The 72,089-nt window shown below is 41.5% G+C and overlaps 1 non-coding gene across 1 annotated transcript; it reads right to left on the bottom strand.

Moving 5' to 3' along the window:
* Positions 1 to 33,695: 33,695 nt before the first annotated feature.
* LOC113597821 (U6 spliceosomal RNA) lies at positions 33,696 to 33,801 on the bottom strand. The gene has a single exon (XR_003418579.1). It is a non-coding gene; the product is annotated as a U6 spliceosomal RNA (small nuclear RNA).
* Between the last annotated feature and the right edge of the window lie 38,288 nt (positions 33,802 to 72,089).

Below are 72,089 nucleotides of genomic sequence, written 5' to 3' on the forward strand. Positions count from 1 at the left end.
ATGAGACACAGCACTTCAGGATGAAGAGTATCACCAATGACAAAGAAAAGCACTTCACAAAATGAAAGGGTCAATTCATCACAAAGACAATTATCTTACAGCATTCACCTAACAACAAAGCTTCAAGACACAAACAGAGCACATTCTAAGCATGGCCCTGCTTGGGGTCACTTCAAAAAGACCTTCTTACAAGGACCAGTAACAATCTCAGTACTTAAAACAAGAGGTCCTTGTTTCCTAACACATACAGCCTCACTCCAGTCCTCAGTCAGTGCTTCAGGACTTCTCAGAGATGTAGTAACTTCCAGAATTTTCTGATAGTCTCAATTCAATTTATTCAGATTAATGAATGCATGCATTCACGATGGAGAATGTCGGTCAAAAGTCAACAGTTTCAGGGCACCTGGGGGGCTCAGTCAGTTAAGCGGCTGACTCTTGACCCAGCTCAGGTCATGATCTCACAGTTTATGAGTCTGAGCCCCGCGTTGGGCTCTGAGCTGACAGCGTGGAGCCTGCTTGGGATTCTCTCTCTCTCTCCCTCTCTCTCTCTGCCTCTCCCCCCTCAAAATAAACTTAAAAAAAATCATTTGTTTCTGTGAGCCTTCTTTTTTTTTCTTTTTTTAAATTTTTTTTTAACGTTTATTTATTTTTGAGAGACAGAGAAAGAGCATAAGCAGGGGAGGGCAGAGAGAGAGGGAGACACCGAATCCGAAGCAGGCTCCAGGCTCTGAGCTATCAGCATAGAACCCGATGTGGGTCTTGAACCCACGAATCACAAGCTCACGACCTGAGCCGAAGTCAGACGCTTAACCAACTGAGCCACCCAGGTGCTCCGCTCCTTCTGAGCCTTCCTTTTGATAAGGACTCCATCAAAAGTTGAATCATTTGAAAATAAAGAGTAAATTCTTCGAGTCAGAATTGGCGTAAATGCAAAGCAAATGTTTTTTGCATGTTTCAAAAAACAAGGATTGGGGAACCACTCTGACGATAAAAAGTAGTTAGCTTTTTTAAAGTTTTTTTTTAAGTTTATGTATTTTGAGCACGTGAGCGTGTGTTGTGGCTGGAATTGTGTCCCCCAAAAAGATACGTTGAAGTCCTAGCCCTGGTTGCTAGGGGGGTGGCCTTGTTTGGAATTATTCTTTGCAGACATAATCAAGTTAAGATGACGTCACTAGGGTAGGCCCTAGTCCTCTATGACTGCTGTTCTTATCAGAGGCAAAAAGACTCAGACGCCGAGACACACAGAGAGTGCCGCATTCTGACGGAGGCAGAGGCTGGAGTGACGCGGCCATGAGCCATGGAACATCTGAGGCTACCAGAAGCTGGACCAGAAGCTGGAAGAAAGAAGGAAGGATCCACCCACAGATGCTTCAATTAGCATGACCCTAATCCCACCTTGATTTTAGATGACCTAGCTTCAAGAACTGTGACAGCGGGCACCTGGGTGGCTCAGTTGATGAAGCATCGACTCTGGTTTTTGGCTCAGGTCATGATCTCACAGTTCATGAGTTCGAGCCCCACAATGGGGCTCTGTGCTGACAGTACGGAGCCCGCTTAGGATTCTCTCTCTCCCTCTCTCTCTGTTTCAAAACTAAACATTAAAAAAAAAAAAACCAACTGTGGTAGAATAAGTCTCTATTATTTTAAGCCACTCGATTTGTAGGAGTTTGTTACACAATCTAAGGAAACTAATACATATAGCAAAGCCTACTGATACCTTAATGGGAGTTCAATTTCAGAACTCTGGTTACTGTATTAAGGGACTCTCCCATACCGCGCACAAAACTGCTTCTATTGAGGCTCCACTTCAGGGCTGCCTGTGGGATATGACAATTCCTTGCCGGAACTTACGAACTTACTGACCAGCGGGAACAAGGATAGTGACTACAGGAAGAGGAAGCAGACGGCGGTAGACACCCTAATATTCAGAGAGTGAATAAGCCGTGTAGCGGGATCTCCTGGGATTTCAGCCTGTCGGGAACATTACTAAGTCCTAGCTGCCTGCGTCTAACCCATTCATTGTCTAGTGAGAGCGCCAAGAACTGGGATGGCTCTACACCTTTCATCGTTTGTAACTTCTAATTATTACATTTTGCATCCCATTGGTTGAAATCTTATATATAACGTGGCGGCCAAAATTAAATTGGATTCAAAGATGACTACATTACTTCCTCATCTGGAATACAGTATCTTTTTGTTTGTTTCCTGGAGTTAATTAGTACTGTCGTGATGTGTTAAGGGCTATAGTTCCCAACTGCACTATTCACCTTTCCCCACAATTGCTTCAAGGTGGATTCCCACTGTTCAATTTGCTATCTTTCTTCTTTTTCTTGGCCAGAACCCAAACTTCCCTTGACCTCATTTCTTTCTTTTTATTCCCTTTCTGTGCCTGTCTATGTTCTTAAGTTATTTTTGTATCTTTCCTTCCGCACATCAAGACAGAGAACACCCCAAGTGACTCAAGCTCTAACGGTGACCCTCTCCACCTCCTCTACCCTACAGGTGCCTCTGCGTTCACCACACTAATCAGTTCTATTGTGTTGCTTTTCGTCTTCCGGGAGAACTGACAATACCCACAGTAATTTCTGAAGAAGATCCAGGAATTTTATGAAACAGACAAAATTGGAAATTCACACTACTAACATCCAGTTACAGGACAACACGATAATCAGGCTATTTTGACATTCTTATAATAATGATGACCAGATGGCTGTTGTATTTCTTTATGTGTGATCGCTTGACTGCGCTTGACAGTCTTTTCATTCTTTAGAGATACAAATATTTTTCATGTGACCCTTGTCGCTATTAGAAACGAAAAAATTATCAATAAAAGGAAATCAGAGAATTTGACACGACGTTATACAGTTTGTAGTTTTTGTATAAATAAGAAAGGAAAGAAATGTTGGCTTCTGTTTACAAAATTGCAGTCGGTAGGCAGGCAGTGCTATATTCTGCACAGTCTATTAGTAGCCTCCCTCAATTCCAGGTAATTTTTTTAATAATTACATGTTGCCCCAACATAGCCAAAACACTAATGTGATTTCAGTCGTTATTACTGAAAGTGAAAGTCAAGCATTTGTAACAGATTAACACATTTCCCTGAGGGGTCATTTAAATTTCATATTACCTTTGATTATATATAACTGTGTTTTTGTCCAGGCTTCTGTAACAAAATACCACTAACTGGGTGACTTATAAACAACATTCATTTTTCACAGTTCTGAGGCTGGAACTCTAAGATCCTGTGTTCTCCCGTGGTGGAAAGGCCTAGGGATCTCTCTGGAGCCTCTTTTATGAGAACACAAATCCCATTCATGACCACAGCACCTCCTTAAGGCCCCACCTCTTAATACCATCATCTTTGAGGATTAGGATTTCAAGGTAGGAATCTGAGGTGGGCACAAACATTGAGGCCACAGCCCTCTACCATACTTAATCCCAAAAGACCACGCCTTTTTAGAGCTGCTCGTCTTTACTCACGCTGAGCCTTCCTCGTAGAATACCTTTTCCCAACTAGAAAGACAATACTACTCCCTAACGACTTCTGCATACTGGCATTGTCGCCTTCAGTGAAGAAGGAAAGAAACACACATGTATGCACAGCAATATTAACTGAGATCTTATCATGATACTAGACACGTTTACGATGAATAATTTTGTGGATTCCCACACAAAATCTGTGAGCTATAATTTGCACACTTTACCTAAAAAGAGACTGAGTCTCACGTATTTTAAATACCTCACCCAAAGTTGTACACCTAATTCATGTGGGAATTAGCAGCCTCCAAGCCCAATTCTAACTCCAAAGCTTATGTTCGTTCCATTCTTCATGGTGTTGTCTCTAAAGCACCTTAGTCATACTACAGAAACTACACTAATTGTGATGAGTCCCAGGTAATGCAGACAACCGTCAAATCACCATGTTGTACACCTGAAACTCACAGAACATTGTATGTCGACTCTACTTCAACTTTGAAAACGAGTGTCTGTTTCCCCCCCTCTGTAATTAATCCCCTTCTGTGGATCCAAGCAGCTAGCTCTTGAGTGTCCACTCCTTGTGCTAAGCAACCTCCTATCACCAACCTCCACAAGACAGATAAAGCAAGTCATTTATCTACTTGACCCGGACTCCATAGCTAGGTTGACCAAGTGTCCCAGTTTGAGTCAGACTGGACAACCCTCCACAAGTCCACCTGAAGAGTAGAAACTCCTTGGAATATTTTTAATATTCATAATCTGATCAATTAAATATGGAAGTGGGACTCAAACATCAATATATTTTTTTAAGGTTGCCGGAGGTAGGAAAGAAACATTGCTCGAAATCAGTGGTTCTTTCTGAACCAACAGCATAAACACCACCTGAATCCTTGTTAAAAATGCAAATACTCCGACCTCGCCCCATACCTACTAAATCAGGGCTTCTGGGGGTGGGGCCCTCAACTCTGTTTTAACAAGTCTTCTAGATGATTCTGATGTGCCCTCGACTTTGAGGCTCACCGCTGTTATAGAAGAGACACAAATACACCTGTCCCCTACCATTGCCTCAGGAGCAATCTCCTTTGAGCTCTGCGGTGGGCAGCCTGTGGTCACACTGCTGCTTCCCCTGCGTCCTCTCCTATCTGCCATCTTGAGTCTCCTTTCGCCTTTATTCCCGTCACTTTCCCATGCTCCCTGAATGAGTACTACTAACATTGCAAAGTGCTTCCAGATTAGGAGAATGTTGACAGATTTCGCTGCATTTCAGAATTCTGCCCCACCGAAATACCCACAAAGCAGAGGTGAGTGAAAGCACATCCCTCCAGGGCTCCGGAAGCAGCCCACTGCAAGAACAGAATGTGATTGCAGCTGCACATTTTCCCCTAAAAATTCATGTGGGTTTTTCTTTCTACTTCTTAATATATTCATGTTTGTTGTATTATAAAAATTATTTCCTCCAATTTCTAAGTGAACTTGACTCTGTCCCCAGTTTGTGACCCACCTGTGGGGTACACATATTTCCGTCTGCAAAGCGCAAGAAATACTACCCCACTTAATTCTCACAATGGCCCTGGGAAGTATTAAACCTTACCACTGCCGAAGAGAATACCAAGGCTCTGAAAGGCTAAGTAGTGTTACCAAGGTCATCTAGTGGAGAAATGCCTAAATCAGGCCTGCATAACTAAAGGCTTTGCTGTTTCTACCAGGGCGTATAATTATCTGACATTTTGGACATAAACTCTTAGAGGACAAGTGTACTATTATATTCTATACCCAATATAGTACTTCATACATTGCCCATGTGCGTATTCTGTCCCCCCATCTGTATATGTAATAATATAAATACTAAAATAATATAAAATGAGTGAAAAAAAAAGCGTATTAGTAATTTAAGAAGTTGAATGTGGGGGCACCTGGGTGGCTCAGTCAGTTAACCATCCGACTTCGGCTCAGGTCATGATCTCACAGTTTGTGAGTTTGAGTCCCACGCCGGGTTCTGTGCTGACAGCTCAGAGCCTGGAGCCTGCTTCAGATTCTGGGTCTCCCTCTGTCTCTCTCTGACCCTCCCCCAGCTCATGCTCTCTCTCTCTCTCTCAAAAATAAAATCAACATTAAATTTTTTTTAAATAAATATTTGTTCTATACTTAGGCAGATAATCTAGCACAAAATAGCATTTCTTTTTTTAAGCTTATTTATTTTTAAAGTTTTATTATTATTTTAATTATTATTTAATATTATTACTACTTTAAGTTTTTTTACATTTAAGTTTATATATTTTTTTAGTTTATTTATTTTGAGAGAGAGAGAGAGAGAGAGAAAGCACAGCAGGGAGCAGGGGACAAGCAGAGAGAGAGAGAAAGAGAGAGAGAGAGAGAGAGAGAAAGAGAGAGAGAGAGAGAGAGAGAGAGAGAGAGAGAATGAATCCCAAGCAGGCTCTGTGCTGTCAGCCCACATGGGGCTCAAACTCACCACCTGTGAGGACCGTGACCTGAGCCAAAATCAAGAGTCAGACACTTCACTGACTGAGTCACCGAGGCGACCCCAAAATAGCATTTCTTAAAATGTTTTCTTCAGAATAAAGGGTTCCATTATCAGTGAAGTTTGGGAAACTCCTGGCTATATGGTTTCTTTACTGGAAATGCTATTCAGGATGCTTAAAATACATTTGCATGAGGAATCTAAAAAAAAAAAAAGGAGGGGGGTCATAATATACAACACTTTCAAAACTCGTTTGGTCAACAAATCTTTTCCCTATTGAAACACCCGTTCTACTGAATACACTGTAGAGATGTCAATACAACGGAAAGATCAAAGGATTTGGCATTGAAGAGACTCCGTCTCACTTAATGCTATCGCACTTACTAGCTGTATAAACGTGATCTAATCACATAATACATCGGACTTACTGTTTTCTCATGTGATGAAAGGATCTACGAACCTCAACCATGCAAATTCATGAGGGTCATGAGTTGATGGATGTGAATTGTCTAGAGGATCGTGCTGGATTAAATAGAAGTTGCTCAGCAAGCAGTATTTCCCCCTCTCTCCATCACGTTCATACGCACTTGCTTTACCAATTGTGGGTAAATACCAAGCCATTGATGAATGGAGTCTGTGAAGTAAAAATAATCAGTCAAATCTGTAACAAGATAATGGGGAGGGCAAACTCTTTGGATGATAGAATAATCAGTTGTGTATAATGCTGTGGTGTTGCATACAACGCCTTCTCAAGTTATTACTGGTTTGGGAGAGCTTTCAAATGCTGAAATGCAAAAAAGTGGCACGTAACGCAATGAAGTACTTGGCCTTTATTTTTAAGCACTGCTAATTCTTGAGGAGATATTGGTTAAGAGTCTCCACTGATTTATGCAGAAGTTTTGATCTGCTGGATTACATCCTGGAGCCAGACACCAACAATTTACTGTTTGTAAGAAAGGGTTACTCCAAAGCAAGTCAGAGCTTGACCAATTTAGGATTTGCATTAAGTAAGTGGTGTAGATTAAATGTTAGAAGCTCAGAAATCATATCCAACGTAGGGTGGAACTCTCCAATTTGGACTACATTGAGGTCTGTAAGGAGTTTTCTCTCTAGCCAGCTTTCTTGTCCCCAAGACTCAGCAGTGCTTTTTTTTATCGAACAACTGAAGGCCAATATTTTAGTAAAACACAATCTCGAGGCCTTTTGCTCCTCTATCCTGAAGCAGTGAAAGAGCCAGCAGTTTTAAAAGCTGCGGCTCAGGGGTAGTTATACTTCGAGAATACTTCTGGATTGCAGGGCCAGGGGGTGAGAGAGCTAAGCAGATGGTTCTCAAAGTGGGGTCCCTGGACCTGTTGCATCAGCAGCACCCTGAATGTGTTAGAAATGCACATTTGGGGGACTTACTCCAGACCTACATCAGAAACTCTGGAGTTGGGAATGAGAAGCAGAAATCTGTTTTAACAGGCCTCCTGATTCTTATTCATGCTAAAATTAGACAGCCATTGATTTTAAATCTTGTGACCCGTGTGTGTGCATGTGTGTGTTCACGAGCTGATCTTCAAGAGTAAGGTTCTTGGGGCACCTGGTGGCTAATTAAGTGTCCGACTTTGGCTCAGGTCATGATCTCATGGTTCGTGGGTTCAAGTTCCAAGTCAGGCTCTCCTGCTGACAGCTCAGAGCCCGGAGGAGCCTGCTTCAGATTCTGTGTCTCCCTCACTCTCTGCCCCTCCCCCACTCCTGCTCTGTCTCTCTCAAAAATAAATGAACATTAAAAAAAAGGAAGAAGGAAGCCGTACAGAGAAAGACAGATACCATATGTTTTCACTCTTATGTGGATCCTGAGAAACTTAACAGAAACCCATGGGGGAGGGGAAGGGGAAAAAAAAAAGAGAGGTTAGAGTGGGAGAGAGCCAAAGCATAAGAGACTCTTAAAAACTGAGAACAAACTGAGGGTTGATGGGGGGGTGGGAGGGAGGGGAGGGTGGGTGATGGGTGTTGAGGAGGGCACCTTTTGGGATGAGCACTGGGTGTTGTATGGAAACCAATTTGACAATACATTTCATATATTGGAAAAAAAAAACCATTGGACAATTGTTAGAATCAAATAATATCAATATAACACTACTATTCAAATCCAGACCCCCCCCCCCAAAAAAAGAAGGTTCTTGGAGTGATATCAGCAAGATGGTGGAATAGGAGGTCCTCCGCTCATGACGCCCCTCAACCGAAACAATTTGGCAGCCATTCACAGACAAATGTGTCTCTGTGGGCCCTTCAGGAATCAGGTAGGAGGTTACAAAACACCAGTGGAGCCTGAGACTGAGAAGGGCCATTTTGAAAAGGCAGGCGCACACCCAGGTAGCAGGTTCATCAACTGTGGTCCCCAGCTACACACCCCGTAACAGACCTATTGCCTTTGGATTTGGCCACAGATACATCTGACCTCGGTCCTGCTATTAACACCATCCACTAGGGAACCTGGACGGAGGGTAACAGGCCTGCCGACTCGTTTTACTGTGGATATTGAAGCAGCGCAGCCTGTCAGTTCTAGCCTTGTCCCAGCCATAGTTTGCGAGTAGTCTCGTCAGCCCAGGGCCCCGCCAGGAGAAAACCCACCTATGCCCCTGAGGCAGGTGTGCTGTACTGGTCCAACTGCAACCAGCTGAAGTGTCCCCTAACTCAGTTCCAGCCCCTGTCAGCTGTGGCACAGGAAAAGGCTTTCCCACGTAGGGACTCGGCAGAAGACATACCCATCCTTGTCCCTGGAGACTGGCCCACTGACTTCGGATCCTGAAGTGGCCCCGTAAGTCAGCTCCGGTCCGTCTCAGCTACAGTCCTGTCCACCCAGGGACCCGCCCAGTGACCTGGAAGCAGGCCTCCCAGAGACCCGGCAGGAGTCCCACACAAGCACATCCACGCCCCTGGTAACGGGCCTTGCCATCTGCAGACCCTGATGTGGACCTCTGGCCCCTTGCCAGCCCTACTGACTGAGGTCCTGGAGGCAGTCCTGTTCCCTCGGGTACCACACGGGATCCATGCCCCCCCAAGCCCCTGGGAATAGGCCTGACAAACATGGACCCCACTGTAGACCCAGCAGCAACCACATTACCCAGCCCAACCCCACTCAAGCATGGTGCAGAGGCAATAGCGTCAGTCCAGGAACCCGACAGGAGACAGTCTCTGTCTGCTGAAAGCAGTCTGTACAGACTGGAAGACGTGTTTACTGATGAAATGCTCAGATCTCCATGCAAGGCAACAGTGACCACAGGAGCAGGCCAACGTGACCTCACCAAGGGAAACTAATAAAGCCTCGGCAACCGACAGCTAAAAGCGGACATCTCTGAATTGCCTGACAAATAATTCACGATCATCACCTCAGAGAAGCTCCAGCGGATGCAAAAGAACACAGTTAGGACTCGGCCACGGAAAAGAAGGAAATCCTGCCTCTACGAGAACACAGATGAACAGCAAAATGAGCCACATGCAGAAAACATCACGTGGGCTCACTTATTTGTGGAATCTGCAACAGTCCCACACAGAAGCAGAGTAGAATGGTGATCGCTAGGGGGGAGGGTAAAGGAGGAGATGTTGGTCCAAGAATACACGTTTCCAGTTCTAACATTAATGGGTTCTGGGGAGCTAATATACACCATAGTGACGGAAGTTAATACTGTTTTATATTACCGAGGTTTGCTAAAATAGATCTTCTCTATTCCTTAGGATTTCTTTTTTCATTGAGATCTAACTGACACGTATTGATTTTTTTTTCATTGAGGTCTGACATATGCTAGTTTCAGGTGTGCCACCTAATGATTTGATACTTGTATAGGCGGCAAAGTGATCACCATCCATCACCATACAAAGTTACAAAATGAATTCTTTTGTGTGACAAGAACTTTTAAGATTCACTCGCTCGGCAACTTTCAAACAGGCACTACGATATTATTGACTATATAGTCACATGCTGTACATTGCCTCGTCACAACTTACGTGTTTTCTAACGGAAGTCTGTACCTCTTGACCCCCTTTGTGCATTTCACCCCGTCAGTCCCCCTCCCCTCTGACAACCACCATTCTGTTCTCGTATCTGTGAGTTTTGTTTTGTTTCTTCGTTTTTTTAGATTCCACACATAAGTGATGTCGTACAGAATTGGTCTCCGACTTAATTTCACTTGGCAGAACGCCCTCAAGGTCCATCCATGTTGTCGCAAATGGCAAGATGTTATTTTTTTTTATGGCTGACTAGCATTACATTGTCTGTGTGTATGCACACACACATGCACACACCCCACATCTTTCTCCACTCATACGCTGATGGCCAAGGGTGTATAAGCTCCTTTCTGGGGAGGACTGGAGGGCTGCAGCAAGGCAGCGGGATCATGCAAGGATTGCAGCCACCCCCCAGCATGGGCAAAATGGAGGGCGAGTGCAAACAGTAAGATCAGCAAATTCACTCTTTCATACAGTCTCGGCACCTTCCAGCCTGCTGCTTTTGCACTGGGCTCCGGGGCGAGGGAGTGTGTCCACAAGCCCTTTAAGAGCAGTAACTCAGTTCCCTACAGTGCTTTCGGTCTCCTGGACTTAAGCCCTCCTGGTTTTCAGAGACGGATGTTTTGGGGGCCTCTCTGGTGGGGGTCCCAAGGGCTGGGGTGCCTGACGTGGCGCACAAACTCCCCACTCCTCAGGGAGAAGCTTTTGATTTGTGATTGCGGGTCACGATGCCAGGGCTGGGTTTTTTGGCGAGGCTAGGTCTCTACACCTCCTACCTGTCTCGATGCGGCCGTTCTATTGTTTGTTGAGAAGAAGTTGTTCATCTGGTTTTCAGGTCGTTTTCAGAGGGAACTGTTCCACATGGAGCTGTAGACTCGGTATGTTCACACAAGGAGGTGAACTCAGGATCCTCCTACGCTGCCATCTTGGACTGCCCTGAAAATAGGAGATCTTAAGTATTGTCCCCACAGGGTAAAAAAACAAATAACCCTGCGAAGTGGCAGATGTATTAACTAGACTGTAATGAGCATTTTACAATGTCTATTAAATCATCACTTTGTATACCTTAAGTACATACAGTATTTGTCAATGATACCTCAATAAAGCCGAAAAAAATAAGGATCTTGCTCAAGGAGCTCTCTATTCATAGTAGGGTGAGAGACAGCTGCACCCCCAGTTATAGTACAGAGCAGAATTGAACAAATTCTAAAATGTCACTGTAGTCATATTCTCAGTTCTGACCAGGAAGGTCAGGTCTAACTAATACTACCTCTTTTTAGGAAGTGGTCTACACGGATCCTTGATCCTCCTTTTACGAAGGCAGTATCAGAGCTAAGTCCTGAAAACTAGCTATAAATTTGACAGTAAAAAATACATGAAAGAAAAAGTAATGTGGGAGCCTCTAAACATTGTACATTGGGAACCGAAGTGTAGACTGGCACAGTGTTGTAGATTTGTCCAACAGGACTTCCTGAGCTGATAGAAAAAGTTCTCCCTCTGTTCTGTCCAATATGGCAGACACCATGCTGACGTGGCTTCTGAGAACCGGAAGCAGGGCTGGTGAGAGGGAGGAAATTTGTTATTTCATTTAAATGGCCATATGTTTCTGGCTACCTTTCTGGAGAGCACAGCCTTAGGAAGGATCATATTCACGGGCTGCCCCCTACACTCTCCCTCACAATACAAAGACAACTTCAAGACTTTCCTAAATCCCTAATCATACAGTTGTATTTGTGAAGGATATTCCTGAGCTCCTTGCTCTTACTTTTCAGTCTTGGAAAAAATTATTTATGGGGATGCAACTCCCTTGAATTTTCTCAAGTTCCAAATGCCTTGACACAACGCTGTCTCGGAAACAATACATTTTGGACACAGCCTGGGCTGGAAGTTCAGGGTGGCAGCATGATATAAACACCCGTGTGTTTTAGCCCCTCAGGTCAGAATGCTGTTATCGCTTAGATTTTTGCCTTAATGAGCAGGACTGTCCTTTAACAGATACTCCTTTTTTCCAGCATCTCATCTTTTCAGCTGTGTATCCAATTCGGAAGGCTAAGGAAAAAAGATGATTAAATTGGGCCAGACCTTGTCCTTTTGACTGGTGCACTGAACTCTAGTGGATTGATTCCCTTTCAGGGTTTGTGAGTTTAGGGGGAACTGATCGGGGATGGCGTCAGAGACCTGCCTTGTTGCCTGTCTCTACGACGACACAGGAAGGATTGTACACGTAGATTCCGAGTGGGAAATCTGTGCAGTGAGCACTGTCCCGTCTTGGGCCTGCCATCTCTGGGAGTGGAGGGAGTGGCTTCAAAGCTTATTATGAACAGATGGTGCTTGTTCTCGCTGAAATCTCCAGGAGACTCAAGTCTCAGGTGATGCTACCCCACCCTTTCACAAATCTCTGTGAACTATGTTCATAAGGAGACTGCGCATCGAAACTATGTGTTCTCAGTGTTGACGTCTAAAGTGGTTTGAGTCAAGTTTCTCACAAACTTGGCAAAACGGGACAGTCCAGGTTCAGAGTGCTGAAATGACATTGTGGATCCCGAGCGTAGACTTAGCTGTGTCTCAGTCCAATACCTGTAAAATGCAGTGGTGTATATATGGATCCCTGAGGACAGAAGCCCATCGGGTTTAGTCGCTAAATGTTCACAAAGGCAACATGTGTGGTTGTGCTCTACCATAATTTGTCTGCTGAGCAAAAACAGACTTACAAGTCCCTTTCTCTGTATCTACATATCTCATCTTCCCCTCATAAACTCCTAGAGCCGCACTGGACCAGGATAAACGAGACGCTCTCATTCTCCGTCCCCCAAGCCGCGAACACATTTTTGACTAGGTAGCCATGCTTAACGTGGACAGGAAAGGCAGTCTGGAGCGAGTCAAGCATTGCCAATAAACAGGGCCAAGCAGGCTAATCCTTGTCAGTGGAAATGCGCCACAGTTGGCCTTAGTTTAGTGGTGACATCGGATTTAACCAAGATTCCTTTATACAAATTTCTCAGTTCTAACACATTACAAGTTCGTTCATCTTCAGTTTATGTCACAAACCTACTCATCCTCTGGCAGCCCATTAGCAGTTATTTACAAAACAATTACTAAACAAGAGTAGGTGCTAGGGCATTTCCTAAATCTGGCCAATGAATGTGATTTGAGTACAAAGGAGGTTAAAAAAAAAAATCGTACACAGCGTATATGTTTTACCTTTGATGCAGGACAGAGCATTTTTGGCTACAGGAAGACTGAACCAGGACCCATTCTCACTTCGTCTGTTTTAAGGGTTGGTAAGGAAGACCGGGAACCGAGAGCTACAGTGTGTCAGAAACCGACAAGCACCTTAGAAACACTGTGTTGTAGGGGCCCAGGGCGGGCAGCCTCGCGAGGGGCCACATTGGCGTAAAGATTATTTTGAGTTAAGTGATTAAAACAAAGCAGATGCGGGAAAAGCTCTCGGCCTCCCCCACGATGCCGAAATTTACATTGGAAAGGGCAGCCCGTAACAGGAAGAGAGCTTTTAGGAGGGCCTCCCCTTTACCTAAGGAACTCATCCGCATAGTAGGGCAACCTTGTTTTTCCAAACTCCTCCTTAGACCTTCTTGCCAATGCGCTTTCTCTCCTTTGGATCCTCAGGCCTCTTCTTGGTTCTTCTAAGGCTCCCCGTTGCCTGTCTTTAGAATCTCCGTGGATTCCCGCCCCAACGCCCATTCAATTACATTTCCTGCTGTTAAACGGTCTCACGTCAATTTGATTCTGAATCCCGTTGGAAGGATCTTGAGGAGCAGACGAAAGGCTTTCCCCCGAACAATGTCCTGTAAGCTCCACTGCGGCCTTAAGAGGTAAATGCCATGATGGTCTTTCTACCGATTGCAACTCTTAGGGCGCCCGAACCGAGCCCCAGCGTGATTGGGCAAGTTCCCCACACACAGTACCAAGCCATTCCCAGACACCGTCCGCCCGGAGAGAGCTCCGACGGTCAGGGTGAAGGGCTCCGTTTACAGGACTGCCCCACCCCCACCCCCACCCCGACTCGAGACCCAGCTGCGAGCCCGGGTGCTTGGGACTTAGCCGCGGCAAAGGTGCCCACAGCGCCCTCCTTGGGTCCGAGTAAGATGCCGGAGCGGCTCACAGAACTTAGAGAACCGGCTTCCTTACCAGATCCCGGGGTGAGTCAGAAAGGCTGGGACTCGGGAACACGGCCAGGCGGGCGCGTTACCGAGGAGGAGGGGTGCAGGGCGGGCGGGCAGCTTCCCCCCAGCTTCCCTGCCCTCGCCAGGCCGCCACGCTCCCCGCCGCTCCACGTGGTCACCAACCGGAAGGTCTCCGAAACCCTCTTTTTTTGGGTTTTTATGGGAGGCTTCATAACGGAAGCAACATTAAGTTATTGGTCATTGGCTGCTTCACCCCCTGCCCCTCCCCTCCCCTGAGTCAGGGGGTGGGGCTAAAAGTCCCTACCCTCTCATCACTTGGTTGGTTCCCCTGGCAACCAGCTCCCATCTTTAGGCTACCCTGGGGTTTTCCAAAAGTGACCTCATTAACATAACAAGACACCTTTTAAGCTCTCTTCACTTAGGAAATTCCAAGGGTTTTAGGGGCTGTGAGCCGGAAACTGTGAATGAAGACGAAATACATACGGTACATTTGGTTATTCAAATGACCACATACATATTTCTCATAAACCGCAATATCTAAGCCTTCACTCATTTTACAGGTGACAAAACAGGTTCAGAAAAACTGCCCCTTGTCCAGGATCGCAGAGCATAAAACTGATTCCTATGCTTGTGCTTTCAATCACTGTGCTCTACTGTCTCCTTCCGGGGCGCCTTCCATCTCTTCTCCTTCTCAAAGCCCTCGGCCTCTGAACATTAGAGGATTTGGGCTTAGAATCCAGAAATTTACACCAGGGATTTGTTTTCCAGATTTGACCAATGATAAAACGTGTTCTTCGTAGCAAACAGAGGGCCTATTAAGGCCGGTTGGAACACAGGTTCAGACATGAGGTTTCGGGAGATGACAGAGCATTCTTGATATAAGAATGATAATAAATGGGGCGCCTGGGTAGCTCAATCGGTTAAGCATCGGACTCTTGAGTTAGGCTCAGGTCATGATCTCACAGTTGAGGAGTTCAAGCCCAGCCTCGATAGCTACGCTGATAGCACTGAGCCTGCTTGAGATTCTCTCTCACTCTCTCTCTCTCCCTCTCTCTGCGCCTTCCCCTCTCTCTCTCTCTCTCTCTCAAAATAAATACATAAACTTTGAATGAAAACAATTTTTAAAGAATAATCATTATCATTTATTGAATACTTACTATGTTCCATAACATTTACATGTATTTTTTTAATCCTCATAATAAACCTATGAAATACAGATGAGCACAAAGAAACACAGAAAAAAGAACTGCTAAGGATTAAAAACTAAGCAATTTCACCGTGGCTGTGATTAACTATGTAGTCTTTTGGTATTCTGTATTAGAATAGGAACTTGGGCACAGACCATTCCTTATTCTTTTTAGTATCTGCAGCACTGAGCCCAGGGTTTAGCACAAAATAAGCAAGCAATAAATGATAATCCCTATTACTATTCACTGTAGTACTAACTCCTAGAATCTGAATATAAACTAGACATACCTAAGAATTTGATATGAAATCCTTTGCTAATATTTGCTTAAAGGAATTTATTATCTATACCCTATCCACCACTATTCTAGATAGTAAATGGAAAGCTGTTTTCCTTTGGAGAAGAGGATGAGAGAGAAATACATACAGCTATTGCTTAAGTTTTTGATAACTTCCTCCTAAATACTGCCAGCTACAATAACATTTAATAGGTCTTACTGATTGTAGATATCAGACTGCTATATTTTATCACTAACATATGGATGAAAACACATGGCATGATCTTTACCTTGGTGAGAGTCCAGAAAGAGAAGGGACCTGAGTGTAAGGTAAACAAACTTGAATACAAATATATTTTTGTAAATTATGGAAACAGTATTGGGTATCCCAAAGTGCAGAGTGCCTACTGTCCATGTTTGATTTGATTACTGAATTCACTTTAAGAAAAATCTGGGTTTTGTTAAGACACAGGTCTTAATCACATCAGAATAGATTCTAACAGCTGCCTTTTGGCGGATCTGGGAGGCATTTTTTTTCCTCTTTTATTTCTATTGTAACTTATACATTTCAAAATAGTTTAAGACTCACAAGAAGTTTTGGAAATGGCAGAGGGTTCCTATGTGCCCTTCACTCAACTTCCCCCACAAATAATATCTTTTTCTAAAAAACATTTACTTATTGTGAGAGAGAGAGACAGAGAGCATGAGCGAGCTAGAGCGGGAGAGGGGCAGAGAGAGAGAGAGAAGAGAGAGAATCCCAAGCAGGCTCCACACTGTCAGCGCAAAGTCTGATGTGAGGCTCGAACTCACAAATCATGAGATCGTGACGTGAGCACAAATCAGGAGTTGGATGCTTAACTGACTGAGCCACTCAGGTGCTCCTTCCCACATATGGTATCTTCAATAAACATAATGCATTGTCAAAACAGGAAATTGATGTTGGCACAATACTAACAACTCAGGTACTTTATTCAGATCTCACCAGTGTTCATCTGCACTTTGTGTGTGTGTGTGTGTGTGTAGTTTGATGAAATATTATCACAAGTGTAGATTCAAGTAATTGTCATCAAAATCAAGATTCAGAATTCTCCTGTCACCACAAAGCAGCTTCCTCACGTTACCTCCTAGTGATGGTTCATTTTCCATGTCAACTTGACTGGGTCATGGGATGCCTCGATGTCTGGTTAGGCACTATTTCTGAGTCTCTGAGCATATTTCCAGACATTAACGTGTGAATCTGTAGAATGAGAGTACTGCCCTCCCCACTGCGAGCAGGCATTAACCAATCCATTGAGAGCCTGAATACAACAAAAAGCTGAAGGACGTAGAGTTCCTTTCCTTCCCAGCTGCCTGCTTCAGCTGGGACACCAGTCTTCGGCCCTCGGACTGGGATTCACAAAATCAGCTTGCTTGGTTCTCAGGCCTTCAGACTTAGATTGAAATTAAACCACCAGCTTTCCTGGGTCACCAGTTTGCAGATGGAAGATTGGAAACTTTTCAGCCGCCAAAATCACAAGTCAATTCCTCATAATAAACATTATTATATTATGTATATATACATACATGTATACATACACACACACATGCACATGCTTTCGGTTCTGTTTCTCTGGAGAACCCTAACTAACACATCCTACCATTAGTTTCTTCTCCAGCTCTATAACTTTGTCATTTTAAAATACTATGGTACGTTAGATCATATAGTAATGTAACCTTGAGATTGGCTTTTTTCACTCAGCATAATGCCCTTGAGATCCATTCAAGGTGCTGCCTGCACCAATAACTTGTTCTTCTTCACTGCCAAATAGAATTTTATTGTATAGACGTGCTATTTGTTTATTCATTCACCAGATGAAGGACATTTGGGTTGTTTCCAATTTTTGACTCTAACAATAAGGGATGCTATGAACAATAGTATACAGGATTTGAGGCAGACATAAGTTTTTCATTTCTCTGGATAAATGCCCAGAAGTACAATTACTGGATCATATTTTACTCATAGGCTTAGTTGTGTCTTTTTTTTTGAAAAAAACTTTTTTTTTCCAGAGTGGCTCTGCCATTTTACATTCCCGCCAGCAATGTTTGAGGGATCCATTTTCTCAGCATCCTTGCCAACATTTTGTTTGTCACTGCTTTTTATTTTAGCTGTTTTAATAGGTATGTAGTAAAACCACATTGTGGTTTTAATTTCGATTTCCCTAAGAGCTAATGATATTGAACATGTTTTAATGCGCCTATTGTTCATCTATATATTCCCTTCAGTGAAATGTCTCTTCATGTCTTCGCTCATTTTCTAACTCTTAATTTTCTTTTTGTTGCATTTACAGATTTTAAAAATATATGTTGTAGACACAAGTCCTTTGTCCGATATGTGATTTGCAAATATTTTCTCCCAGTTTCTACCTTATCTTTTCATCCGTTTAATGGGGTTTTTCACCAAGTAAAAGACTTTTTTTTAAGTTTATTTATTTATTTTGAGAGAGAAACTGGTGGAGGGGCACAGAGAGAGGGAGAGGGAGAGAATCTCAAGCGGGCTCTGTGCTGTCAGCACAGAGCCCAACGCAGGGCTCCAACCCACAAACCTGAACCAGAATCAAGAGTTGGACACTTAACCAACTGAGCCACCGAGGTGCCCCTTGAGATCTGCTGTATTTTTTTTCTTTGATGGACCATGCTTTGGTCATGTCTATGAACTATTCTCCTAAGAATAGGTCATGAAGATTTTTCTCCTATGTGGTCTTCTAAAATTTTCACATTTGAACCTATAATCCATTTCGAGTTAACTTTTGTAAAAATTTGGGGTTTAGGAGAAGGTTCATTTAGTACCTATGGATTTCCTGAATCTGGGGCTTGAGTATGATTAATATATACATGGGTTTTGAATAAAGCAAAGATGACAGAAAAAAGCTGTAGGAGAATGGGCTGGGTAAGCAAAACCAAAAAGAAAAGGTTCTTTGTTTTTTTAATGTTTTTATTTATTTTTGAGACAGAGACAGAACACGAGTGAGGGAAGGGTAGAGAGAGAGGGAGACACAGAATCTGAAGCAGGCTCCAGGCTCTGAGCTGTCAGCACGGAGCCGGACGCGGGGCTCGAACCCAAGAACTGCACGATCATGACCTGAGCCGAAGTCGGAAGCTCAACTGACTGAGCCACCCAGGCTCCCCAAGTAAAGGCTCTTTAAAAAGTAATTTATCTAGAGGACTTTTGGTGTGTTAGCAATAGCTGATAATTTGTGGCTAAAGCCCACAGGATCCAGCAAACTGCTTACTGTGCCTATACTGACACTTTCTTTTGTGAACACAGGGCAGACTTCGAGGGTGTGCAACCAGCATAGTGACACAGCGCCCTATGCTCAGAGAGCACTGACATATGGGGTTTAATGTGAATATTCTGAAACCCTGAATTTTATCTTTGAATTCCTGTTTTGTCAATACAGTCTGATGGGACAGTGGAGGATCTTTCTCGTGTTGAAGTCTCAGCTCATGTCTGGTTCTGTCACCCCACCTACACAGGATAGGTTCTCCATGGTTGCCCCCCCCCCCTTGCTCCCCCCAACACACAGCAACTACTGCCCCCTTTGCCCTTGGCAGGAGCCTAGGCCTGAGACAGTTAGGTTTGGGTGCACATGCCCTTGAAACCTCCAGCTCTACCCCTCTGGTCAGTTTAGTAGTCTTTAAGTTTTAGCAAGCACCTTTAGCCATGATTGATTAACTAAACCTTTCTTTGTACATGTATAGATCACGCATTGTTTCCTAGAGAGACTGGGAACCAAACCCTCTTGCACAACTTCCCCCTGGGGCACCAATACACAACCTCTGAGCACTGTGGTAATGTCTGTAGCTGGCACCATTGAGTGTGCACACAATCAAGAATTATTACAGGAAAATAAAAAAGAACTATTACAGGGGCTGGGGACACAAGCTGGTGAGGCCACTCTGGAAAACAGGATGGAGGTTCCTGAAAAAGCTAAAAATGGAACTAGCCTACAACCCAGCCATTGCACAACTAGGCATTTATCCAAGGGATACAGGTGTGCTGTTTCGAAGGGACACATGCACCCCCATGTTTATAGCAGCACTATCGACAATAGCCAAAGTATGGAAAGAGCCGAAATGTCCACGGATGGATGAATGGATAAAGAAGGCGTGTTATATATATACAATGGGGTATTACTTGGCAATCAAAAAGAATGAAATCTTGCCATTTGCAACTACGTGGATGGAACTGGAGGGTATCGTGCTAAGCAAAATTAGCCAGAGAAAGACAAATATCATATGACTTCATTCATATGAGGACTTTAAGACACCAAACGGATGAACATAACGGAAGGGAAGCAAAAATAATATAAAAACAGGGAGGGGGACAAAACAGAAGAGACTCTTAAATATGGAGAACAAACTAAGGGTTACGGGAGGGGTCGTGGGAGGGGGGATGGGCTAAATGGGGAAGGGGCACTAAGGAATCTACTCCTGAAATCATTGCTGCACTAGATGCTAACTAATTTGGAAGCAAATTTAAAAAAATAAAATTGAAAAAAAAATGAAAACTGAAAAAAAAAGAATTATTACAGGGGCGACTGGGTGGCTCAGGTGGTTGAGCATTTGACTTCGGTGCGGGTCATGATCTTGTGGGTCATGAACTTGTGGTTCATGGGTTCAAGACCTACATCAGGCTCTCTGCTGACAGCTTGGAGCCTGGAGCCTGCTTCAGATTTTGTCTCCCTGTCTTTCTCTCTGCCTCTCCCTTGCTTGTGCTCTCTCTCATAAATAAATAAATAAACTTAAAAAAAAGAATTATCACAGACCACTGTAAGTGGTGCCCTAAAGTTCCTTTAAAAAAAAAAAGTTTATTTCTTTATTTTGAGAGAGAGAGAAAGCACGAGTCAGGGAGGGGCAGAGAAGAATGGGGAGTGAGAGAGAATCCCAAGTAGGCTCTGTGCTGTCATAACAGAGCCCAACTCGGGGCTCGAACCACTGAACCGTGAGATCATGACCTGAGCGAAATCAGATGCTTAACCAACTGAGCCACCCAGGGGGCCCCAGCACTAAAGTTCCTTTAAAAATCTTTGGGCCGGGCAGAAACCTCAGAAATGGGTTTTAGACAAGAGTCCACCCTCCCCTCCAGGTGGCCAGCCTCCTGAAAAAAGCTCATATTCCTTTCCAGTCAAAACTCATCTCTCGCGTATTGCCTTTTGGAGCGATGAGCAGCCAGACTTGTTTTCTTCTGTAACACCCCATGCATCAAGTCACAAAGCACCTCTGGGAGCCTGGCCCCTCCTCTTTACAGCATAATGCCCAAGGCACCACACTGTTAAAGGCCAATAAGAAGCACCAAGACAGGTTGAAGGAGCTTCTTCTTGGTGTTTGAGTAAGGGGCCCTACACTCTTGCTTTACATTAGGCCCCACAAAATATGTGGCCAGGCCAGTGTCAACGTAGCAACTTGTTTATTTAATTATGTTTTATAAAACTTCTTAGAACGTCCAAATTATAGTCGATAAAAGAATATAGGTCTATGACAGGCTCCATTATAACCCCCGACCGAGAGGCTTCCGGATTTAACACAGGAGATAAAATTTGAGTGTCCCCACTTATTTCAAAAATCACCCGAAAGCTGAGGTATAAAAGAGAAATAGCAATACAAAGTACATGCGCAGAAAACAAAATGAAGACATTTCTGAAACCTCCAAATACAAAATAGAAGGAATGACTGCCAACAGTAGCGAAGGTCGAACAGTATGCGGGAAGACGCAGACAGAGTGAGCCTGTGAATGCTGATCCGCAAAGAAAAACATGCACGGTGCACTCGTCCTTTGAATGTGGTATAAACTGCATCCAGACTCTTGTTTGCAGAACTGGAATGGAGTCAAAAGCTGGCAAAGGATAATTTCTCTAGACTGTATTTGGTTCTGGGAAGTCGAAATGGGGGTAAATGAGAAATCAAACTGGCAGTCATAGGAACAAAAAGCCATGAGTCAGTAAAACAATGGACCAAGGGGAGACTGTCTTGCCAGCTGCTCTCCAGTGCAAACTGGGAGAAGGAATAAAAGCTTGCAGAGCTCACAAACTGTGAGGAGAAACCTTCCTAATATGAAAAGGAACCCACCTCTTCTTCTTCTACACAAATTTCCTGCATCTAATCTGTCTAAATTGCACCTGGACAAAGACACAATGTAAAAAGAGGAAGCAAAGATTTGTTTTTTAAGTTTATTTATTTTGAGAGAGAGTGAGCTGGGGAGGGCAGAGGGAGAAGGAGAGAATCCCAAGCAGGCTCCATGCTGTCAGTGCGGAGCCTGATGTGGGGCTCGAACCCATGAACCCTGAGATCATGAGCTGACCTGACTCAAAGTGGGATGCTTAACCGACGGAGCCACCAACGTGCCCCAGAACCAAAGATTTTTTTAAAAAGCAAATATTAGGGAGAACACTCATCAACAGCAACACAAAATATCACCATGGAACTGATAAAAATGTGAAGGATACGCCCAAGGATTTCTTTTTCTTTTTCGCTTTTTTGCTCTCATTCTCTCTCTCTCTTTTTTTTACATATGTATTTACTTTTCAGAGATAAACATAGCGTGAGCAGGGGAGGGGCAGAGAGAGAGGAGACACAGCGTCTGAAGTAGTCTCCAGGCTCTGGGCAGTCAGCACAGAGCCCAACATGGGGCTTGAACTCATGAATGGTGAGATCATGACCTGAGCCAAAGTCGGACGCTTAACTGGTTGAGCCACCCAAGCGCCCTTAGCTCTCTCTCTCTTTTAAAGTAGCTCCATGTCCACAGTGGGGCTTGAATTCCCGATCCTGTGATCGAGAGTCACATGATCTACCTACTGAGCTGGCCAGGCGCTCCCCTCCCAAGAATTTTTTTTAAATACTAGTGCAATGATTGTTATTAAAAAAACAAACAAACAAACAAACAAAAAAAACTTCTCTCTCTCTCAAAAATAAAAAAACATTAAAAAAAATTTAGGGGCACCTGGGTGGCTCAGTGAGTTAAGCAAATGACTTTGGCTCAGGTCATGATCTCATGGTTCGTGGGTTTGAGCCCTGCATCGGGTTCTGTGCTGCCAGCTCGGAGCCTGGAGCCTGCTTCGGATTCTGTGTCTCCCTCTCTCTCGGTTCCTCCCCTGCTCATTCTCTGTCTCTCTCTGTCTCTCAAAAATGAATAAACGTTAAAAAAAAAACTTAAAGAAGAAATACAATAATCCAAAGAAATATGAAGTGCAGAATTCTGGAGAGAAATTAAAATGAAATAGTATGTACTGAAATTAACATTAAAACTCAACTGTGGATGCTTTTTCCATTTCATGGCAAAACGGGCAATGGTGGTCTCCTTGTTATACTGTACTGCATTTTTGAAAGTTCCTAAGAGTAGATCTTAAAAGTTCTTGTCACAAGAAAAAAAAATCGTAACTATATGCGGTGATAAATGTTAGCTAAACTTCTTGTGGTAATCATTTTGCAATATATACGTGTATCAAATCATTATGTTGTACACATAAAACTATTACAATGTCATATGTCAGTCATATCTCAAAAATGTGAAATTAAAAACAGCACAAAGGATAATGGACATTGCTGAAGATAAGGCAGCAGATGTATACAAAAAGTTAAGAAAAGCTTGTAAAATGGTGGGGTGCTCGGGTGGCTCAGTCGGTTGAGCATGTGAGTCTTGATTTCAGCTCAGGTCATGATCTCACAGTGGGTGAATTCGAGCCCTATGGTGGGGCTCCATACTGTCAGCTGGGGCTCCAAGTGGAGCCTGCTTGGGATTCTCTCTCTCTCTCTCTCTCTCTCTCTCTCTCTCTCCCTCCCTCCCTCTCACTGCCTCTCCCCTGCTGAAGCTCTCTCTTCTGCCTTTCTTTCTCTCTCAAAATAAATAAAATAAACTTAAAAAAAATTAAAAAGTTTGTAAAATGGAATGGATATATATGTGACCATATACATATACATACATATATATATATAACTAAAACACACACACATATATATATGTAACAAATTTTCTTAATTTATAGCAGCTATAACAACAATGAACATTTGTTTTCCTTAGCTTCTGTATGTTGAATTCAGGAGCATCTGAATTCTAAGGAATTGAGTTAAGAGGTCAGTTGAGATTCCAGTCCTATAAAGGCTTGAAATGGCCTAGAATACCCACGGCCCAAGTAACTCACTTGCCTGGATGGAAAATTAGTGTTAGTTGTTGTTGGAAGGTCTCAGTTACTCCGTCTGTGATCCTATCCATGAGTTGTTTGCCTTTACAATGTGTTGACTGCCTTTCCCAGAGTGAGTGACCCAAGAAATGAAGTCAGAAGGAACAAGGAACATCACTGTCACCACATTGTGGTCACTAAAAGTGAGGGACCAAGGCCAGCTCGAAATCAAAGGAACTAGAAATTAGGTAAGCTTTACCTTTGGAAGGGAGGAGTGTCAAAGATTCAAGGACTTATTTTAAAACCATCACAATATGCAAAACTTGTGGTATTTTTTATGTTTTATTTATTTTTTTTTTTTGAGAGAGTGTAAGCCGGGGAAGGGCATGGAGACAGGGACAGAGGATCTGAAGCAGACCCTACGCTGACAGCAGCGAGCCCGATGTGGGGCTTGAACTCCCAAACTGTGAGATCATGACCTGAGCTAAAGTCAGATGCTCAACCGACTGGGCCACTCAGGTGCCCCCAAATTCATATTACTTTATTTCATTGTATTTTAGATTTTATTTTTAAGTAATCTCCACACCCAACATGGGGCTCAAACTCACGACCCTGAGATCAAGAGTCACATGCCCTACTGACTGAGCCAGCCAGGGGCCCTTATTTTTTTTGTATTATTTTAAAATATAACTGTAAAAATAAAACATTTATCAGGAAAACTTTCCAGAAATAGAACAAAACTTGAACCTCTAAATCAAAGGGGCATACTATGTCTCTTAAAAAAAATGAAACAGAACAGTGAACATCTTATGGGAGCCTTAATAATTTAATGGATTCTAATCGTTCTTTGGGCAAGAGATAAAAATTCAACGTGCTCATAAGGGGAAAATAAATCACACTGCCCTCCAGTTTTGGTTTTTCTTTTTTTCACAAAGAGAGTCAAATTTAGTAGACGTAGAACAATCCCGCAGAAAGAAAACTAGGTACAAGTGTTTTATAAACAGGTAATTTATATTTTGAGATTAAAGCAATCGAAAATATACCTCTGAACGGAAAATAACTCAGAGAATATGAATCCCATGAATCCTCCTTGAAGCAGCAATCACTGCCTATAGTTGACGAGTGGCGATGGTGTCTAGAAAAGTGTCTATTTTATAAGCCCTTGAACTATCCAAAACATATGCTTACAAAAGTTTTAAAAAAGTAGAGGAAGACTGAAGGTCCGATAAGCATTCTGATTTGCTTACTTTTTATAGTCAAGATCAAAGAGATTACTTCTCTCAATAAAGCAGCAGAGGGGTGCCTGGCTGGCTCGGTCAGTAAAGCGTGCAACTCTTGATCTTGGGGTCGTGAGTTCAAGCCCCATGTTGGGCCCGGAGTCTACTTAAAAAATAAAGTAGCATCGATTTAAGCACATTAAAAGGTACAAAAAAGATCAGTATGACACCTAATGCACAGCAACAAAATAAAAAATCAACAAGTGGAACGATGTCAAACTATGAAGCTGCTGTGCAGCAAAAGAAACAAAAATGAAAAGGAGAAAATATTTGCCAATTAGATATCTCATCAGGGGTTAATATCCAAAATATAAGGAGCTCATACAACTTAACAGCAATTAACTGATTAATTAATAATGCAATTGAAAACATGGGCAAAAGGCCTAGTTTTCCCAAAGATATTCAGAGGACCGATAGAGCCGTGAAAAGGTGCTCATGACCACTAATCAAGAAAAAAATGAAAATCCAAGCCACAATGAGATATTAACCCATTCCTACCTGTGTATGCACCCTGTGTACTACTGGTGGGAATGCAAACTGGTACAGCTACTGTGGAAAACAGTATAGAGACCCCCCCTCAAATTAAAAATAGAACTACCATATGACCCAGAAACCCCACTTCTGGGTATATATCCAAAGGAAATGAAAGCACTATGTCAAACAGATATTTGCACTCCTATGTTTACGGCAGCCTGTTTTACAAAAGCCAAGCCATGGAAATGACCTCTGTGTCCATCGACAGATGAATGAATAAAAAAAAAAAGTTATTATGCTTTATATATATATATATATATATATATATATATATATATATATATATAATGGAATATTATTCAGCCATAAGAAAAGGAAATCCTGTTTGCAACAACATGAATGGATTTCGAGGGCATTATACTAAGTCAGACAGAGAAAGACCAATACTGTATGTATGATCTCACTTACGTGTGGAATCATCACACTCCGAGAAAAATAATAGAATGGTGGTTGCCAGGGGTTAGGGGTGGGGGAAAGGAGATGTTGGTCAAAGAATACAAACTTTCAGTTATAAGATGAGTAAATTCTGGAATCTAAAGTACAGCATGGCCACTATAGTTAATAATTCCGTGTTGTATACTTGGAAGTTGCTATGAGAATACGCCTTTAATATTCTCACCAAAACGACAATACGGTGATTATGTGAGCTAAAGAATGCATTAACTACTCTCACTGCAGTAAACACTTCACAATAAATACGTGGACCACATCCTCACACTGAATAAACTTACACAGCATTATATGACAAACATATCTCAATAAATCTAGAAAATACAGTGTAGTGAATGTCTCCCAGTTACTGCATTTTTTTTTTTTTTAATTTAAGGCTTGGGTCAAATTAGTAAACAACACTGAACTTGTATTTAGAGTGCAATTATGATAAAAATGCTACATCAAAGAACATATGGAGATACAGCTGAAGAAGTGCCAGAGGAAAATGCACAGACTTAAATATTAATAACAAGAAAGGAGGAGGTCGCCTTCCAGCGTCTGGTCCGGCATGCACAGAGCTGGGAAATCACCTCTCCTATCCTCACAAGAGGAAGGAAGCTGAACAAACAGAAAGCGACCACTGTCCTTAGATCCGTCACAGACACCATGTCGCGCGGCAAACCACGCACCCCAAGTTAGAAAGACAGGCGGATTCGGAGAATCACAGGTTACCAGAGGCTAAGGTCAGGGGTAGAAGCCTGCTGCTGGAGCCAGTCCAGGAAAAGGTAAAGTGTCCTTGATGAATCGCTGGAGGCTCCGTGCGGAAAAAAGTCTGCCGGGGGACGGCCCCGCTCCCGTGAGTTTCTACCTCCAGGAACCCCACCGGGTTCTCGCAGTGATGACGGGAGAAAACTCCCTGTGCTTCAGGAAGGAGGAGGAGAAAAGTAGCTATTTTGAAAGATGCCCAGAGCATTCTGTTCTTAACAAGCCTCCCCTCGAGAAAAACAATTTTATCGGGGCCTTACCTATTGGGATTTTACCGGAGCCTAACTGATGGGGGGGGGGGGGGGAAGGAGGGGGAGGGAGATACCCAAGCCCAGCGGCAGGCTCTAACCTTCAGATGAGAAAGGGTAATGCCTGCCTCTAGCCCCGGCTAGTCTTCCTGCCTTGAGGGGAGGGGGTGGCCGACTGGCGAGTTTGAGTGACAGGCCACAGCCCCAGGGGCACGGCCTTACTGAAAAGCCCAGACTTAATCCCACAACCTAGGATGCTTCCCCTCCCCTAGGCCCAACCACCAAAACAAAACAAAACAAAACAAAACAAAACAAAACAAAACAAAACAAAACAAGGGGCCCCCTGGGTGGCTCAATGGGTTAAGACTCTTTCTTTGGTTCAGGTCATGATCTCACAGTTCATGGGTTCCAGCCCTGCATCGGTCTCTGCACTGACAGTGTGCAGCCTGCTTGGGATTCTCTCTCTCTCTCTCTCTCTCTCTCTCTCTCTTCTCTCTCTCATCTCTCCTCCGCTCTCTCTGTTTCTCTCAAAATAAAGAAATAACCATTTAAATAAATAGTTTAAAAAATTACAAGGCATATTAAAACACAAAAGACATAGTTTGAAGAGACAGAGTGAGCATGAGCACCAGACTCCGAGATGGCAGAGATGCTGGAATTATCAGACCAGGAATTTTATTTTATGTATTTATTTTTTTGAAATATAATAGGCTATATAAATTAACAGAAAATAGAAAAACAATTGAAGCAATAATTAAAGCAAAGACTTGCTATTCTATTTTTTTAGACATTATTTTTTTATTTTTTTTAACATTTATTCATTTTTGAGAGAGAGAGACAGACAGACTGACAGACAGACAGAACCCAAAACAGGTTTCAGGCTCTGAGCCGTCAGCACAGAGCCCGACGTGGGGTTCGAACTCATTAACTGTGAGATCATGACCTGAGCCCAAGTCAGGCACTCAACCGACTTAGCCACCCAGGCGCCCCAACATTATTCCTGTTTTTAAAAAATGTTTGTTTATTTTTCAGAGGGGGAAGAAGGGGCAGAGACAGAGGGGAGGCAGAGGATTGGGCTCTGTGCTGTCAGCAGAGAGCCTGATGCAAGCAAGGCTCGAACTCACAAACCACAAGATCGTGACTTGGGCCAAAGTCAGAAGATTAACCGACTGAGCCACCCAGGGTCCCCAAGACTCGCTATTCTAGAAAATAGTCAAGAAAACAATATATCATTAACTGACTTAAAGAAAGCACAAACATACAAAATGAAGGTTAATTATCAGAAAACAACCATCGTACGAGATAAGAAACACAAGTGACCACTTTTGAAAATGTCATGCAAATACATGTTTTCAGCCATTATTTCTTCAAATAAGTTTTCTGACCCTTCTCTCTTCTCCTTCTGGAACTCCTATAATGAGAACATTACTCGGCTTGATTTTGTCCCATGAGTCCCTTGAGCTATTTTCACTTTATAAAATTCTTTTTCCATTTTGCTGCACTGTTGGAGGGAACTGCTCAGCCCTGTCTTTGAGTTCACTGATCCTTTTTTGTGCTTCCTCTTGTCTGCTGGCAAACCCCTCTAGTGTATTCTTCAGTTCGATCATTGTACTCTTTGTTCTGTTTGGAATGTTCCTGTATTTCCTCTTTGTTCAAGTTCTCACTGTGTTTATCCATTCTTCTCCCAAATTCGGTGAGCATCTTTATGACTATTACTTTGAACCCTTTATTAGGTGAATTATATATCTTCATTTCATTAAGGTTATTTTTCTGAGGTCTTATCTTGTTCTTTCATTTGGAATATATTCCTCTGTTTCCTCATTTGGCTTGACTCTCTGTATTGGTTTCTATGCATTAGATGAAACAGCCATCTCTCTTTGAAGAGAGAGAACCTCTCTTTGAACCCTCTTTGAAGGGTTGGCCTTGCATAAGAGATTAACTTTATAGTTCAACCTAGTCTACTTCTTGCTTGTCTCTCAAAGCTTTGTGATTGTTCACGTAGCCTATTTTATTTTTAATAGCTCCCAGTATTTGGGCAGGGTAGGGGGTGCGGTGTCAAGATCAGTCAATGTCCCAAAGTACCGAGATTCAAGCTGATTGGAAGCCAGACCCTTAGGCACTAGCTTTATTTATTTATTTATTTATTTATTTATTTATTTATTTAAGATTTATTCATTTTTCAGAGACAGAGAGAGACAGAGTATGAGTCAGGGAGGGGCAGAGAGAAAGGAAAACACACAATCCGAAGCAGGGTCCAGGTTCTGAGGTGTCAGCCCAGAGCCCAACATGGGGCTCGAACTCATCAACTATAAGACCATGACCTGAGCTGAAGTCGGACGCTTAACTGACTGAGCCACTCAGGCGCCTCTTAGGCAACAGCTTTTAAAGAATCCAAATATATAGGGTCCTGTGGGACCACAATTATAAGCTCTGCTGGCCATCAGAACTCTTAAAAGATCAGAATAATATTATCAACTTTTATGACTTAGGTGACCTTTGTATAACAGTATACTCAACATCTGCAGAATATATTTTCTTCTCAAGTACACATGGTACAATCCCCAAGACTGGCCCCAAAAAGTCTCAATACATTTGAAAGGACCAACATCATCTAGAGTAAGTTCTCTGACTACAACTGAATTAAATTAGAAATAAAAGAACGAAATCTAAAAGCACACTCCTAAATAATCCATGGATCATAGAAAAAAAATCATAAAGAAAGTTAGGAAATATTTTGAACTAAATGACAGTACAAATACATCAAAATATGTAGGACACAGATAATGTAGCATTAAAAGAAAATATGTAATTATAATGCTTATATCAGAAAATAATGGCCTCCATTCGATGACCTAAAATTCCATCTTAAAAAGTTAGAAAAAGAAGAGCATTGTAAAGCCAAAGTGAAGAGATGGGACAGAATAATAAAGATAATACCAGTTATAAATGAAATTGAAAACAGATAACCAATAGAGAAAATTAACAAAGATGGCTAATGGCTATGGATTTCTTTCTGGAGGAAAGAACATGTTCTAAAATTAGATAGTGTTCATTATTGTATATTTCTGCAAGTACCCTAAAAACATTAATTGCACGTTAAAAAATTTTTTTTAACGTTTATTTTTGAGAGAGACATAGTGTGAGCAGGGGAGGCGCAGAGAAAGAGAGAGACAGAATCTGAAGCAGGCTCCAGGCTCTGAGCTGTCAGCACAGAGCCCCATGTGGGGCTCAAACTCACCAACCTCAAGATCATGACCTGAGCTGAAGTCAGACCCTAACCGACTGAGCCACCCAGGCGCCCCTTAATTGCACATTTTAAATAGGTAAAAAGCATGGTATGTGGCTTATATCTCAACTAAAGGTTTTTTAAATTGGTTATGGTTACTAGAAAAGATCAAAAAGTAAGATAAATTCATAGATTTCTCAAAGGAGAGAAATTACTAACATCAGCAACAAAAGGGATTATAAACATAGATCCCACAGCCATAAAATAATGCTAATGGATTTGACAAATAGATGAAATAGACAAGTTCCTTACAAAATGATACTTAACAAAACTGACACTTTTTTAAAGTTTATTTTGAGAGAGAAAGAGAGAGAGCGAGTGAGCACAAGTGTGCATGTGCTAGCAAGTGGGAGAGGGGCAGAGAGAGTGGAAGAGAGAACCCCAAGTAAATGAATTCATTATTAGAAATTTTTCACAAAAAAATCTGAGACCTATTTCAAAACCTCTCAAACATTTAAGGAAGAAACAAAGCCAATCTTGCTGAAACTCCTAGAAATAAGGAGGAAACATTGCTTCTTGACATGTTTTTGTGTGTGTGTGGTGTGTGTGTGTGTTTAATTTTAGAGAGAGAGCGAGCATGAATGAGGGAGAGGGGCAGAGGGAGGGAGGGAGGGAGGGAGGGAGATAGGGAGAGAGAGAGAGAGAGAGAGAGAGAGAGAGAGAGAGAGAGAGAGAGAGAGAGAATCCCAAGCAGGCCCCACACTTAACAGAGTTCAAAGATCATGACCTGAGCCAAAATCAAGAGTTGGACACTCAACAGACTGAGGTGCCTGGGGGCCCCCACATCTTGACATGTTATGAGACTAGGGTAAAACTAACACCAAAACCAGGCAAAGACATTACAACAAAAGAAGACTATCAAGTAATGTTCTTCATGAACATAACAGAAAGACTCTCAAAAATATTAGCGAAACAGGGGCACCTGGGTGGCTCAGTCGGTTAAGCGTCTGACTTTGGCTTAGGTCGTGATCTCACAGTTCGTGAGTCCAAGCCCCACATCGGGCTCTATGCTGACAGCTCCGAGCCTGGATCCTGCTTTGGATTCTGTGTCTCCCCCTCTCTCTGCCCTTCCCCGGCTCATGCTCTCTCTGTCTCTCAATAGTAAATAAACGTTAAAAAAAATATTAGCAAAACAAATCCAATAATATATAAAAAGTGTAATATGGAACGACCATGTAAGATTTAGCTCATAAAATCAAGGTATAAATACAACTTAAAAAAAATTTTTTTAATGTTTATTTTTGAGAGAGAGAGACAGAGTGTGAGTCAGGGAGGGGCAGATAGAGGGAGACACAGAATCCAAAGCAGGCTCCAGGCTCTAAGCTGTTAGCACAGAGTCCAATGTGGGGCTCGAACCCACAAACTGTGAGATCATGACCTGAGCCAAAGTTAGATGTTTAATGGACTGAGCCACCCAGGTACCCCTGGTAGGTATATATAACTTTTGAAAATCAATCTAAACCATTCACAGTTTAACAGTAATATTCTAGATCTTGACAGAACTTTGGGTTACACAAATGTTGTATTTGTCAAACACTTAACATGGCTGCATTTCCTTTCATGTAAGTTTTGCTTCACATTTTAAAAAATCCTATAAACAAGTGCTAAAGTCTAGTTAATGCTATGCATACTGAATTCTTTAGGGTAAAGTTTACTAACGTCCATAGCTTACTTTGAAATGCATTACAATTTTTTTAGATTACTAGAGAGATATATGAATGGATATTTGATAGAGCAAATATAGTAAAATGTAAAGGGTAGAATGTATGACTTATCTACGGGAGTTTAGGTATGTTTGAAACTTATTATAACAATATGCTAGGAAAAAAGAATGACATGAATCTTTAAAAATACTATTGAGAGATATAGAATAATGCTTGCATGATTCATAAGGCATACCATGTTTTTGAGTAGGAAAACACACTGCATAAACACGTCGCTTTTCTCAAAGTAAGAGATAACTAGCAAAGTGGATTCTATAATCCATATTTTAAAAAGTGGGGCACCTGGTCATGATCTCACGGTTCATTGGTTCGAGCCCCGTAGTGGGCTCTCTCTGCTGTCAGCATAGATCCTCTGTCTCCTTCTCTCTCTGCCCTTCCCCCTTTCACTCTCTCTCGAAAAAAATAAATAAATAAATAAACATTTTTTTAAGTAAAAAAAAAAAAGAAGGAGGAGGAAGAGGAGAACTAATCTTAACAAATATTCAAACACATTATAAGCTTTTTAATAATTTAAAGCGTATGATTCTGGCTCATGGGCAGCTCAATAGCATAGAATACACAATTGAGCTATATATGCAAATAGACACAGGAGATTTTTTTTTTTTATGATACATTGCCATGTTTGTGGATAGAAATCAATTATTCAGTATATGGTTCGGTGTCCCCTGGGTAAGTGTCTGGAAAAAAATTAGGTTAGATCTCTTCCTCACGCTTTATTATTATTTTTAATGTTATTTCCTTTGAGAGAGTATGTGCACGTGTGGGGCAGGGGCAGAGAGAGAGAGAGAGAGAGAGAGAGAGAGAGAGAGAGAATCCCAAGCAGGCTCCGTGCCACCAGCACACAGCTGAACATGGGGCTCAATGTCACGAACCGTGAGACCATGACCTGAGCCAAAATCCAGAGTTGGATGCTTAACAGACTGAGCCCCCCAGGTGCCCCTCTTCCTTACACTTTAAACCAAAATAAATTAATTCCACATGTAGCAAATATTTAAAAATAATGAAGTCATAAATATTCCAGAAGAAACTAGGGAATGTTTTTCAGTAATTACAGGGTAGAGAAGGCTCGTAGTAGTAACACAAAACCTAGAGGTCACCAAAAAAAAGATCATTAAAATACTACATTAAAATAAAGTCCATGGTAAGGAACACAGTAAACAGAGTCAAAAGAAATAGAAAAATATTTAAAAAATTTTTAAAATATTTGTAACACATTATAAATGGCCATTTCACATTATAAATGGCTTGCGTTCACACATAAAGAAAGCTTAAAAACTCAGGAGAAAATTAAGCAAAGGATTCCGATAGACAAGATAGAAACAGACTGAGTAAAGGAATGGAAATGAATGATTTTAAGGTGTCCTCAGAACTTGCTCTATGATCTCTTCCAGATTTACTGCTGATGCCCAATACCACTTGGATAGATATTTCCTAGCGTAGTTCTTTGCTTTGTGCTTCCACTTAAAATTGGGTCTAAATCCAAATGTTGGCCAATGCCTAGAACTGTGCTGTTCAACCGGGCAACCACTATCCCTATGTAACTATTTATATTTAACTTAATTACATTTAGAAGTTAGTTCTTCAGTCATACTAGCTCTGTTTCAATAGTCACATGTGGCTAGGGGCTTCTGTATTGGATAATGCAGATATAGAACATTTGATTATCACAGAGACTTCTACGGAGTTCTTTTTGTTGTTTTTTGTTGTTTTTTTTTTTGAATTTTAAAACACGGAAGCTTCACGAATTCGCGTGTCATCCTTGGTGGGGGCCTTGCTGACCTTCTCTGTATCATTCCAGTGTTAGTATATGTGCTGCCCAGGTGAGCACGGAGCACGAACAGTTCTGATGGAGAGCCCAAACTGCAGAATCTTGCTTACTACACCTGAATACGTGTCAGATTCCCTGGAGAAGTTTATTAAAAATATCAACTTCTATCTCACACGTAAACAGCACGCCACTGTTTAAAACCTGCCAATGGTTCTTTATCACTTAGATCAAGGGTAGACAAATTATGACCCCTGGGTCAAATCTAGCCCATTGCCTTTTTTTTTTTTTTTTTTTTTTTTTTGCCAGTAAGATTCTACTGGAACGCAGCCATGACGATTCATTTACTTATTATTCGTTGCTGCTTTTGAACCCAAGGGTAGAATTGAGGCAGAAATGAGTAATTGCAAGACAGAAGGTAGGGTCAACAAAGCTCTATTTACTATCTGGCCCTTTGCAAAACAAAACAAAACAAAACAAAACACCAGCACAAAAAACGGTTGTTGACCCTTAACTTACAGGATAAAGTCTAAATGTTGGCCTGACCTACACAGGTAGTATCTAAGATCTTACAAAATTTAGCCACTGCCTCTCATTTCATGTCATGACCCAGCAATAACTAACCCATTTTGGTACCTGAACTAACCCACTTTGGTATCCTAGTACTTTCCTCTGTGCCCTATTTATACCATGTCTCTTATGTAGTGTCCAACATCCTGACTTTCCTTCTTTCCTACACCACAATGATTAGGGGGGAAAAAGAAAAGGAGGGTGCCTTGGCTGGCTCAGTCGGTAGAGCATGTGCCTTGATCTCTGGGTTGTGAGTTCAAGCCCCATGTCGGGTGCAGAGATTACAAAATTAAATTTTAAAAAATTAAAAAAAATTTAAAGGAATTTTTTAAAGAATTAAAAAAATGTTTAAAGGAAAAAGAACAAAAGGAAAACCATACTCTTTAATGTCTTTATTCTCTGACCACTAATTTTCGTGGCCCATGCCAATTGTTAGGGACAAAGAAAGTGGGTTCCTTACCAGGACAGATTCAGAATCTTAATTTTTTTTAGGCATCTCTGCTTTTCTACATATATGCTGAAATGTGCTTTGTCTATCACTTCCATACATACTTTGGTCACATCTTTACCACAGTAATGCAATTGCCTGGTTACACGCCTACTTCCCTCAACAGACTTGGAGCTCCTAAAGGAAGGAAGCCTGACATTCGTCTCTGACTCCATAGCGAGTACAAGCCCAGCACTGAGTCAATGCTCAGAGAACACCCACCGAAATAAACCTCAGTCCCCAGGAAGCATTCATCTTCTGGAATGAGAAATTGGAGGGAAGAAGCTACCTGTTCATCCTTTTTCTCTTCTCCCGTGAAGCTAACATCTAATTTCTGGTGCCCTCAAGGCATAGCAAAAAGTCTTCTTAAATTAGAATATTATTGACTTCCTTTTATCATGTTTGCTTAATCTGGTTTAATAATATTTTAATTATTTGTTGGTGAGATTCACATCTTAAGGTAACTATTCTGTCAAGCACAAGTTTAAAAGTCTAATATACAGGAGAGACTGAGGGTGTTTGTATCTCTACTATGTTACTAATGGAATACAAATAACTAATGTGATTCCAAATTACCTTTGGAGTTTGGATCAGACGTGGCTGGTAAATGAGGTTTTCGTATGAGGTTCATTTATTAAGAATTTCCCTGTAGTATCTATCCCTGTGTTTTTATAGGACTGTGAGTCCTATACTTTTGTTCTAAGTATTCAGGACGCCAAAGCAGAATAAACTGATTGCCATCTCTTGTGTGCGAGAAGCGGGAAGACTGTTTGGGGAAGATTTGTCCAGTTGGATTGACTGGCGACTGGTAGGGCAAGTTTTCAAGTTAGCAATCCTGGAATCCCTAAGACCTATAAAAATCCACATTGCTCTCAAACTTTTCCCAGAGGAGCCTTCAAGAGACACCTTTCACACACATTGCCGAACCGTGGATTGGGCTTAAGTCTACAACATTAACTCCATATTATTGAATTCAGCCATCCAGAATCAACTTCGGCTGGTCCGTGTTGTCATATCTGCATATGTAATCGGAAGCGCGTCTTCATCCAAAGAGAAAGCATTTCCTCCCCCGAGGAATCGGAACTAAGAAATTTCTTCCTTTCCTCAAGTCAATCAAGGCTGTTTTAGACACTTACCGCACATACAAACATGAACAAAATGAAACGAAAAGAATAGCGACTCTCTGGCAACTTTGATCGATTCCCACGAGGGGAACTCAATATGGAAAAAGTCAAACCACTTGGGGGGCCGTTTAACCATGTAGCCTTCAGGGCTGAGCTCAGACTGTCCCATCGGTTTTGCTGTGAAGGCCTACTCAGTTTCGTTGCTCATGCTAGACTTGGTCACACATCATGTTGCGCTTTCCTCCATTTGTTGTTTAATTATATAATGGAGGAGAGAAAAAAGCATGTTTTTAAAGTTGATCAGCTGGCCTCTTCTTAGGAGTATATTGCTTTTATCTGGGAAAATAACTTGATGGTTACCTAATGTGTGAAAAATAAAGTACTCTCCTGCAGCCCCCAGCCAGCTTACACTTGGGAATGGGCTAGCGTGAGAGACATTTAAAAAGCCAGAACATACTATCTAATAAAACGGGAGGAGTTGTTGTTATCCTGGAAAAATCTGAACATGACAGAGTCAAAGTGTTGATAATGAAGAGGGGAAAGAGGGACAGAGAGGGTTTAGCAACAAGACAGGAAAACAGGGATCCTGAGGAGTAAAGTCATCAAGTGCAAAGTTTGTTATCATTGCGGCGCCCGGGTGGCTCAGTTGGTTTTAAGCTTCCAGCTTCGGCTCAGGTCATGATCTCAGGGTTTGTGAGTTCGAGCCCCACGCTGGGCTCTGCGGTGACAGTGCAAAGTTTGATTCAGATTCTGTGTCCCTCTTCCTCTCTGCCCCTCCCAGACATGCGTGCGTGCACTTGTGCTCGCTCTCTCTCTCTCTCAAAAATAAATCAGTATTTTTATGAAAAGTTTGTTATCATCAGAATGGCTATGGCACTTAAAGAACAGAAATGCATAATTTAGATCGCAAGTAAACTGCTTTGCTGTTCTGTAAGTTCCCCTCTGTTACCGCGCATCTTCTATATCCTATGCACACGTGCCTCTGAGAGAGGTATTTTGGGTCGATCCAGAGAAAGATGTTACGTTTAGGGTTACTAGATAAAACACAGGAGGTCTGTACCTCGATGTCTTTTTTAAAAATTTTGCTGAATCTTGCAACTAGTTAGGTTACATGTCCAGATCCATAGATCCATATAGGGTGGAGAAAAAGGAACAGCCACAAGAAACAAGATACAGACATGCCAGAGAATTGAATGTAAGCAAGAAAATGTGGCAAGAGGTCACTAGGAGATCTGTAAGCCCTCTGAGGTACTGGCAGTAGGATGGAGCCTTTGTTTTCCTCTAGAAGTGAGTCTGTAGCATTTAAATTTTTTAAAGTTTATTTATTTATTTTGAGAGAGAGAGAGAGCAAGCACAAGTGGGGGAGGAACAGAGAGAGACAGAAAGAGAGAGAGAGAATCCCAAGCAGGCTCTGCACTGGCAGCACAGAGCCCGATGCGGGGCTCGAACCCATGAACCATGGGATCACGGCCCGAGCCAAAATCAAGAGTCAGACGCTCAACCGACGGAGCCATGCAGGTGCCTTGGTCTGTAGCATTCTTAAATTAAATAAGCAAGGGCTAGAGCACTTGCAGATACCTAGCCACAAGACACCTAGGTTGTGATTCATTCCACGTTATGTATATTATCACCTTACAAGCTTCACCTCTCTCACTAGAGGAAACTCCCAGAAGGCTGAGTTCCCCACAGCTGCTGCCAGGGGAACAGCGTGTGGCTGTGGTAGGAACAGCAGCTGGGACAATTCGGAGAACCACCCTTCCCCCGGCACTCCTTATTCTGAGCAAAGCCGGAGGGCTGCAGCCAGAACAGAGGTGCCTGTGGTCCCCCCGTGGATCCGAGCCCGTGGAAATGAGAGCGAGTCAGGACTGTTTCTGGGGACGACTCCGGTAGCAGACAGCCGAGGTGTGTCTGCAGGAGGGTAGTGAGCAAAATGAGGTAGCACGCGTGGTGGAGCAGGAGCAGTTTTCTTCATTTCGTTTGCATAATCATTTGCAAATAGATGTGCAGCTGTGTTATTTGTTTCCACATCTGGCTGTAAATTCATTCCCTCCCCCCCGCCCCCCCCCCCCCCCGCCCCAAGGTCACTTTCACTTATGTTCTCTCCAAATCTTGTGTTATTCTGTCGACTCCTTTCGCCCTCTTCCAAGCTGGGAGATTACTTCGATGATGTAGCTCAAATTAGGCAGTTTATCGCTCAAAAAGCTTTACGACTAGCCTTTCTTCTGTCATGTGTATAATTTTGCTGAGGCCAGGATTTGACTTAATGTGTTTGCGAGGCTTCACGGAAAGGAACGCACTGCTTAGCAAGTGAGTCTAGCCATCTGCCCAGTGTCCACTCTGTGATCCAGCTGTTGTCTTCTGGTATTTGTCCAGCTGTGGTATTTAAGAATTAGTGAAGGGGCGCCTGGGTGGCTCAGTCGGTTGAGCGTCCGACTTCAGCTCAGGTCATGATCTCATGACTTGTGAGTTCGAGCCCTGCTTTGGGCTCTGTGCTGACAGCTCGGAGCCTGGAGCCTGCTTCGGATTCTGTGTCTCCCTCTCTCTCTCTGCCCCTCTCCCACTCGCTCTGTGTCTCTCTCAAAAGTAATAAAAACATTAAAACCCCAAAAAAAGAATTAGTGAAATCCTTGGATGTCTCACTTGGGAATGAAAAGATTCAGTGTGCCATATGATCATTGTTAATATAAACAGATGGTCTCATTGCTGTTTCTCGTTTCAAACTCAGGCTAGACAAGGTAGTGTGGAGAAATGTCCTGGGCGGGGGGATACTTTCAGGTAGAATGGAGAACATAAGCAAAGGAACAGACAGGGCAATGAGCGAACAGGAGTTATTTACAGAACTGCTAATTCGGTATGACAGGAGTAGAGGGTATGAAGGAGAACGTGGGTGACGTGTGGCAGATACGAATAATAACTGTACAGAAGTAGTATTGATTGAAGAAGTAAGGGCAAGAAAAGACCAGACAAGGTATGAAGTTCGTCTGCACCAAGAAATCAGAGCCCAACTTTCTTTTTGCTATATAAAGGTAGTTACTGGGTGCTATCAACAATAGCCAAAGTCTGGAAAGAGCCCAAATGTCCATCGATGGATGAATGGATAAAGAAGATGTGTATATACATAAAATGGAGTATTACTCGGCAATCAACAAGAATGAAATCTTGCCATTTGCAACTACGTGGATGGAACTGGAGGGTATCGCGCTAAGCGAAATGAGTCAGAGAAAGACAAATATCATATGACTTCACTCATAGGAGGACTTTAAGAGACAAAACAGATGAACATAAGGGAAGGGAAGCAAAAATAATATAAAAACAGGGAGGGGGACAACACAGAAGAGACTCATAAGTATGGAGAACAAGCTGAGGGTTGCTGGAGGGGTTGTGGGAGGGGGGGATGGGCTAAATGGGTATAGAATCTACTAAGGAATCTACTCCTGAAATCATTGTTGCACTAGATGCTAACTAACTTGGAGGTAAATGTAAAAAATAAAGAAATTATAAAGGTAGCAATTTGGGTGCAGTGAAGGCAGAAACGATGAGGACGGTTCCTCTGGCCATTCCAGGCTAAAAATGGGGGGCAAAGTATTATCTGCCCTTTCCCTTTCAGGTGCAGGACCACTTTTGTCTTGAAAGATCTGGGCTTCTGTAATGGTTATTTCTGCATTCTATGATTTTGACCGGCCAAAGTTACATTTCATACATTCAGAATGAAAAGCAGCATCTGTCTGGAACCAACAATGAGAAGGACTCCTCCCCATTACAGGCCTGACGTGCATCACCGGTGACGAGCAATGGGCGACATGTACTGGAGGTCACGGCACTTAAAAACATCAGCTAAAAGTCTCTTGTGTCTTACGTATTCCAAATACAAATAGTCCAACCTATGGCCTAGTGATCAGTACTTAAAAATTCACCAGTTAACCATACGAAGTGCAAATGTTTCTTTCAACTATTTCAACTCGTGTTAGCCTGAAAGCTCCTGATGTAGGATGTTGGTTAAGAGGGATATCAACTTTATAAGTCTGGCCACATACGAAGTCCTCCACTGCATGAAAATCTCTGAGCCACAACATATCAGAGACTAATTATGAAAATTGACTTTTCAATTTGCTTTTCACTGTAATTATCCAACTATCGTACACTATTTGCTTGGAGTAATTTCTTCTATGCAAAATGGTCTTTTTCTTATCACCAGAAAGAGGCGGTGCAACAGACTCACGGAGTCAGGAAATTGTGAGCACTTGAAGGGTCTACGACTTTTTAATATTCACTTCAGTAGAGAGATTTCCTGGTGAGGAGAAGAGGGAGGGTGACAGAGATAATAGGCTCACAAAAGGTTTCTAAATAACTTATTTGTAGAAATTATTATATATAATGAGATATACCCCTCCAAGCCAATTCATTCAATGCAGACGATGGTAACAAAAAGCTCACAGTCAAAAAAATGTAGGGCTAAAAGGAGCTATTGCACCATCCACGAACAACAAATCCCTCTGATAGCCCTGCAAGGGAGATATGATTATCCCCATTTTACATGATAGAGCTGAATGTCAAAGAGTTTAAATAATTTATTCAAAATTCTACTAAGAAGTGGCAGATCCCACCTTTCCAGACGCCCGTGTTCTTTCCATGACATCTGACTGCTGGCCAACTCTATACCCACTTCCTCGATGCACTGGTCCGGGCCTCAGGACGAAATGAAGCCTCTGGTCAAATGCCCTACTGAAATAGCATTTCCCTATTTTTAAAAATTCATGTTATCAAAAAGGAGGTATAGCTAGCTTGGATGCATCGTCCTTGGCTCTGACTAATTTTTAGTGATCACCACTTCTCCAAGTGCTTTCTGAATATAATAATAACACGTAATTATTATTATACAAAAGTATAGGGGTGCCTGGGTAGCTCAGTTGGTTAAGCATCTGACTTCGGCTCATGTCATGATCTTGTGGTTCACGAGTTTGAGCCTCGCGTCAGGCTCTGTGCTGACAGCTTAGAGCCTGGAGCCCGCTTCAGATTCTGTGTCTCCCTCTCTCTCTGCCCCTCCCCCGCTTGTGCTCTCTCTCTCTCTCTCTCTCTCTCTCTCAAAAATAAACATTAAAAAAAGTATATAGCACTGTTTTGAGTATCTTATATTAATTCATTTAATCTTCTCAACAACCCTGAGATATGTATTATTAGTATCATTTTATTTTTTTTTAACACAATGTTTATTTATTTACGTTTGAGACAGAACAGAGAGAGCTCACGAGCTGGGGGAGAGGACAGGAGAGAGAGAGAATCCCAAGATGCGGGGCTTGAACCCATCAGTCATGAGATCACAACCTGAACCGAAACTAAGAGTCAGACACTTAAGTGACTGAGCCTCCCAGGGTGCCCCTATTGTTTCCATTTTAGAGATGAGGAAACTGAGGCACTGAGAGGATAAGCAACATGCTCAGGGTCGCACAGTGTATGGCAGAGCAGGGATGAGAACCCAGACAGTAGACAGAATCCATGCTCTTAACTGCTGTGTTAGATTGGTACGCTTTAACCGTATGCTGAATAATTCATTGTGAAATCTTGCCACAGATTGCTTTCACGCTTATTGATCTTTGTTTTTCCAGACTCCATCATTTTCCCCTTTTTAATAAAGGCAGCACTGTTTATTCATCCCCAGTCTCCTAGTTAGTCTTTAATTTCTACAGCTTCTCAAGGGTAATATCGGTTATTTACTTCGACCTCTACAATCTGTCTGTATATAGAGCCTTTAACTCCTTTAGAGAGTCTAAATACTCACTCAGAAATTCCTTACCTGTACTTCCATCCCCACCTTTTCTCTAAACTTTTTTCAATTTCTATTTATGTTTTTTTTAGTAATCTCTGCACCCAACATGGGGCTCGAACTCACAACCCCAAGATCAACAGTCACATGCTCTTCTGACTGAGCCACCCAGGCACCCCTACTTCCATCCCCTTTTACCCATGTTGGTTCACTCTACCCAGTTTAAGATTATTCTCTTTAATGTGAAAGCAATTGAGGAGTTGGGGAGTTCTGCCCTTTTGTTCCCATCTCCAAATGCCTCTATCCCATGTAGGGAACCACTCCCCTGCTGGCTGGCTGTGTGTTGCAAAATTAGATCAGGATTTTGTAGTTATGAGAAATAAAAGCATGGGTTTTTATGGGATTCATGTAGTATTATGGTCAAGGATCCAGAAATGTCTGACTGTTACTGTGCCAGGTACATTGCTCCCTGTGGGGAAACAGGCACAGACACACACACACACACACACACACACACACACACACACCGGCTCATTATCAGCCTTGTAAGTACCCGACTCTCCCGTACAAGACACCTTAGCAGGTTTTTAAGAGAAATTTATAGTACACATATCCTAAGATCTAGTAATTTCTTTTTAAAAGGAATGTTTTGAGTACATCCGTCGCCACACAGTGAGCTTAGCAAGGTTCTACTGGCATAGACAGCCTTGCCAAGACATCCAGCTAGCACCCGTAAGGTCAAAATTCGAACCTGCGTTCTCGTCTCTTTCTGATTGCCACACAGAACAAGAGGCAGTGTGGCCCAGTCGATTCAGCGTCTGACATCAGCTCGGGCCAGGATCTCATGGTTCATGGGTTCGAGCCCTGCATCGGGCGCCGTGCTGACCACGAGGAGCCTGCCTGGTATTCTCTCACTCCCTCTCGAAATAAATAAATAAGCGAAAAAGAATGTTTCCTGCATCGTGACTGTACAGAAGGAAGGAAACAAGAATGCAGTTGTGGTGAATGGGAAAAAAAGTTTCTCCCTCATAGAGGGACGGTCTGCATGAGCTAGTTCAGCCATGTCCAAAGTGGTCTCGTGACTCTTAACTCCACTCACCATGCAGATATCAGGAGCACGCCGCACTCTGTAATCCTCTTCGCCAGCAACTTCCAGGGCACTCTACCCAGTGCACACTTCTGTGGATATGAGCGAGCGTAGCTGCAGCAGCGATGCTGACAGGAAGCAGTAACAACAGTTCCTTGACCTCTGGTTGCAGTTATGACGGTGTAACCTTGAAATCAATATCCCCGGGGCAGACCTGCAGCTTCTGTTTTTCAGGACCTAAATAGAATTCCGTAAGTTTGTACTTCCCTGGATGAAGTATATTCCTGCTTGAAATATATACAAGGGTTTCTGTTCTCCATACACATGTACACACACATTAAAAGAAACAATAAACTAAGGGGGTGCCCGGGTGGCTCGGTCAGTTAAGCATCCGACTCTTGATCTCACAGGTCACAAACCCACAGTTTGTGAGTTTAGGCCCACTGTCAGTGCAGAGCCTGCTTGGGATTCTCTCTCTCCCTCTCTCTCTGCCCCTCTTCTGCTCATACTCACTCTCTCTCTCTCTCAAAATAAATAAATAAACTTGGGGCACCCGGCTGGCTCAGTCAGTTAAGCATCTGACTCTCGGTTTTGGCTCAGGTTATGATCTCATGGTTCATGAGTTTGAGCCCCACTCGTGCGCTCTCTCTCAAAATAAACTTTTGTAAATAAAAACAAACTTAAAAAAAAAAAAAGAAATAATGAACTAAGATAAAAGAACTCATAGTGGAAATGAAAGTCTCCCACCCAAACCTCTCTGTTCTTAGCTCCACTCTAGAAGTAATCTGTTAGACACGTGTGTTTACTTCTCATGAAGTCTCCGTTGCACTAAATAATATCTCTATATCACTATTTCTTGATTTATCAACTTGAAAACATGAAGGCTATATTCACGTACACCACCTGGAATTTTTCATGCCGTCCTCCTCCCAAATGCAGGCAGCTTTATTGTACTGATCACCTTTCTAACCTACGTCATCGGCATGAGCCTCTGTATTTTGTTCTGTCACATTCTTTTAAAATAAAGTGTACTTAATTTTTTTAAAAGTTTATTTATGTATTTTGAGACGGAGAGAGAGAGAGAGGGAGCAGGGGAGGGGCACAGAGAGAGAGGGAGACAGAGGATCCCAAGCAGGCTCCACACTGTCAGCACAGAGCCCAACTTGGGGTTAGAACTCACGAACCATGAGATCATGACCTGAGCCGAAGTCAAGAGCCACACACTTAACCGACTGAGGCACCCAGACGCCTTGTCCTATCACCTTTAACCATAGCTCTTGATGCCCCATTATGTAAAAGTGTGATATTACTGTCGTCTACTCTTCCCTCCGCCATTCCTCCTCTTTCCTGTGGCCTCATTTCTGCCAGCTAGCATCCCCATGCTGTCGAATCAACACGCGATCTCTAGAGAGAAGAACATGCCTATCATTTGCTTAAAAATATACTCGGGGTTTCCTGTGTCACTCATCACTCTGCATGGGTAGGGGAGTCAACACTAACAACAATACTAAGTTATTCTATCAACACTTTCAAATAATGCCCCTGTTTTCAGCACCACTAATAAACACTGTTACCCACCAACTCCAAGTTCAGGCCTAGAACATCAGTTGGCCGTTAGTGCAGTCATCCCCTGGGCTGTTTCTTCTTTATATTCAACTTCATTTGTCACTAAGTTTCTATTTCCAATCTTCTAGAAATTTGTCGAAATGCCTTAATCACTAGAGGTCCCCTTCCCAACGCATTCTTGTGTCGGTTCTCTATGCGCTCAGTGACATCGCATAATGACAAAACACAAAATCTCACCGGCATACAACTATACACACCTATTTTGCTGATTTTTCTCTGGTATTCAGCTGACGTGACCTGGACTTGGCCGATCTTACCTGGTCTCTCTCATGCATGGGTGGTGAGCCCTAGGTGTTCTAGATGCTCATCTTGGCTAGGCCCCCTCAGAGTCCTGGAGTAAACTGCTTGTCAGCTGGGGCAATTCTGCTCTGCTTTACGAATCTCTCCCATCTCTCCAGCAGCCCAGACACGTTCTCATGGCAAAGGCAGGGTAAGAGCAAGCAAACTCAAATTCGCAAGCACTTTTCAAGCCTCTGCTCGTGTCACATTTGCTAACATTGCCTCTGCAGAAAGAAATCACACTCACTATTCCCAGAGTCTGAGCAAGAGGGCACTACAGAGTTGCACGGCAAGGAGTTGTAAAGGGGGGCGAAATTAAGGCCATTAATGAAATCTATCTGTCACATTTTCTTTATCTCATATTAATAGTGTCTCTGGAGGGAAGGAAGGTGGATGTCAATGCTCGGTGCGCCAAATTGCACTGGTGGCCTTTGTGCTTTTTGGTTCACGTGCCATTACCCACGCTGTTTCCTGAATCCAGAATGACCTTTTCATTTCTCTCCATCTCCTAGCCATCTTTCAAAGCCCAGATCTAACCCCATCACTTTGTGGATGCCTTCTGTACATGACATCAATTGCTTTTGCCTATTTATCAGCCATCCCCCCATTGTTCTAATAAGAGAACTTCAGTGTCACTCTAGAGAACTGACATTTCACATCAGTTTTTAGGGTTTCCCATGAGACAGAACCCATTATTCAATTCAAGGGGTGGGTGTATGATCTGGCCCAATGGCAGACCCAATAAATATCCTGGCGGTAGTGATGACTGCTTTGGATATAGACATGTGGTCAAACTGGTCCAGGTCAAAGAGGACACTGAGATTTAGGCTGAAATTACAGGAAAGAGGCTGATACATTTCATTGCTATTGCCAAGCAGTTAGGATACAACGCTAAAGCCTCTGGTGATCATGTTTCTCACTACATTGGTAGAGCCGACAGTGAGTAAAAGCAACACTAAGAAAAACAGAGTCAGGTGATAGAAACAGAGAGATCCCCGAAGACATGATCTGAACATCTAGCTCTAGACCTCGCTGATATTTTTTTTTTCATTTATTTTTAGCGCTTTTAAAAATTCCTGGACCTTGCAGTTACTTGAATCAATAAATTTCATTTTAGCTCAGACCCATTACTTGTAACCAGACAGATTCTAACATAATTCTCTGAAAACCTAAGCCCCTGTCTCACTTTACTATGACTATTAAGTGCATATTTCTTTCTTTTTAATTGATTTTTTAAGTTTATTTATTTATTTTCAGAGAGAGAGAGAGCGCACAAGTGGGGAAGGGAAAGAAAGAGAGAGGGAGAGAGAGAATCTCAAGCAGGCTCCACACTGTCAGTGTGGGGCCCAATGTGGGGTTCAAACTCACCAACCGTGAGATCACGACCCGAGCCGAAGTTGGGCGCTTAAGTGACTGAGGCACCCAGGAGCCTCTAAGTGCATACTTCTTGAGTTTTATCCCCTTCCTTCCATTCTCTACTTGGGAGATTCTCGGTGGAGGCACACATTGAAATGGAGTAGCACAGGATCACCAGAGGAAAGAACTTTCTCTAGCTACTTCTTCCTGCTCTGAAGATTCCGGTCTGTCCTCTAGTTGCCAGTTAGAGGCAACTGACATGAGTTTGTTGGGTCCTTCAGGTGTTTTGGGACGGAGGCAGGTAGAAAGTTTAAAGGGCACTAACGATGATCTGTTTCACAGGCCATGTCATAATGTGCTCCTTGTAAGTTAATATTTATGTCTATGCTTGATAACTACCTGTCCTTTGTGCTAGGCTGTAAGTTTTAGGATGACAGTGCTTAGAACAGTGCTTGTCCACTGTTTTATCTTCAGGTCGAAAGACAGTGTCTGGTACATGTTAGGGACTCAGGAGATTGTTGTTAGGAATAAATGTTGAAAATAGATTTTGTGTTTTATTTATCTCTATACCACCACAACAATGAATTCAGTGTTTGCTAAAATAAAATGAAAATAAATACAATCGGCTCCAAGCCATGAGCTGACTGTGTCACACTCTACACCATCAACGTATCTCCTCTTCACCCTCATTTTCTACAAAGACCTTTCTGTTCATACTTAGCACTTCCATGGATTCAGAAATTCTTGAAGTTAGCCTTCCTGGAGATTTTCCACGTTTGTCCTTGGTTGTGTGCTTCTCCTTGTATTTTTCTAGTAAGTCGCTTTTAAGTTAGAGACCTTGCCGTGAAGCTTCATTTGTTTTGTTCAATGCCTTCTCTTCTGATTTTACAATGGTTATAATTTGGATAGCCCAAACTGCATTTTTCCAGCCTCCTTCCCTTATTATAGCTTTATATATTCCTTTTTAGAGTTTCAGGTCACTGAATTATAACACCTTTTTTTTTTTAATAACCTCTATGATCTGAAAGTCAAGGGTAAACATGACCTCCACCCTGTCTGCACACCACCTGCACACATCTTTAGGAAACAAGAGAGAGGGAACCCCAAGCTACGAATGTCAGGATTAAACCATTTTGTTCTTGGCTTCCTCATATCGTTTATGTAAGAGGAAACCCTGAATTCCTAGGTGCTCCAGAGAAGACTGCCTCTCCTCTAGCTTCCAAATTTCCATTGAAAGGACTTACATAAAAATGTAACTTCCTCCTGTATGCTCCTAGTAAGACACTCATCCCTCCCCTACTCTTCATCATTCTGCCTTTAGACAACTCAGGACTAATCTTATTATACTCTTCATTTATTTATGTCAGTTCTGGTAAGCAGCCAGATCTCTGAGGACATTCTCCATCCCCTGGATTCTAATCCTTATACTTCTCAGTAAATCCCCAATTCTGACCCCATTACTTCCCCCTTTGAACTCCTGAAGACATACTATTGTGCCTCCTGGATCTCCCGGTATATCATCTGTGCCTCCTGGATCTCAGGGTATATCATCAGCAAAAGTCCCCCATGTCTTTAACCTCTTCTGTGTAAGTTTCCTTATGCTTCTTGTTCTACAGAAACACTGGCTGTCCCTCCTAATGACACCATGGCCCCTACAGCCTTCCTTCTGGTGACTGTATTCTCTCTCACTCACACTTCTTATATTCTTAAGTCAGAAAGTGAGTTCTTCTTTGCCATTTTCACATCATTATTACTTCCACTCACTCCAAACCCCTGAACTTTTACCCCCAACTCATCAGACTATACCATGTCTGCCCTTCCTGTAACAGACACCTGCTATATTCGAGGTCACTTTCTTCTATTCTTAGAAGAGTTGTGCTCTTGGCTCTTGGATGTTTTCTCTAACACTACTTGTGTCACAATTTTTGGTGATTTCAATATCCACATAGATGATAATCCTAATAAACTGTATATGATTTCTTGACCTTCCCTCCTCATCTACTCAACTCTGTTTTAGCCATTTATCTCCATGGCTGCATTCTGGATACTGTCATTATCAATCAATAGGACTCCTCCGTAATCCCAGTTTCAAGCACGCTGCTTTTCCACCATGACCTTCCAACTGTCAAGACTACTCTCCCTATTTTAGTTCCCTGACTTCAATGATCCTTTGCCTCACCAGCATCTCCAACCCATTGATATTAACACCTTTTCACCACCTTCATCCCTTTGACGTCTTCACTTCCTTCCTTACCCACCTTTGAATCCCATGGCCCATCACTATGATCACTTTCTTACATGGTCACACAGCTTTTTTCAGCCTTCTCTTCCCTCATTTATTCTCATGGCAAATTCACAAGCCTGGTGAGCCAGATCACCACCTAAACATTTACAGCCCACTGTGGCTGTGAAAAAACAAAGAACCACGCTGATTTGGCTCACTTTAAATTTGTCACTACTCACCTCAAAGGAGTCCTTACCACTGACTTACAACCTTACCACATTCTCTACTCCACTCACTTCCCCATTCCCTTCAGTAATCCCTTTATACGTTCTTGTCTCTCTTTTTAACATCCTACTGTCGGGGCGCCTGGGTGGCGCCGTCGGTTAAGCGTCCGACTTCAGCCAGGTCACGATCTCGCGGTCTGGGAGTTCGAGCCCCGCGCCGGGCTCTGGGCTGATGGCTCGGAGCCTGGAGCCTGTTTCCGATTCTGTGTCTCCCTCTCTCTCTGCCCCTCCCCCGTTCATGCTCGGTCTCTCTCTGGCCCAAAAAGAAATAAACGTTGAAAAAAAAATTAAAAAAAAAAATAAAATCCTAATGCCTACTCTTCTGACCTAATACTGAACTGATGACCTTGCTTACTCCTTTCCTGAGAAAATGTAGTCGGAAGAGGACTTCCACCATCCCAAATCACGTCTCTCTGTGAAGCATCTCTGAGCACATGATTTTGCTTTCCCTTTTATTAATATGGGTGACACATTTGTGCTCATTTTTAAGCCAATCCCTCCATTTGTGCTCTAGATCTTATCATCTCATCTCTCACCTAAGTAAGGTGACTGTTCCAGTAAATCCCTCCCTTTTCCCTGCGTCATCAATTTGCCCTACTTATCAGATTTCCCCATCAGAACACAAACAAGCTGTTATTTTTCACATCTTCGAAAGATATTTTTTCTCCACTCTCCTCCCTCCAGATATCCCCACATTTTTCTGGCCCTGTCACTACCTGTAATTCCTCTTTCCTCAGGCTCTTTTTGGACCCATTCCAGTCAGGTTTGCATTTTCACCCTTCACTGAAAAAGCGCTTCACAAAATCATTAATGATGTTCGTGTTGCTAAACTCAGTGCACAATTCTCCATTATCAACATACTAGACCCATCACCAGCATTTGTAAAAGTTGATAACTTTCCCCTCCTGAAAACTCTTTCCTACTGGGGTTTTTGGAGCCCATCCACTCTTGGTTTTCTTTCTACATCTCTAAGCATTCTACTTCTTCCTCCTCCTCCTCCTCCTTACTCCTTTTTAATATAATTTGTCAAGCTAGCTAACATACAGTGTATCCAGTGTGCTCTTGGCTTCAGGAGTAGATTCCCATGATTCATCACTTCCATACAACACCCAGTGCTCACCCCAACAGGTGCCCTCCTTAATGCCCATCACCAATTTTTCCCTCTCTCCCACCCGCGCCCCCCCGCCCCACTCAATAGTTTGTTCTAGGAATCCTTATGGTTTGCCTCCCTCTCTGTTTGAAACTATTTTTTCCCCTTCCCTTCCCCCATGGTTTTCTGTTAAATTTCTCAAATTCCACATATGGGTGAAAACACGATATCTGTCGTTCTCTGACTGACTTACTTCACTTAGCATAATCCCCTCCAGTTCCATCCACGTTGTTGCAAAAGGCCAGAGTTCATTCTTTCTCATTGCCAAGTGGTATTCCATTGTATATATGAACCACATCTCCTTTATCCATTCATCAGTTGATGGACATTTGAACTCTTTCCATCATTTGGCTATTGTTGCTAGAACTGTTATAAACATTGGGGTACATGTACCCCTACGAATCAGCACTCCTGTAACCCTTTGGATAAATTCCTAGTAGTGCTATTGTCTAAGCACTCCACCTTAATCTCTACCTTCTTTCATCCTCATGTTCCTGTTCTCCTAATGTTGGAGCATCCCAAGACTCAAGTCTTGAAATACTTTAAGTACTTTAACTTCCTTGATGATTTCATAAAATTTCATGACCATAATTAAACTTTGTACACTGGAAAAATCCAAATGTATGTTGACAACCCAGCCTCCAGCCAGCAATCTACACTCTTATATTCAACTACATACTTGTCATCCATACTAACAGTCACTGTAAACTTCGCATTCCTAAAGAAAGTTCCTGGAATTCATTCCAAACCTCCTCCTGCAATTCTCTCCATGTCAGTTGATGGCAATTTCACCTTTGCATTGGAACAAGCCAAATCCTTGGAGTCATCTCTTTCCCTCACATTCTTTATTCAACCTGAGGCAAATCTGTTGGTTTTACTTTAAAAATATATTCATTTATTTGCAAATGACATATTGGATACAGGGCTAGTATCCAAAATCTATAAAGAACTCACCAAACTCCACACCCAAAAAACAAATAATCCAGGGAAGAAATGGGCAGAAGATATGAATAGACACTTTTCTAAAGAAGACATCCGGATGGCCAACAGGCACATGAAAAGATGCTCAACATCACTCCTCATCAGGGAAATACAAATCAAAACCACACTGAGATACCACCTCACGCCAGTCAGAGTGGCTAAAATGAACACATCAGGAGACTCTAGATGTTGGCGAGGATGTGGAGAAACGGGAACCCTCTTGCACTGTTGGTGGGAATGCAAACTGGTGCAGCCGCTCTGGAAAACAGTGTGGAGGTTCCTCAAAAAATGAAAAATAGATATACCTTATGACCCAGCAATAGCACTGCTGGGAATTTACCCAAGGGATACAGGAGTGCTGATGCATACGGGCACTTGTACCCCAATGTTTATAGCAGCACTTTCAACAATAGCCAAATTATGGAAAGAGCCTAAATGTCCATCAACTGATGAATGGATAAAGAAACTGTGGTTTATATACACAATGGAATACTACTTGGAAATGAGAAAGAATGAAATCTGGCCATTTTCAGCAACGTGGATGGAGCCAGAGAGTATTATGCTAAGTGAAATAATTCAGGCAGAGAAAGACAGATACCATATGTTTTCACTTATATGTGGATCCTGAGAAACTTAACAGAAGACCAGCAGAGAGGGGAAGGTGGGGGAGGAAGTTACAGAGAGGGAAGGAGGCAAACCATAAGAGACTCTTAAATACTGAGAACAAACTGAGGGTTGCTGGGGGGTCAGGGAGAGGGGAAAGAGGCTGATGGGCATTGAGGAGGGCACCTGTTGGGATGAGCACTGGATGTTGTATGGAAACCAATTTGACAATAATATATATATATATATATATATATATATATATATATATATATATTCATAATTGAACCAGTTTTCAATATTTTCACCACTACCATCCTGCTCCATACTGCTACAAACTCTTACTTTGATTTTTATGGTAGTTACCCAAATAGGGTTCAGTTCATCCTTGCCCCCATACAATATATTCTCAGCATATTGGCCATGGCTATCTTGTTATAAATATAAATCAGATCATGTCACCCCTCTGCTCTAACCCTTTGATGACTCCCCATCTCCTTTGGAATAAAAGCCAACTCTGTAAAATGGCCTCAAGACTCAACCTGATGACATCATCATCTACCAATTTTCTCCCTGTTCATCGCACTGCTTACTTGCTTACTATTTTTTTCTAAATGTGCATTTATTTTATTTTGAGAGAGAGCGAAGCGTGAGTGAGAGTGAGCATGTGCGAGTAAGGGAGAGGCAGAGAGAAAGGAAGAGAGAGAATCCCAAGCAGGTTCCGTGCTGCCAGTGCAGAACCCAGTGCAGAGCCCAATGCATGGCTCCATCTAACAAACCACGAGGTCATGACCTGAGCCAAAATCAAGAGTTAGACGCCTCACCAACTGAGCCACCCAGATGCCCCACTCATTGTTTCTCAAACATCCCAAGCATGCTTCCACCACAAGGCCTTTGAACATGTTCTTGCCTCTTCCTGGAGTGGTCCTCTCCCAGGTACTCCCATCATGTTCTCCTTTACGGGCTCTATTAGGTCTTTGTTTAAATGTCACTTGTCTCTGAGGTCATTCTCTTTAAAAAAAAAATTTTTTTAATGTTTATTTATTTTTGAGAGAGAGAGAGAGACAAAGCATGAGCCGGGGAGGGACAGGGAGAGAGGGAGACACCGAATCCGAAGCAGGCTCCTGGGTCTGAGCTGTCAGCACAGAGCCTGACGCAGGGCTTGAACTCACGAACCGCGAGATCATGACCTGAGCCGAAGTCGGACACTTAACTGACTGAGTCACCCACGTGCCCCTGAGGCCTTTCTTGATTACCATTTTAATAACTGCAGTCTCCAACCTGGAATTGCTTATCCCTCTTTTACAATCCTGTTTTTCTTCACGGCACTTATCACCATTTTATACTAGCTAAATACTTTAATTACTGGTGCTATCTATTGTCTCCCAACTACAACGCAAATGCCAACAGGGTAGGGATTGTTTGTTTTATTCACTAATACAGTCCAGTATCTAGAACATTGCCTATCGTAGAGTAATTGCCCAATAAAAATTTCTCGAATGTACGAGTGCCTCCCGCTATAGGGGGTTGCCCTCCTTCCTTTATGTCATAAAGTGTGGTAAAATTATGCTTTACTTTTCTTGTTATTTCCAAACATCTAAGCTGTACTTCTTTATACCACTAGTGAGACGAGTTGATCGTCTTTTCATCATTTGAAAAAAAAAAAGTAAAATAATGATTTCACATTTCCTACCACCACCACTACTCTCCTCTCCACAGTGAAACTTCTCAAAGGATTTCTCCAGAAACATTTCCAATTCCTCACGTCTTACTCACTCCTCTAGTCACTTCATGTGGACTCTGTCACAAATAACCCACCAAAAACGCTCTCCCTCAGGTCACCAATGGCATTTCTGCCATTAAATCCAATGAACACTTTTCAGTTGTCCCTTTTGTCGATATTTCAGTGGCATCTGATACGCAGTTTTAAAACCATTCATTTTGGGGGCACGTGGGTGGCTCAGCCAGTCAAGTGTCCGACTCTTGGTTTTGGCTCAGGTCATAATCTTGCGGTTTGTGGGTTTAAGCCCTGAGTCGGGCTCTGCGCTGACAGTGCAGAGCCTGCTTGGGATTCTCTCTTTCCCTCTCTCTCTAACCCTCCAACCTCCCCTCCTCACGCGTGCTCTCTGTCTCTCTCTCAAAATAAATAAACATTAAAAAAAAAAACTATTCATTTTTTTTCTTGACTTTCACAGTGCTAAGATTCTTAATTTTATTCCTCCTCCTTTAGACACTCCTGTGTCTCATTTGAAGGTTTGTCCTTCTCCATCTGATCACTAACTGTTGAAGATTTCAAGTCTGAGGCTAAGGCCCTTTCTCTTTATTTATCTAATTACTCTTCCTGGGAATTTCATACATAGGCATGGTCTCACTTACTACCTGTTTGTAGGCTACTTAAAAATTTATATATCCATCTAGCTTCTTCTCTGAACTCCAAACTTGAACATTCAAATAAAGTTTACTTTTATTTATTTATTTTGAGAGAGAGAGAGAAAGAGAGAGAGAGAGAGAGAGAGAGAGAGAGAGAACGCATGTGAGCAAGGGAGGGGCAGACAGAGAGGGGAGAGATCCTAAGCAGACTGTGCAGTCAGTGAATACCATACCTACACTACTAAGAAAGGAGAAAAGTTGCATATTTACCTCATACCATTCACATAAAAGATTCCAGATAGATTAAAGTATCTAAAAAATATAAATAGAAGAATATATAGGTTTATTTTGATTATGCTGTAGGAAGGGATTTCCCAAGCAAGACATGATAACCTCAAAAACAATACAGATACTGATAGATTTGATAAGGTAGGCTATAAATCTTGGTTTGAAAAAAATTTGTAAGCTATGATGAGGGAACAATAAATGAAAAAATCTATTTGAAACATATATAAAAATAGATTGAAAACCACAGTATATAAGGATCATCTATAAAATAATAAAGAAACAAGTCCCACAGTATGAACAAAAATTGACAGAATATATAAAAACGCCTAGCAACCATTGGGAGGGTGGCTGAATACTGTTAATACTAAAATAGCTATAGATGTAATTTCTTAACGTTCAGATTTGCCACAAAAATATAGATTTCTACTATACATTGGGTGGTAAGAGTGTAGGAAAAATGAACCCACATATACTTTTGATACTAATATAAATTTGCACAGACTTTAGAGGATATTTTGGGAGTATTCATAAATATTTTCACTGTACATGGCAATTTTACTCTTAAATAGCTATACTTTAAAAATAATCACAAATTTGGGGTGCCAGGGCGGCTCGGTTGGTTGAGCGACCAACTCTTGATATTGGCTCAGGTCATGATCTCACGGTTCATGAGATGGAGTCCCCCCATGGGTCTTTGCCGCTGAGAGTGCAGAGCCTGCTTGGGATTCTCTCTCTCTCTCCCTCTCTCTCTCTCTCTCTCTCTCTCTGCCTCTAATCCCACTCACACATGCGTATGTATGTGTCTGCCTGCACACTCTCTCTCTCACAAAATATATAAACATTCAAAAAGTACTCACAAAATTATGCAAGATTATCTTGACAAGGATCATTGATTCTGACCATAAAAATTAAAAACAGTCCAACTTCCAACCAAAAGGAAAATAATTAAGTAAAATATTAATCTACATGATAAGGACTATGAGTAAGGATTTGGTAATTCTACCTAGAAAGGTGTCCATAATGTTATTAAGATTTAAAAAAAAGAAAAGAGAAGAAAGGAAAAGAAAAAAAATAGAAAAAAGAATGCATAGAAAGCTTTGCAGGAGTAGAGCTTGCCATTAACCACAGTAACTTCCAATTACGAATTTTCAGTAGAACGAGATGAGATGGAAGGGAGGTGGGGGTTCTCGTTTAACATCATACCCTTTTGGATTTTCTCACAATGATATGTATCACTTTGGTAATTTGTAAAAACAATAAATGTGAATGAGTAGAAGGGCAAGTGGTAAAATTATAAATTTGTTGCATGCTTTTACATGCTGTCTAAAACCATACATCTTCTAGCAAGTTTCCCAAATCATTTGACTTCGTAAACTGAGAATAACATGTCAGCATAAAAATATCGAACCTAAAAGTTTTGAGCACAGATATAAAAATCTGGGCCCTTCATTCAGTAATGCCTATGTCCAACATTCTTCACAACTTCGCTGGTTTACGTGCATATTGCCTAGACTGTGAGTTGGTGACTTCAAGGTATAATGGTTAAGGAGCAAAGTCAAGTAGTAGGTTAATGTGGTAAATTCAATCATGTCAGTTCACAGGTTGGGAGATGGGAATGGAACTCCTCAAAATCCTCATATAGTCCCCCAAATACTCAGAGTAATTTGTATTAAGTCAAGGTGTTTTTCTTTAGCTTGCTGGATACTTCTTACACTGATGACTTCGCTCAAAGAATCTATTACACACCGTTATCATCAACTGGCCTCTTAATATTTCTTTGGTGTGGAAGAAATTATATAATTTAATAGACTAGACTTTTAACAGCTGAAAACATCCTAAATACAAATACTCCACCTCTTCTGAATTTTCAAGGTTTTAAATTTTAACCTACTACAGTAGTAGCCAACCACTGATCTTAGCATAGAGTCAATTAAAATACCTTCTTATCCTGTAAAATGTAGAGATTTGGGGGGATTTTTTGCAGTTTGCTATAATTCTGCCGTATTTGCTCAGAAACCAAATGCAAGTCAACATTAACTAGAATGTTATATTTAGAGTTCCTAAACATAAATTACAACTTCAATTTGATTAAAACAGGAGTGCATGAAGTATTAAAATCTTATCCCCATGGCATCTAGTGCCAATTTCTTTCTGTCCATAAAAATCACCTGATTTATTGTGGCCTATATGAAATATTTAGTTTTCCTTATTTATCCTCTGTTGTGTCTTCTGGGTGACACCTGAAGAGTAGAAAGGGGGCAGGGATGCAGACCTCTTGCTATGCTCTAAAGGTAGCTATTGGGTGAAGGGTGAAGGTCCAGCACTATGCATGCTGGGATGACAATTTCTTCTTGGACTCTTCCTCTGCAGGTGGTAGGCGAAAAGCAGGTTAATGTTCTCAAACAGGTCCTGTTGACTGACACTAAGGTCCATTAGAGACATATCCTCAAAGGTGTATAAAAGGCAGTGTACTCAGTGTTGGGCTACCTAAAAGACTTGAATTCTGGGCATCTGCCCTTACAACGGGCATGGAAGGAACAATGGTGATGTCTTAGAATTTTCCTAGCCTGTAGAGAGGAGAAAGTCCAGATCTGAGGTCGTTAGGCTGAGTTTGGTTTAAAGACACATTATAAAAAACAAACAAACACACATCATTATAGCTTTTCAGTAACTGGCGTCAGTAGTAGTGGATGATTACATATCATATCAGTGGAGGTGCCCCATTTCCTTTATGGGAGAACCATAACATTTCATACAGGTTAATGGATTTTTAGCAAGATAGGATCAGAGTAATACTGTTGGTTCTTAGTAATTACCCCAATCTTATCTCTCATTCTTCTCCTACAAATACCTTAGGTTCAAACCAATCTGGCTTTGTCCTGAATATGCCCTTAATAAGTCCTAAAATCACATCTTTGCTCATGATAAATCTCCCTAGAACCCACAACCACCCTCTATCCCCATCTATGCTGTTCAATAATATAGTCTTTCTTCAGATCTTCTGTCAAATTATTCCAACTGTCGTTTATATTTAAGTTCTTGTTTTTAAATAGTTACTTGGTGCCTTCCTATGTGATAAAGATCCTCTTTCCTTTTTGTGCCCATATGAATCATGACTTTCTTCACATAACACACCCTAATTTAACAATAACTACTCAAGGGCAGGGACAAACTCTTATTGCTCTAACTAGTCAGAATCTAAGGCAGGGTTTGGCACTAGACTATCTGTTCAATGAATATTTATTGATAGAATGGCATAAAAGGATGACTATGAAAATCATACAGGTATTTTCATTGAGAAGATATATTCACCCTGTACTTCCCGATTCTTAAAAGATGCTTTGTGAGGCTTCTAAAACAATGCATAACAGTGTATTTACATTATCTCCTATTTGTAACAGACTGATGAGGGAAAAAGAAGAAATCTGGGGGAAAAAAAAGTAAAATGGCAATGAAACTAGGAAGTAGCTACTCCCTCAAACATAAAATATGAAGGCTATCTTCCAAATCAAATGGAATTAGAAAGACTTCCAGTTTCCGGTTCCACATATAAGAAGCCTAGAAGTCATCACTCTGTCCTAACAACAAGTGAAAAGCTGAATGGACTGAAAAATCAATAGCTCTTCTAAGATCCAGAAGAGGAGAGAAGAGGACACAGGGCAAACACTGCTCCTGAGACTGGAGAGCCAGACAGGTGAAAACAGGGAGTCTTGGCTTAGCAGAACATAGAAACACAAGCAGAAACCTTCCTAGTGAACAAGTACCTGGGCAAAACAACCTGAACTGTAACTGACAAATTATTGGAGGCTCAGTATGGAAACTCTGATAGGTATAGACTTGAGGGGGATCCAGTCATAAGGGGATCACCACAATTTTGTGGGATTTACCTCCAGGGACTTGACCAGCTTCCCGCAGTAAATATAAGGGGACTAATTATCGCAACCAGCTTCCCACAGTAAATGTAAGGGGAATAATTATCTCCTGCCTCCAGCAGGGACAGGGGAAAGGAACCATTTTGAAAAATACTTTTCAAAGCCAGCCCTTGGGGGGAACTACTAAACGAGAGTGTAACCTGCTGGGGTATTATCAGCAGGTATTATCCTAACCTAGCTGTGGGAAGGGAAGTATCCAACTCAAGCCTACTCTATCCACCCTCTAGCATCTTAGGAGGGAGAAAAAAAAAAAAAACCCTAAGAAACAGATGAGAAGTTCACAGTCCAGAGGCAAATACCCAATATGCAGGAGAGTAGAAGAAAGTAAATTTAGGAAAATGCACAAATCTCGGGGCGCCTGGGTGGCTCAGTTGGTTGAGCGTCCGACTTCGGCTCAGGTCATGATCTCATGGTTCGTGAGTTCAACTCAAGTGCCGCATTGGGTTCGGTGCTGATAAGTCAGAGCCTGGAGCCTGTTTCAGATTCTGTGTCTCCCTCGCTCTCTGCCCCTCCCCGACTCGCGCTCTGTCTTTCTGCCTGTCAAAAATAAAGAAACGTAACAAAAAAAAAATTCAAAAATAAGTAAACATTAAAAAATAAAAAATAGATACTGCCTTTTTGAAGGGCAGTGAGGAAATATCCACGAACACAGAAAATGTTCATACTCTTTAACCAAGCTATTCCAATTTTAGCAAACCTTGGATCTCTCAAATGTAAAAGTATGTTAAATGCTAAATTGTTTGTAATAGAAAAAATGAGAAAGGCTAAATGTTTACCAGTAGGTCAGTGTTTAAAGAAGCATAATGCATCTATACCATGGAGTATTCTGCATGTGCTGAAAAAGACTGAGCTAGATCTATGTGTATGAAAATAAGAAGATCTTCAAAATGAATTATAAAGATAATAAAGTACACTGTAGAAACTGTGTATGCTGTGATCACATTTAAGTTTTTTTGAACATACAAAAATGTGTGTGTGTGTGTGTGTGTGTGTGTGTATACACATGTATATGTAAGAATATATTAACAGGGGACTTCAACGTTTTGCTCCATATTCTTTTATTTCCGCTTTTTAAAAACTACCTCTTAATAACTTGTCGCTAGTATTTTTTTTAATATGAATTCCAAAAAGGAACAGAAGTCAGATACAGACTCAGATTCACTGAATGTGAGTCTCTAGGGTTAGAGACTGAGCATGTGTATTTTGTAAAGCTCAAGAGGGGCTTCCGATGCAAAAGTGAGGCTGCGGAAAATCGTCTGGCGGGACTTCAAAGACATTCAAGATGGAATTACCATATGACCCAGCAATTCTACCTCCAGGAACATACCCCAAAGAATTGAAGGCAGGTACTCAAACAGATATATGTATACCCATGTTCCTAACAGCCTTATACACAATAGCCAAAAGGTAGAAGAAACCCAAGTGTCCATAGATGCAGGAATGAATAAACAAGATATGGTGTGCAGATACACTGAAATACTATTCAGCCTTAAACAGAATGCAATTCTGACATCTGCTACAGTGTAGATGAAAGCCGAAGACATTACACTACCGGAAATAAGCCAGGCACAGAAGGGTAAGTAACGCATGCTTCCACTTGGAGGAAGCACCTGGAGTAGTCAAATTTAGAGGCAGAAAGTCGAATGGTAGTTGTCAGAGGCCAGGGAGGGGGAGAAATGGGAAGACATCGTTTAATAGGTACAACGTTTCAGTCTGGGAAGATGAAGAAGTTCTGAAGATGCGTGGGGGTAATGGTTGTGTGGGAGTGAGTGTGCTTAACACCACTAAACTGTACGCCCAGAACTGTTAAAATGGTGATTTTGATTTTTTACCCCAATAAAGATATCTTACTTATTTTTAATGTTTATTTATTTTGAGAAAGAGAGTGCGCACACGTGCGCGTACGCGCGCACAAACTGGGGGAGGGGCAGGGAGCCAGGATGCAGAGAGGTGAGAGACAATCCCAAGCAACCTGCACTAATAGCGCGGAGTGTGATGTGGGGCTCGATCCCTCGACTGTGCGATCATGACCTGAGCAGAAATCCAGAGCTGGATGCTCGACTGACCGAGCCACACAGACACCTCTCAATAAAAAATATTTTAAATGGAATTAGACCAACTCAAAGAAGAAAACAAGGATGAATAAATATTATTACAATCTCTAGCTGGATAGGCAATTCTCTGAAAACGAGATAGCTTCTTGAAACTTCTAATCAACAATCCATCATTTAGAATTATGAGGCCCAGAGATACAGTGAGACCCTCCCCCTAAATGGAGAATCTTTAGTGAGTCTCCTTTTTAAATCACACAGTGGAGGGAGAGATAAAGTGAAATGAGAAACTGTACCGTAATTCATTGCTTTATTTTTTGGCATCCTGTTCTCAAATCTGTAGAAAAGTCCTGGAGATAATACAGGGTGGAGGACATAGCAGAAGGTGAAATCAGATTTGTAACTGTTGACCAAGGTTAACTGAGCAGAAAAAAATGAACAGCAACTCTCCAGACAAAAAACAATGAGATACAGGGACAGCCACAATGACAATCACCCAGCTTGATTTGCTTATTTCAAAGAAACAAATAACAAACAAACAAACAAACAAACAAGAGAGATATGTCCCCGGAGAGGAGAGACATTTATAGACAAGGTTGTCTGAGAACACATGACCAAATTAAAGATACCTGCTACCCCAAGTCACCTTCCTTAGTTCTCCCCACAGGGTTGAAGCAGCTAGAAGCTCAAGTAGAACTGACATCAGTATAACAGGAACAACAGACAGTAAGGATCACTGCACCTATGAATAGATGCCTCCTCCAAAAGGAACAAATCCTGATCAAAGACGACAAAGAATACACAAAAGGGGCCCCCAGGTGGCTCAGTCGGCTGAGGGTCCGACCTCGGCTCAGGTCATGATCTTGCGTTTTGGTTCGTGAGTTCAAGCCCCCCATCAGGCTCTCTGCTGTCAGCGCGGAGCCTGCTTTGGATGCTCTGTCCCCCTCTCTTTGCCCCTCCCCGGCCCACGCGCGCACAGGCGTGTGTGCGCTCTGTCTCTCTTTCTCAAAAATAAACATTAAAAACATTTTTTTAATCTATTTAAAAAAATTAAAAATCTTAAAAAAATAGAATAAACGACAGAGGGAAAGATACTCCCCTCTTAAGAAAAATGACTCCACAAACCACTTGAACTGTTGTACATATCTTGCCTTTTCTTAACTGCAAACTCCTAAAGAAATCGTCTAGATTCACTCTCACCAAACTCTCTGCTCCTATTCTCTCTTGAACCTGAACCAGTCAGGCTTGCCCCTACCATGCCTCAGAAACGACACTTGCCAAGGTCAGCAAGGAAGTTTATGTTGCTAAATATAGTGATCATTTCTCATATTATTTGATCTACCAGAAACATTTGACGCAGTTGACTACCTCCCCCTCATTGAAATTCATTTTTCACTTGGCTTGCAGCACACTCTATTTACCTGGCTGCAACTTTGCAGTCTAGCTGCTCTTTCCTCATTTCCTGGACTTCTAAAGGTTGCAGTACCCCAGGCCTTGATCTTGTTACCTATCCTCTTTTATATTTACACTCGCTACTTTGGCGATTGCATCCTTAAGATGATCTATACACTGATGACTCACAAATGTTTATCTCGAGTCCACCCTCTCTTTGGAAGTTTAGCTTCCTAAGTCACATTTTTTAAACTTCATTTGTTTTGAGAGACAGACAGACAGACAGACACACTGCGAGCAGGGTAGTGGCAGAGAGAGAGGGAGAGAGAAGATCCCAAGCAGGCTCCGCGCTGTCGGCGCAGAGCCCGATATGAAACTTGAACTCACCAACGATGAGGTCACGACCTGAGCCGAGATCAAGAGTCAGATGCTTAACCCGCTGAGCCAGGCGCTCCTATCACATTTTCTACTAAACATTTTCATTCACATGATTGACAGAAATCCTAAACCAAACCAGTCCCAAACCGAGCTAGCAAACTTTTATTTTAAATCTGCATCTCAGATGGATGACATCTCCATCTCAGTTGATGACAACTCCTTTCAGTTACCCAGACCAAATATCGGGCATCCCTCCTTGAGTCCTCTCTTTTTCATTCTACAGATCATCTATAAATCCTGTTAGCTATGCTTTCAAAATATATCCAGATATGGCCCACTTCTCACCGTCGCTACCACAACCACCCTGGTCTCTGCCGTCACGTTCTCTTACTTGGATTACTGCAGAAGACTCATTTCTACTCATCGTGCCTTTACCTTGGCCTCCCATTAGTCCGTTTTCCACACAGCAGCCAGAATGATCCTACTAAATATAAGTTAGATTGTGTCCCTTCTATCATAACATTAATCCAAATCACCAATATTTTAATCTTCCCCTTTGTATTCCAAAAGTTTTTACAATGATCTACACACCCACATAACCTGCTCCCTCCCTTGCTTTCTGACACCTCTCACTGCTCTCACACACACACTCCACTCCTTAGAGCAAGCTTTGTTTTCCAAACACACCAAGTAAACTACCACCTAGAACCCTGCCGCTGGCTCTACCCTCTGCCTAAGACTGTTTTGCCCCATTAGGAGTGTTCCATATTCCCTCACATTCCCCATGTCCTTATGTCAGTATCAACACTTTGCGGGGCGCCTGGGTGGTTCAGTTAGTGAGGCATTGGACTTCAGCTCGTGTCATGATCTCACAGTTTATGAATTCAAGCCCCACAGTCGGGCTCTGGGCTGACAGCTCAGAGCCTGGAGCCTGCTTTGGATTCTGTATCTTCCTCTCTCTCTGCCCCTCCCCTTCTCACTGTCTCTCTCTCTCTCTCAAAAATGAACATTTAAAAAATTTAAAATAAATATCAACACTTCAGTGACACATTCTCTTTTTTTAAAAATTTTTTTTTACATTTATTTATTTATTTTTGAGCGACACAGAGAGAGCACAAGTGGGGTAGGGGGAGAGAGAGAGAGGGAGACACAGAATCCGAAGCAGGCTCCAGGCTCTGAGCTGTCAGCACAGAGCCCAATGCGGGGCTCGAACTCACAAACTGTGAGATCATGACCTGAGCCACCAAAGTCGGAAGCTTAACCGACGGGGCCACCCAGGTGACCCACAGTGACACATTATCTTAACCACTAATCTAAAACTACAACTGTTGCCCACAGTATTTTATATTTCACTCTGCTTGCTCTATTTTTATATCTCACATTTTACATACTATGTGTTTTACTTATGTATCCTGTTTATTGTCTGACTCTTCCCATTGGCATAGAAGCTGTTGATTTACTCCTATGGCAATACCCTAACATCTAAGATAGTACCTGGTACATCGTAAGTTCTCAACAAATATTCGTTAAGTAAGGAATTGACTATGCAAGGAAATAGAAGAACATTCAAAAATGTTGATACTTTTCATTAAAGAAAAAAGTTCTGAAAAGTGAGCTAAAAGAACTGGAGAGACACATCTAAAGAATAGTGAAATTGTAACAGGAATAAAAAAAAAACCCAGAAACTACAAGGGGTAGAAAAGACATTAGAAAAGCTATTGAGGCCAGGTTTGAGAAATTATTGCACAAACACAAAAACATGCACAAACACACACAGAATAAAGTGATAAGTGAGAAGAGAGTATGTGATAGATATAGATGACAAAGAAAAGTCAGCATTCAGGGAACTGGTGTTCCTTGAGAGATTGAAGAGAACAGAGGGATCAAAAGACACCATTCAAAGTTCTAATACTAGAGGAATCTCTTGAAATAAAAGAAGACATAAACCTGAATGCCAAAGTGACACACAGTGTTGTGGGGAAAATATATGAAATAATCAATCCCACAACATATCCTGGGGAAGTCACTAAATGCTAATTATAGAGAACCCCACAGGTATCTAGGCAGAAAAGAAAGCAAATCACTTACATACGGGGGGAAAATAAGTCTAGTATTAGAGGTTTTCACAGGAACGTTTAATAAAAGAAGCCAATGGAGCAAAGTATACAAAATTCCTTGGAAAGAAAAGCACAACTCTATGATTTTATAATTTGAAAATTCTCAACGTAAAAAAAGTGTTTGAAAGATACTCTCAAATGGAAATGAAATTCAAAGATTAGTACCTTGAACAAATCAAGCCAATTAAAACATTAACAACAATAAAGAGATCACTAAAAAAAGTATAGATATGAAAGGATAATGAGGGATAAATAATAATGGAAAATATACTACCAAAACATAATGCAATGACAAGTGCTAAAAATATCAGTAATTTAAAAAATAATGTTAAAATAGCAAAAACTAGAATACTAGTGGAGGAAGAGGAGAGGTGGAAGTGTACCAACTATTTTTTAACTTTTATAGATGAGTCGGTTGGCTGTATAAAGCTCAATAAATACAAGAATAAGCATATTAGTAAAAGTTAAAAAGTAAATACTATGATAAATATAATTAGCTAAACATGAATTATCTAAAGTACACAAAAGAATAAAATAATCAAATATCACACAGTCAAAACAAGTATTAAAAGCAAAATACAAGTGTGAGGAGGGAAGATGGCAGATGGTAGGAGGACCTTAGGCTTGTCGCATCCTATGAACTCAGCTAGATAACTATCAAAGTATTCTTAAGCACCCCAGAAATTGACCTGAAGACTGACAGAACAAACTCCACAACCAAAGGGAGAGAAGAGACCACATGGAAGAAGGTAGGAAGTACGGAGATGTGGTTTAGGGGAGAAATGGATCCTGTGGAGGGGAAGGAACCATGGTTGCAGACAAGGGAGAAAGAAAGAGAGAGAGAGAGAGGGAGAGAGAGAGAGAGAGAGGAGCACACAGGGGAATGCACAAAAGATTGTTTTCCCCAAGTCATTGGCTTGGAAAACAAGAGAGGCTGAATTTTGTGAGTTCTTGCAACTAGCAGAGATTACATCCTGGGATAGAATCTGGAGAACACTGCACTGCTCTTGGAGAAAAGACAGGCAAACAACAATGGGGGTGGGGATGGGGTGGGAGGGTAGAGCAGATGACATGGACACCACTATCTGAACAATGCCTGGGGCACACAGAGGGGGAGATTATTTGCTCTTTTTGGAGCACTTCCCTGATTGAAACCTCTCTAGGAACAAAGGAACTGGCTGGAGCAGTGTCCCTCCACCCCTCAGCATAAACACACAGGTTCCTGCAGGAAGCAACAACGGCTGCTTAACTTGCTTACACCAAGCACCACCCTCCTGCACTCTGGCAGAACCGCCCTTCTCAGTCAATCTTGCCTCAATTCTAGCAAGGCAGGGCCCTTTCCCAGAAGAGGAGGACAAATCCCTTTCCATACCACATCTCTCAACCAAAGAGATCTGCAGGGCCTCAGTTCTGGTGGAAGTGGTGTCAGGTCTCATTTCACAAGCAGACCAGAGCATACCTAGCTAAAGCTCACCACATTCAGGCCAGGGACCAAGCACTGCCCACAGCATGACTGGCCTAAAGGATAGAGCAGTCAAAACACAACACCAGAGTGCACACAGCACATACTGAAGACACTCTCTGAAGGGCCAGGCCTTGGACATTATATGACCTCTTTTTCATAAGGCATTAACTTTCAGGAGCAGGAGACATAACTGGCTTTTCTAATACAGAGAAGAATGCAGACAGACTCAGACAAAATACCAAGACAAAGGAATTTATCCGAAATGAAGAACAAGATAAGGCCACAGCCAGAGATCTAAGTAAAACAGATATAAGTAACAAGCCTGATGGAGAATTTAAAGCAACAATCATAAGGATACTCACTGGGTTTGAGGAAAGAATAAAAGACATCAGTGAGACACTTACCATAGAGATAAATGAGTTAAAAAAGCAAAGGGGGGGGGGGGGAAGAGAGACAAACCAAGAAACAGGTGCTTAACCATCAGAAAAAACTGACGGTTACCAGAGGGGAGATGGGTCAAATAGATGATGGGGATTAAGGAGTGCACTTGTCATGATAAGCACAGGATATTGTATGGAAATGTTGAATCACTATATTGTACACTTGAAACTATCACAGTGTACATTAATGAACTGGAATTTAAATAAAAACGTTTTAAAAAGGTAAAATTACGTAGCTATTAGTATTTACTACATAACTATTTTTTTCTGTTAAATGTTTATTTATTTTTGAGAGAGAAAGCCCCACTGGGGGAGGGGCAGGAAGAAAGGGGGACAAAGGGTCTGAAGTGGACTACACGCTGATGCAATGTGATGTGATGACAGCGAGCCCGTTGCAGGGCTCAAACTCATGAACTGTGAGAAGTCAGACCCTCAACTGACTGAGCCACCCGGGCACCCCTCTACATAACTATTTAGAATGTAGTTTGCCTAGTGGTGTGGAGAACTTCAAAAAGGGCCCTGGCACAAGGCTAAATAAATAAATGAATATAGTAATAAGGAAAAAAAATCAAATAAAAGCAAAATACAACATAAAATAGACAAAAACAAAAATTTTTTGTTATGCCAATTATAAGTAAAAGATTACCCAATTTGATCAAAAAATAAAATTCTACCCTTGCTAAATACAAGGAAAGCAAATCAAATTCAGATAATTTAAGGGGCACCTGGGTGGCTCAGTCGGTTAAGCATCTGACTTTGGCTCAGGATCATGGGTTTGAGCTTCCCCCACTCTCTCTCAAAAATAAATAAACATTAAAAAATTAAAAAGAAATAAGGGTGTGTGTGTATCAAACAAATATAAACAAAAGAAAAAGCAAACAATGTCATTAGTATCAGTGAAATGTAAGAGAAAGAATTTAAATGGGATTTTAAGGAGAGATTTTTATAAAAAATGGGGCACCTGGGTGGCCCAGTTGGTTAAGGGTCTGACTTCAGCTCAGGTCATGATCTCACAGTTTGTGAGTTCAAGCCCCGCATTGGGCTCTGTGCTGATAGCTCAGAGTCTGGAATCTGCTTGGGATTCTTTGTCTCCCTCTCTCTGCCCCTCCCCTGCTCACACTGTCTCTCTCCCAAAATTAAAATAAACATTAAAAAAAAAATTTAAAAATGGATATACTCCATAATGAAGAGCTTACTTGTCCTGAAACATCATACACAAATAATATAGCATCAAAATTCACAGACCAAACTCTCACAAATAATATGTGGAGAAATGGAAATATAATTGTTATAGAGACTTTTACTCATATGTTCATGATAAATCAAATAGGCAAAAAACAAATAAGAATGCAGAGTTATTTTAAACAGTTAACAAGGTTAAATTTATAGATACAAGTAACAATGTAGTGTGTAATTGGAGAATAAACTCTCTTTCAAACACCCACATACCCCCATGTTAAGGTATAAATAAAGCTTTGACAAAGTCCCCAAAGTAGAAAATGTACAGGTCAGATTATCCAAGCACGGAGCTATAAAATTAGAAGGCTATAATAAAAATGATAACAAAGAGACGAAAAATACTGATAGGGAAATTAGAAGCAACAACAAATGCACAAATTCTTTGCTATGTAGTTCCTATGTCCTATATGAAACTAAAATTAAAACTGCAGAACATCTGGAAAATGGCGATAATGGAAAGAACATGCATGACATCATCATACAAAGTCACGCCATTAACTATGAAAGAATGAAAATAAATCAAATAGAAAAAATTCACTAAAAAATACAAAGTTAATCAAAGCAGAAAGAAATGATTAATAATGGGAAATTAGATAACAATGATTTTGAACACTGAAAAATGGGAGAGCAATTAAATACTTCCAAGAGTGTATTTCAAGAAGATATTGGGGCGCCTGGGTGGCTCAGTTGGCTAAGTGTCTGACTCTTGATCTTGGCCAGTGTCATTATCTCACGGTTCGTGAGACTGAAACCTGCATTGGGCTCTGTGCGGACAGTGCAGAGCCTGCTTGGGATTCTCTCTCTCCCTCTTTTTCTGCTCCCACCCCGCCAAGGCACATGCGCTCGCTCGCTCTCTCTCTAAAATAAATAAATAAACATAAAAAAGGAGATATAGAAAGCACTAGTTATTATAATGTGTAAAAACCGAGATATCAAGGGGTACCTGGGTGGCTCAGTCGGTTGAGCAACCAACTCTTAATTTCGGCTCAGGTCATGAACCTAGGGTCATGGGATGGAGCCCCGAGTAGAGCTCTGCAGTGAGTGTGCAGCCTGCTTAAGATTCTCTTTCTCTCTCCCTCTGCCCCTCTCCCCTGCTCACATGCCCACTCTCCCTCTCTAAAATAAAGAAAACAAACTTGAGAAATCACAAATATAGAAAATTATGAATTACATGGAAGAAGTAATTTTACATACAAATAATGTTTTAAGTATAAAAGATTAATTTGCACAAATTTTGTGCAAATAAACATAAAATTTTGGGTTAAATGACTTTCTAAAAAAATTTAAATTACCAAAAGTGATTCATGATAACAATACTTAAGCAACCTACTAACCCGTATCCATGGAAGAAACTGAAAATATTTTATAAAGAGCAAATCTTCTCCATCATTTCCCACCCATATAATTTCACAGAAGAGTTTTGTAAAACAGAGAAGACACAGATAATGCCAAGGCTATTTAATCAGGTACAGAATACAGAAAAAGAATTCAAGCTTCCAGTTTTTAATAAACTCAACATTATACAGACAGAAAAACTCAACAGACATAACACAACGAGAACTACAGAACAATCTAATTGGGTATTACTGATGCCCAAAGCTTAAATAGAGTGTTAGGTAGATCTTCCTGTAGCATATTAAGAAAGTAGTATCAATCACTTTATGCTTGTTTCCTCACCTGAAGAGTGGGAAAATTAAATGACCTCAGGAATTTTGTGAGGGTCAAATAAGTCAATCCACATAAAGGGCTTAGAGAATAGCCTCTGGTTTACAGTAGATGGATGGATGGATGACGGATGGATGGATGGATGGATGGATGATGGATGGATGAAGATAGAGATACATTTAGTTAGATTTATTTTTTTAATGTTATTTTGAGAGAGAGAGAGCAAGCGAGCATGAATGGGAGAGGAGCAGAGAGAGGGAGAGAGAGAATCCTAAACAGGCTCTGCCACGGTCAGCACGGAGCCCAACACAGGGCTTGATCTTGTGGGTTGTGAGATCATAACCTGAACTGATATCAAGGGTCGGATGCTTAACCCACTGAGCCACCCAGGAGCCCCCATTTAGATTTATATTTAAGATTTATAATTAAGGTTTATATATATATATATATATATTTATATTTATATATATATATATATATCTCACACACGCACACATGTCATACCATGTGAATGTCTCCTATGTTCCTATATTTCAATCTCAAAGAGGTGTTACTATCAAAAGAACATATTATCTGCGGTGAAAAATTGATTTAATAAAAGCGAGTGTTTTATTTGCATGTCTTAAACACTAAGCTAAGGACAGAGTCCCCAGAAATACTTCTTCAAACCTTTTTCTTTCCTTCTCTTTTCCATTTCCTTCATATTTTAAAGCTATTTCCATTACTATGTCCTCAGAAAACCCTGAGATGTGAGCAAAGCTCATCAGTCCTTAAATTTTCCCTTCTTACCACCATTCCATCTTCATATTTTAGTGCTAGCTTAATCGATTGCACTTAAACCCTCTTCCTCCTCCTCAACCTTCTCAAACTAAATTTCTTTCTTCTCATTCTTTTTTTTTTTTAACTTTTATTTATTTTGGAGAGAGAGACAGAGTGTGAGCAGGGGAGGAGCAGAGAGAGAGGGAGACAGAGAATCTGAAGCAGGCTCCAGGCCCTGAGCTGTCAGCACAGAGCCAGACGTGGGGCTTGAACCCACGAACCGCAAGATCATGACCTGAGCCAAAGTCAGACGCTTAGCCGACTGAGCCACCCAGGCGCCCCTCTTTCTTCTCATTCTCAAATTTAAGTCACAAAAGTCAGAAATGTCCCCTTGCTAGGTACATCCTTTCTCATAGATCCAGTCTAATTTCTTAATTCAACAGAAGGAGAGCAATGCTGAGAATACTTAAGCAGTAGTAACTTTTATCCTGTTGCATCTAAATGTATGTACTTGTAAGTGCACAGATGTTCACACACAAACACAAGCAACACATACTTGTGTTTGTGTAATAGAGCTAGGCAACATTCCATATCAGGTAAACAGAATTACTGTCTTCTTCTCAAGGGATATATAATATTTCATCATTTGACTTGAACATAGCTTATTTAATCGTTCTCTCACTAATAGATATTTAAGTTGTTTGGTGGGGGTTTTTTGTTTGCTTGAATATATTCCAAATACCTCCGTGAATTTGTGAAAATATATGTGTGTGAGTGAATCTGTATGCGTGTATGTGTGGGTAGGTATACATAAAAATGTTTAAAATACATATTATAGGGGCGCCTAGGTGACTCAGTCAGTTAGGTGTCTGACTTTTGGTTTCAGTTCAGGTCATGATATCACGATTTGTGAGTTCAAGCCCTGCGTCAGGCTCCGTGCTGACAGTGCGGAGCTTGCTTGGGATTCTCTCTCTCCCTCTCTCTCTCTCTCTCTGTCCCTCCCTTAATCATGCTCTCTCTCTCAAAATAAATAAATAAATTTAAAAGAATACATATGTTTTATATTTTATTACTATACATTATATGTATTTTATTACTATATATAGCAATGTTATTACATATATATGTAATACATTCAGGATGAAATACATATATTTATATACCTATATATTTTAATATATATATATAATAATAAATATATATACACATAAATACATATAATACACATATATTATATATACACAAAAATACATAAAAATATATATAGCTTTGTCATAGGTGTATCAATTGTTTCCAGTTTGCCATTTGCCTTTTGACTCTTTTGGCGAACATAAGCTTGGACATTTTGTAACATAATTGATCTTTAATGTCTTTTAATTTTTTTTATCATTCTGAGACGCTACCAACATGGAAATTATTTTAAAAATATTTTTTTTAAAGTAATCTCCACACCTAACATGGGGCTCAAACTCACACCAAGATCAGGAGTTGTGTGCTCTACCGACTGAGCCAGCCAGATGCCCCGAAATGATTTTTAAAACTCGTGATTTTATGAAATATTTCTCTTCTCATTGAAAATATTTTAGGCAATGTTTTCCTAGTTACCCAACTGTCCCAACAACACCTATGTAAGAAAAAAAATCCATCTTTCTCTACAGATTTGAAATGCCAAATTTATGATGTGCCCCATAGATATTTGGGTCTATTTCTTTTTTTCTTTTTTTGACATTACTACCTTTATTGTTGTTTTAATATCAGCTTTTATTCAGCTTTGTTGCTGAAAACATAGAGATATAGCTTAGTCTGAGCACCAAATGGGTTTACCAAAACTGATATTTGGATCTATTTCTTGATCTTCTATTCTGTTGTTACTTCTTGCACTATTATAAACTTCTATTAATTACTAAAAATTTATAAGATGTACATCTAGACACTCATTAATCTTTTGCATAATTTTCTAGTTTTACCAACCTCCACTTTCTGTCCCTTTATTCTCTGCTTCCTCATAAAGTTCTCAACAAAACTTCGTTATTATCCTGCTTTCCTTTCCTTCAATGCATTCTTGAACCCAGTGGTTTCTAATAACTTTAAAATCCATTTCACAAGCCCAAATCTCTTTCCCAGTTCCACCTAATATATACGGCATGAGCCCATTTGTGTGTGCACATGCATGGGATAGGATACAAGTGATTAATGCATGAATACAGGGCCAACTATTGTTCCCTCCGTACCTAGCACTGGTATCTATTTGCTTGTTTATGTATTCACTGTCTGTCTTACCTGCCATAATGCGAGATCCATAAGCCAAGGTTGTTTCGGGTCGCAACTTTGTTCCTGAAGGATATTGTCCCTGGGTATGGGATGGAGTTAGTTTTTAAGCTTAAAAAATCATTGGCTTCCAATGAACAGGAATGCTATCACCAGCTGGTAGAGAACCTGTCTTCTTGGTGCCAGCTCCAGCAGATCTAAACGTGACAGCTGCCCCCTTCGTTATGAACCTTTGGATCACTTTAGCTTAAGGAGGATTTCATACACGAAGACTAGGTTCTTTGGGGGGAAATTAGCTGATTTTGGCAAGTGTGACACCATTTCCCTAGAACACTGCTAGGGCTACTTGAGGGTGAGAAAAATTAGTATAGTCCCCAGGCCATCGTCAACCCAGTCCCCTACAGGGGACTCGGGTACTATTTTCTCACCTGACAGAATCTAACCCACTTTCCCAA

The sequence above is a fragment of the Acinonyx jubatus genome, chromosome X, assembly GCF_027475565.1.
Source record: "Acinonyx jubatus isolate Ajub_Pintada_27869175 chromosome X, VMU_Ajub_asm_v1.0, whole genome shotgun sequence".
NCBI classification, from domain to species: Eukaryota; Metazoa; Chordata; class Mammalia; order Carnivora; family Felidae; genus Acinonyx; species Acinonyx jubatus.